At 48.3% G+C, this 71,435-nt stretch overlaps 14 non-coding genes and 2 pseudogenes across 14 annotated transcripts; all 16 read right to left on the bottom strand.

Moving 5' to 3' along the window:
- Positions 1-36,169: 36,169 nt before the first annotated feature.
- On the bottom strand, positions 36,170-36,332 carry LOC134959791 (U1 spliceosomal RNA). Its single transcript, XR_010187655.1, has one exon. It is a non-coding gene; the product is annotated as a U1 spliceosomal RNA (small nuclear RNA).
- Positions 36,333-36,484: 152 nt separating this feature from the next.
- LOC134959427 (U1 spliceosomal RNA) lies at positions 36,485-36,648 on the bottom strand. Its single transcript, XR_010187469.1, has one exon. It is a non-coding gene; the product is annotated as a U1 spliceosomal RNA (small nuclear RNA).
- Positions 36,649-37,319: 671 nt separating this feature from the next.
- LOC134959736 (U1 spliceosomal RNA) lies at positions 37,320-37,476 on the bottom strand. Its single transcript, XR_010187646.1, has one exon. It is a non-coding gene; the product is annotated as a U1 spliceosomal RNA (small nuclear RNA).
- A 152-nt stretch (positions 37,477-37,628) lies between these two features.
- On the bottom strand, positions 37,629-37,792 carry LOC134959537 (U1 spliceosomal RNA). The gene has a single exon (XR_010187564.1). It is a non-coding gene; the product is annotated as a U1 spliceosomal RNA (small nuclear RNA).
- Positions 37,793-38,464: 672 nt separating this feature from the next.
- LOC134959857 (U1 spliceosomal RNA) lies at positions 38,465-38,627 on the bottom strand. Its single transcript, XR_010187667.1, has one exon. It is a non-coding gene; the product is annotated as a U1 spliceosomal RNA (small nuclear RNA).
- Positions 38,628-38,779: 152 nt separating this feature from the next.
- LOC134959604 (U1 spliceosomal RNA) lies at positions 38,780-38,943 on the bottom strand. The gene has a single exon (XR_010187617.1). It is a non-coding gene; the product is annotated as a U1 spliceosomal RNA (small nuclear RNA).
- A 692-nt stretch (positions 38,944-39,635) lies between these two features.
- LOC134959879 (U1 spliceosomal RNA) lies at positions 39,636-39,777 on the bottom strand (annotated as a pseudogene).
- A 152-nt stretch (positions 39,778-39,929) lies between these two features.
- On the bottom strand, positions 39,930-40,093 carry LOC134959559 (U1 spliceosomal RNA). Its single transcript, XR_010187579.1, has one exon. It is a non-coding gene; the product is annotated as a U1 spliceosomal RNA (small nuclear RNA).
- Positions 40,094-40,764: 671 nt separating this feature from the next.
- On the bottom strand, positions 40,765-40,927 carry LOC134959780 (U1 spliceosomal RNA). The gene has a single exon (XR_010187653.1). It is a non-coding gene; the product is annotated as a U1 spliceosomal RNA (small nuclear RNA).
- Positions 40,928-41,079: 152 nt separating this feature from the next.
- On the bottom strand, positions 41,080-41,243 carry LOC134959593 (U1 spliceosomal RNA). Its single transcript, XR_010187607.1, has one exon. It is a non-coding gene; the product is annotated as a U1 spliceosomal RNA (small nuclear RNA).
- Positions 41,244-41,889: 646 nt separating this feature from the next.
- On the bottom strand, positions 41,890-42,052 carry LOC134959835 (U1 spliceosomal RNA). The gene has a single exon (XR_010187663.1). It is a non-coding gene; the product is annotated as a U1 spliceosomal RNA (small nuclear RNA).
- Positions 42,053-42,204: 152 nt separating this feature from the next.
- LOC134959416 (U1 spliceosomal RNA) lies at positions 42,205-42,368 on the bottom strand. The gene has a single exon (XR_010187459.1). It is a non-coding gene; the product is annotated as a U1 spliceosomal RNA (small nuclear RNA).
- Positions 42,369-43,066: 698 nt separating this feature from the next.
- Positions 43,067-43,202, bottom strand: LOC134959968 (U1 spliceosomal RNA; annotated as a pseudogene).
- Positions 43,203-43,351: 149 nt separating this feature from the next.
- Positions 43,352-43,515, bottom strand: LOC134959548 (U1 spliceosomal RNA). Its single transcript, XR_010187569.1, has one exon. It is a non-coding gene; the product is annotated as a U1 spliceosomal RNA (small nuclear RNA).
- A 671-nt stretch (positions 43,516-44,186) lies between these two features.
- Positions 44,187-44,349, bottom strand: LOC134959957 (U1 spliceosomal RNA). Its single transcript, XR_010187680.1, has one exon. It is a non-coding gene; the product is annotated as a U1 spliceosomal RNA (small nuclear RNA).
- Positions 44,350-44,501: 152 nt separating this feature from the next.
- Positions 44,502-44,665, bottom strand: LOC134959393 (U1 spliceosomal RNA). The gene has a single exon (XR_010187440.1). It is a non-coding gene; the product is annotated as a U1 spliceosomal RNA (small nuclear RNA).
- Positions 44,666-71,435: the final 26,770 nt, after the last annotated feature.

The following is a 71,435-nucleotide window of genomic DNA, read 5'->3' as shown; positions in this document are numbered from 1 at the left end:
AAAGCAAAGACTCTGGCTGCACTCTCCTGCCCTCGCTCTAAGCAAGGTGATCGGGCCACAAAAGGACCCCTGTCGGAACCCGGCCTGTGGGCTACAAAAGGATGCATTGGGGGTGGCATGCGGCCCATGGGTTTGACACCCCTGCCCTAGAGTATCAAAATTTGTTTCACGGCACCCCTAGGCCAAAGTTTTTTTTATTGAGAAATTCAGAAAAAAATATAAAATTAAGTAAATTGTGTTTATAGCATGTCATCCTCAGGTTCAGTTATGTTGTGAGGGAATGGTTTTGCCAATTTAATAAAGTATAAATAATTTTAATTGGTCCTGGACCACCAAACTATGCTACCAGTGCAAGAACCCCAGTTTGGAAACTACTGCCATAAAATAAACCTTTTTTGTTTTTTTTAAACTACATGTAATACACCTTAGATCTCAGTTCCTAAAAGGTTTTAAACCTTTGCATACAGTAAACTACACATATTTAAAAATCCTACACCGGGCCAATTTCATGGCAGTCTCGGATAGGAGGGCATTGTGGATTCACCAAGGGAATGCTGATGCTGACTCCAAGAAGAAAGGGAGTCTCTTCCCTATGAAGGTGAAGCCTTGTTTGGCGACGGCCTAGTTGATTTGATCTCGGCAGCTCCCGCAGGTAAGTCATCCTTCTTGCCCTATGTTCCCTCTCAACGGATAAAGACGCATCATTATCTGACGCAGTCATTTCGGCCCAATAGATATGCAAGAAGTTAAGATTCCCCTTTCTTTGCAGGTAGAGGAAGGAAAAGAGGGAAGAGGTCTGTAGCCTCTTCAAGATCGCAGGAGCAGAGATCGTCCTCTGCTTTTGCCAAATCCACTGCATGACGCTGGGGCTCTCTTGCAGGAGCCCGCACCAGTGGGGGGCACATCTAAAACTCTTCAGTCAGTTCTGGATTCATTCGGACCTGGACTCGTGGGTTTTACAAATAGTGTCCCAAGGGTACAAACTGGGGTTTCAAGACATTCCCCCTCACCGATTGTTCAAATCAGCCTTAGTCAGCAGGGAGAAGGTTTTTATTCAAGCCTCTTCGTGGTCCCGAAGCCGGACGGCTCAGTCAGACCAATCTGAAATCTGAAATCCCTTAATTTCTACCTAAAGAAATTCAATTTCAAGATGGAATCTCTCAGGGTAGTGATCTCCAGTCCGGGGGATAAAGGAGATTTCATGGTTTTGGTAGACATAAAGGATGCCTACTTATATGTTCCCATTTAGCCACTGCATCAAGCTACCTGAGGTTTGCAATTCAGGATTGTCATTACCAATTTCAGACGTTGCCGTTTGGTCTGTCCACGGCTCCGAGGATTTTCACCAGGGTGATGGCGGAAATGATGGTTCTCCTTCGCAAGCAAGGAGTCACAATTATCCCGTACTTGGATGATCTCCTGATAAAGGCGAGATCCAGGGACCAGTTGGTGCAAAACATCTACTCTCCCTGACAGTTCTTCAACAACATGGTTGGCTCCTAAACTTGCCAAAATCGCAGTTGGTCCCAATGACGCGGTTGTTGTTTTTGGGAGTGATACTGGACACAGAAGAGGTTTTCTTCTAGTGGAAAGGCTCTGGAGATCCAGAGTCTGGTCAAACAAATTCTGAAACCAGCAAGAGTGTTAATCCATCATTGCATTCAGTTGCTGGGGAAGATGGTTGCGGCCTACGAGGCCATTCAGTTTGGCAGGTTCCATGCCAGAGTGTTCCAGTGGGACCTGTTGGACAAGTGGTCCGGATCCCACCTACACATGCACCGGAGGATAATCCTGTCTTCCAAGACCAGAATCTCACTCCATTGGTGGCTGCACAGTTCTCACCACCTAGAGGGGCGATGGTTCGGGATCCAGGACGGGATCCTAGGGACCACGGATGCAACCCTCTGAGGCTGGAGAGCAGTCACACAGGGGGAAAACATCCAAGGAAGATGGTCAAGTCTTCCTTGGATGTTTTCATCTCCACATAAATGTTCTGGAGTTAAGGGCCATTTAATAACTGCAGACACAGTACGCACTGGGACGGGTGCCCAGCATCCTCTACGGACTAAGAGAAAAGGATTTACCGGTAGGTATTAAAATCCTATTTTCTCTAACGTCCTAGAGGATGCTGGGGACTCCGTAAGGACCATGGGGATAGACGGGCTCCGCAGGAGACATGGGCACTTTAAGAAAGACTTTAGTTCTGGGTGTGCACTGGCTACTCCCTCTATGCCCCTCCTCCAGACCTCAGTTTGATACTGTACCCAGTGGAGACTGGGTGCTTTTCAGGAGCTCTCCTGAGCTTTCTGACAGAAAGTATTTTGTTAGGTTTTTAATTTTCAGGGAGCACTGCTGGCAACAGACTCCCTCATCGAGGGACTGAGGGGAGAGAAGCAGCCCTACTCTCTGAGTTGCAAGGTCCTGCTTCTTAGGCTACTGGACACCATTAGCTCCAGTGGGATTGGTACGCAGGATCTCACCCTCGCCGTCTGTCCCAGAGCCGCGCCGCCGTCCCCCTCGCAGAGCCGGAAGATAGAAGCCGGGTGAGTATGAGAAGAAAAGAAGACTTCAGAGGCGGCAGAAGACTTCATGATCTTCACTGAGGTAACGCACAGCACTGCAGCTGTGCGCCTTTGCTCCCATACACCTCACATACTCCGGTCACTGTAAGGGTGCAGGGCGCAGGGGGGGCGCCCTGGGCAGCAATATAAACCTCTTTCGCAAAAATATAACATATATACAGCTGGGCACTTTATATATGTATAAGCCCCCACCAATTTTACAGTTTAAGCGGGACAGAAGCCCGCCTCCGAGGGGGCGGGGCTTCTCCCTCAGCACTCACCAGCGCCATTTTTTCTCCACAGCACCGCTGAGAGGAAGCTCCCCGGACTCTACCCTGCTTATACCACGTTAGACAAGAGGGTTGAAAAGAGGGGGGGGGGGGGGGGGCACATAATTCGCAAATTACATACAGCAGCACTACTGGGCAAACATTAAGTTACTGTTTTATTCCTGGGTTATATAGCGCTGGGGGGTGTGCTGGCATACTCTCTCTCTGTCTCTCCAAAGGGCCTTGTGGGGAAACTGTCTTCAGAAAAAGCATTCCCTGTGTGTGAAGTGTGTCGGTACACGTGTGTCGACATGTCTGAGGAAGAAGGCTATATTAGAGAGGAGCGGGAGCAAATGAATGTGGTGTCTCCGCCGACAGCTGATTGGATGGATATGTGGAATGTTTTAAATGCTAGTGTAAACTCATTGCACAAAAGATTAGACAAGGCAGAAGCTTTGGGACAGTCAGGGTTTCAACCCATGCCTGATCCTATGTTGCAGGGACTGTCAGGGTCTCATAAGCGCCCACTATCCCAGATTGTTGACACAGATACCGACACGGATTCTGACTCCAGTGTCGATTACGATGATGCAAAGTTACAGCCAAAATTGGCAAAATCCATTCGATTTATGATTATGGCAATAAAAGATGTTTTGCACATCACAGAGGAACCCCCTGTCGCTGACAAGAGGGTACATATGTACAAGGGAAAGAAGCCTGAGGTAACCTTTCCCCCCTCACACGAGCTGAACGAGTTATGTGAAAAAGCTTGGGAATCTCCAGATAAAAGACTGCAGATTTCCAAAAGGATTCTTATGGCGTATCCTTTCCCATCAACGGATAGGTTACGATGGGAATCCTCCCCTAGGGTGGACAAAGCATTAACACGCTTATCCAAGAAGGTAGCCCTCCCGTCCCAGGATACGGTTACCCTCAAAGAGTGTGCTGACCGCAAACAGGAGATTACCCTGAAGTCCATTTATACACATTCAGGTACCTTACTCAGACCGGCAATTGCGTCGGCCTGGGTGTGTAGTGCTGTAGCGGCATGGACAAATACCTTATCTGAGGGGATGGATAGCCTAGACAAGGATACTATTTTATTGACCCTGGGGCATATAAGAGATGCTGTCCTATATATGTGTGTATGCAAACTACAGGTGGTGCTGCAGGGCCCACACCCTTTTACTTGTCTTGTAGAGCAGCTCTGAAGCTGTTACAGTGCCCAGCTGCTGCAAGAAATCAGCTTGAATGCTTCAGGGGCTTGGGCATGGCCAACATGAGCCCCACACCGAAGGAGGGTGGGGGGTGTTTAATGCAAACTTGGGGTTATCCAAGCGCCGCAAAAGGCCGCCATGCCCTGCATGCCCCTTTTCTCTTTTCATATACAGATGAGGGTTCCAGCCAACTTTGGCCCACTGCTTGGATGACATCACCGTATGCAAATCCGTCTGCTGCAGACCTTCCCCCAGGAATGCTTGCAATAGTTGTTGCATATGGTTTAATGTCTGAGGGTGCTTCAGTATTAGGCAGCCTTCCGCCCTCCCATGTTCATCTGAAAAGATGTGGTCTCCCTGCAGTTGTCCCCAGACGAGAGTTCCCTTGTGCTTCCTCAGTTAAATCTCCTTAACTTGACGGGGGTGTGCCCGAGCAGCCACCCTCCCCAGCCCTATCCCAACACATACTTATCTTGCATATGAGATCTCTTGATCATGAAGATAGTTCTCACAGGTTGAGGTTCATCCTGGCCCCGCTCCCCGCTGGAGAGCGCTGATGGGGACAGCAGCGGGGCTTCAGCAGAAGGGTGAGTACGTGTGGCCAGAGACCTCCCTTCCCATGTGCAGGCCTGCAGAGTCTGCCGCGCAGGATGGGGCATGTGGCACTCTCCCTCCCAGGGGCTCTTCCAGATGTAGCTCCTCAGCAGTATTTTTCCCGGGCTGCGCGGCGCTCTCCCCGACTGGCATCCGTCCTGGAACACTGCCTTCCTCAACGCAACATCAGCAGGGGGCCCTGGCCTCATCACCATCCCAGGTCTTTCTCATGTATGTATCATGTATGTGTGTGTGATATATGTATGAATCATATATGTTTGTGATATATATATATATGTATGTATCTATCTATCTATCTATCTATCTATCTATCGTATGTGTGTGTATATATATGTATCTATCATGTATGTATGTATGTATGTATGTATCTATCTTGTATGTATGTGTTCTATCTATCTATCTATCTATCTATCTATCTATCTATCTATCTATCGTGTGTGTGATGTATGTATGTATCTATCATGTATGTGTTATATGTATGTATCACACCTTCCTCTATACATATACATACATACATACATACATACACACACACACCTATATCTGTACGTACACTGACATACACACACCAACATCTATACATTAACACGCTGACCCCTAAACGTACACCAACGTACCCACACCTGCATCTATACCTACACATGCTGACACGTGGACGTACACCGGCTTACCCACATGTGAATCTATACATACATGTGCTGACACCTGGACATACACTGATGTACCCACACCTAACATCTATACATACACATGCTAACACCTGGACGTATACAGACGTACCCACATTTGCATCCATGCATATATAGATGTAGGTGTGTGTACGTCAGTGTACGTCCAGGTGTCAACGCGTGTATGTATAGATGCAGGTGTGGGTACGTCTGTGTATGTCCAGGTGTCAGAATGTGTATGTATAGATGCAGGTGTGGGAAGGTCAGTGTAGGTTCAGGTGTCAGCGCGTGTATGTATAGATGCAGGTGCTTGTATGTCCAGATGTCAGTGCATGTATGTATAGATGCAAGTGTGGGTACGTCGGTGTATGTCCATTTGTCAGCGCGTGTATATATAGATGCAGGTGCTTGTATGTTGGTGTATGTCCAGGTGTCAGCATGTGTATGTATAGATGCAGGTGTGGGAATGTTGGTGTATGTCCAGGTGTCAGGGCGTGTATGTATGGATATTAGGTGTGGGTACATCAGTGTATGTCCAGGTGTTAGCGCTAGAGATGAGCGCCGGAAATTTTTCGGGTTTTGTGTTTTGGTTTTGGGTTCGGTTCCGCGGCCGTGTTTTGGGTTCGACCGCGTTTTGGCAAAACCTCACCGAATTTTTTTTGTCGGATTCGGGTGTGTTTTGGATTCGGGTGTTTTTTTTCAAAAAACCCTAAAAAAACAGCTTAAATCAAAGAATTTGGGGGTCATTTTGATCCCAAAGTATTATTAACCTCAAAAACCATAATTTCCACTCATTTTCAGTCTATTCTGAATACCTCACACCTCACAATATTATTTTTAGTCCTAAAATTTGCACCGAGGTCGCTGTGTGAGTAAGATAAGCGACCCTAGTGGCCGACACAAACACCGGGCCCATCTAGGAGTGGCACTGCAGTGTCACGCAGGATGTCCCTTCCAAAAAACCCTCCCCAAACAGCACATGACGCAAAGAAAAAAAGAGGCGCAATGAGGTAGCTGACTGTGTGAGTAAGATAAGCGACCCTAGTGGCCGACACAAACACCGGGCCCATCTAGGAGTGGCACTGCAGTGTCACGCAGGATGGCCCTTCCAAAAAACCCTCCCCAAACAGCACATGACGCAAAGAAAAAGAAAAGAAAAAAGAGGTGCAAGATGGAATTGTCCTTGGGCCCTCCCACCCACCCTTATGTTGTATAAACAAAACAGGACATGCACACTTTAACCAACCCATCATTTCAGTGACAGGGTCTGCCACACGACTGTGACTGATATGACGGGTTGGTTTGGACCCCCCCCAAAAAAGAAGCAATTAATCTCTCCTTGCACAAACTGGCTCTACAGAGGCAAGATGTCCACCTCATCATCATCCTCCGATATATCACCGTGTACATCCCCCTCCTCACAGATTATCAATTCGTCCCCACTGGAATCCACCATCTCAGCTCCCTGTGTACTTTGTGGAGGCAATTGCTGCTGGTCAATGTCTCCGCGGAGGAATTGATTATAATTCATTTTAATGAACATCATCTTCTCCACATTTTCTGGATGTAACCTCGTACGCCGATTGCTGACAAGGTGAGCGGCGGCACTAAACACTCTTTCGGAGTACACACTTGTGGGAGGGCAACTTAGGTAGAATAAAGCCAGTTTGTGCAATGGCCTCCAAATTGCCTCTTTTTCCTGCCAGTATAAGTACGGACTGTGTGACGTGCCTACTTGGATGCGGTCACTCATATAATCCTCCACCATTCTTTCAATGTTGAGAGAATCATATGCAGTGACAGTAGACGACATGTCCGTAATCGTTGTTAGGTCCTTCAGTCCGGACCAGATGTCAGCATCAGCAGTCGCTCCAGACTGCCCTGCATCACCGCCAGCGGGTGGGCTCGGAATTCTGAGCCTTTTCCTCGCACCCCCAGTTGCGGGAGAATGTGAAGGAGGAGATGTTGACAGGTCGCGTTCCGCTTGACTTGACAATTTTCTCACCAGCAGGTCTTTCAACCCCAGCAGACTTGTGTCTGCCGGAAAGAGAGATCCAAGGTAGGCTTTAAATCTAGGATCGAGCATGGTGGCCAAAATGTAGTGCTCTGATTTCAACAGATTGACCACCCGTGAATCCTTGTTAAGGGAATTAAGGGCTCCATCCACAAGTCCCACATGCCTAGCGGAATCGCTCCGTGTTAGCTCCTCCTTTAATGTCTCCAGCTTCTTCTGCAAAAGCCTGATGAGGGGAATGACCTGACTCAGGCTGGCAGTGTCTGAACTGACTTCACGTGTGGCAAGTTCAAAGGGCATCAGAACCTTGCACAACATTGAAATCATTCTCCACTGCGCTTGAGACAGGTGCATTCCACCTCCTATATCGTGCTCAATTGTATAGGCTTGAATGGCCTTTTGCTGCTCCTCCAACCTCTGAAGCATATAGAGGGTTGAATTCCACCTCGTTACCACTTCTTGCTTCAGATGATGGCAGGGCAGGTTCAGTAGTTTTTGGTGGTGCTCCAGTCTTCTGTACGTGGTGCCTGTACGCCGAAAGTGTCCCGCAATTCTTCTGGCCACCGACAGCATCTCTTGCACGCCCCTGTCATTTTTAAAAAAATTCTGCACCACCAAATTCAAGGTATGTGCAAAACATGGGACGTGCTGGAATTTGCCCATATTTAATGCACACACAATATTGCTGGCGTTGTCCGATGCCACAAATCCACAGGAGAGTCCAATTGGGGTAAGCCATTCCGCGATGATCTTCCTCAGTTGCCGTAAGAGGTTTTCAGCTGTGTGCGTATTCTGGAAACCGGTGATACAAAGCGTAGCCTGCCTAGGAAAGAGTTGGCGTTTGCGAGATGCTGCTACTGGTGCCACCGCTGCTGTTCTTGCGGCGGGAGTCCATACATCTACCCAGTGGGCTGTCACAGTCATATAGTCCTGACCCTGCCCTGCTCCACTTGTCCACATGTCCGTGGTTAAGTGGACATTGGGTACAGCTGCATTTTTTAGGACACTGGTGACTCTTTTTCTGAGGTCTGTGTACATTTTCGGTATCGCCTGCCTAGAGAAATGGAACCTAGATGGTATTTGGTACCGGGGACACAGTACCTCCAACAAGTCTCTAGTTGGCTCTGCAGTAATGATGGATACCGGAACCACGTTTCTCACCGCCCAGGATGCCAAGGCATCAGTTATCCGCTTTGCAGTAGGATGACTGCTGTGATATTTCATCTTCCTCGCAAAGGACTGTTGAACAGTCAATTGCTTACTGGAAGTAGTACAAGTGGGCTTACGACTTCCCCTCTGGGATGACCATCGACTCCCAGCAGCAACAACAGCAGCGCCAGCAGCAGTAGGCGTTACACGCAAGGATGCATCGGAGGAATCCCAGGCAGGAGAGGAATCGTCAGAATTGCCAGTGACATGGCCTGCAGGACTATTGGCATTCCTGGGGAAGGAGGAAATTGACACTGAGGGAGTTGGTGGGGTGGTTTGCGTGAGCTTGGTTACAAGAGGAAGGGATTTACTGGTCAGTGGACTGCTTACGCTGTCGGCCAAAGTTTTTGAACTTGTCACTGACTTATTATGAATGCGCTGCAGGTGACGTATAAGGGAGGATGTTCCGAGGTGGTTAACGTCCTTACCCCTACTTATTACAGCTTGACAAAGGGAACACACGGCTTGACAAATGTTGTCCGCATTTCTGGTGAAATACTTCCACACCGAAGAGCTGATTTTTTTGGTATTTTCACCAGGCATGTCAACGGCCATATTCCTCCCACGGACAACAGGTGTCTCCCCGGGTGCCTGACTTAAACAAACCACCTCACCATCAGAATCCTCCTGGTCAATTTCCTCCCCAGCGCCAGCAACACCCATATCCTCCTCATCCTGGTGTACTTCAACACTGACATCTTTAATCTGACTATCAGGAACTGGACTGCGGGTGCTCCTTCCAGCACTTGCAGGGGGCGTGCAAATGGTGGAAGGCGCATGCTCTTCACGTCCAGTGTTGGGAAGGTCAGGCATCGCAACCGACACAATTGGACTCTCCTTGTGGATTTGGGATTTCGAAGAATGCACAGTTCTTTGCTGTGCTTTTTCCAGCTTTAGTCTTTTCATTTTTCTAGCGAGAGGCTGAGTGCTTCCATCCTCATGTGAAGCTGAACCACTAGCCATGAACATAGGCCAGGGCCTCAGCCGTTCCTTGCCACTCCGTGTGGTAAATGGCATATTGGCAAGTTTACGCTTCTCCTCCGACAATTTTATTTTAGGTTTTGGAGTCCTTTTTTTACTGATATTTGGTGTTTCGGATTTGACATGCTCTGTACTATGACATTGGGCATCGGCCTTGGCAGACGACGTTGCTGGCATTTCATCGTCTCGGCCATGACTAGTGGCAGCAGCTTCAGCACGAGGTGGAAGTGGATCTTGATCTTTCCCTAATTTTGGAACCTCAACATTTTTGTTCTCCATATTTTAATAGGCACAACTAAAAGGCACCTCAGGTAAACAATGGAGATGGATGGATACTAGTATACAATTATGGATGGACTGCCGAGTGCCGACACAGAGGTAGCTACAGCCGTGGACTACCGTACTGCACTGTGTCTGCTGCTAATATAGACTGGTTGATAAAGAGATGTAGTATGTATGTATAAAGAAGAAAGAAAAAAAAAACACGGGTAGGTGGTATACAATTATGGACGGACTGCCGAGTGCCGACACAGAGGTAGCTAAAGCCATGGACTACCGTACTGTACTGTGTCTGCTGCTATTATAGACTGGATGATAATGAGATGTAGTATGTATAAAGAAGAAAGAAAAAAAAACCACGGGTAGGTGGTATACAATTATGGATGGACTGCCGAGTGCCGACACAGAGGTAGCTACAGCCGTGGACTACCATACTGTACTGTGTCTGCTGCTAATATAGACTGGATGATAATGAGATGTAGTATGTATAAAGAAGAAAAAAAAAAACCACGGGTAGGTGGTATACAATTATGGATGGACTGCCGAGTGCCGACACAGAGGTAGCTACAGCCGTGGACTACCGTACTGTACTGTGTCTGCTGCTAATATAGACTGGATGATAATGAGATGTAGTATGTATAAAGAAGAAAGAAAAAAAAACCACGGGTAGGTGGTATACAATTATGGATGGACTGCCGAGTGCCGACACAGAGGTAGCTACAGCCGTGGACTACCGTACTGTACTGTGTCTGCTGCTAATATAGACTGGATGATAATGAGATGTAGTATGTATAAAGAAGAAAGAAAAAAAAACCACGGGTAGGTGGTATACAATTATGGATGGACTGCCGAGTGCCGACACAGAGGTAGCTACAGCCGTGGACTACCGTACTGTACTGTGTCTGCTGCTAATATAGACTGGATGATAATGAGATGTAGTATGTATAAAGAAGAAAGAAAAAAAAACCACGGGTAGGTGGTATACAATTATGGACGGACTGCCGAGTGCCGACACAGAGGTAGCTACAGCCGTGGACTACCATACTGTACTGTGTCTGCTGCTAATATAGACTGGTTGATAATGAGATGTAGTATGTATAAAGAAGAAAGAAAATAAAACCACGGGTAGGTGGTATACAATTATGGATGGACTGCCGAGTGCCGACACAGAGGTAGCTACAGCCGTGGACTACCGTACTGTACTGTGTCTGCTGCTAATATAGACTGGATGATAATGAGATGTAGTATGTATAAAGAAGAAAGAAAAAAAAAACCACGGGTAGGTGGTATACAATTATGGATGGACTGCCGAGTGCCGACACAGAGGTAGCTACAGCCGTGAACTACCGTACTGTGTCTGCTGCGACTGGATGATAAATAATGATATAAAAAATATATATATATCACTACTGCAGCCGGACAGGTATATATTATATAATGACGGACCTGCTGGACACTGTCTGTCAGCAGAATGAGTTTTTTATAGAATAAAAAAACACCACACAAGTCACACGACGAGTGTTTAACTTTTTCAGGCAATCACAATATAGTATACTATACTGGTGGTCAGTGTGGTCAGGTCACTGGTCAGTCACACTGGCAGTGGCACTCCTGCAGCAAAAGTGTGCACTGTTTAATTTTAATAATATGTACTCCTGGCTCCTGCTATAACCTATAACTGCTCCCCAGTCTCCCCCACAATTAAGCTGTGTGAGCACAGTCAGATATTATACATAGATGATGCAGCACACTGGGCTCAGCACAGATATGGTATGTGACTGAGTCACTGTGTATCGTTTTTTTCAGGCAGAGAACGGATTATATTAAATAAAACTGCACTGGTGGTCACTCGTCAGTGGTCAGTCACTAGTAAACTCTGCACTCTCTAGTACTCCTAAGCTCCAGTAAATCAAGTGTCTCTGTCTCAATCTCACTCTCTCTCTTCTAATCTAAATGGAGAGGACGCCAGCCACGTCCTCTCCCTATCAATCTCAATGCACGTGTGAAAATGGCGGCGACGCGCGGCTCCTTATATAGAATCCGAGTCTCGCGATAGAATCCGAGCCTCGCGAGAATCCGACAGCGTCATGATGACGTTCGGGCGCGCTCGGGTTAACCGAGCAAGGCGGGAAGATCCGAGTCGCTCGGATCCGTGTAAAAAAAGCTGAAGTTCGGGCGGGTTCGGATTCCGAGGAACCGAACCCGATCATCTCTAGTTAGCGCATGTATGTATAGATGTATATATACACACACATACGATAGATAGATAGATAGATAGATAGATAGATAGATAGATATTATAAGGGCACGGTCGTGCCCTTATATTAAGGCTGAATCGAACAAACGGAATTCTCCCATAGGGAACTTCTGAGATGGGGGCATGGTGTTTGAGGGGCTACACCTCAAAACTGATTGGACGTACTGAGCTGAAATTTGGCATAGGCGTGTAGAATCGTCACCCGGTGCTGCATGCCAAATTTCAGGGCAAAATAATAAAAAATGAGGAATTTGGAGTAACCTAAAGTTCCAACTGTCAGTTTTTTTCAGTGACTTCCTTTGTGCCTTTTTGACACCGTTTTCCTATAGAGTGAATTAGATATTTTTTGGGAAGGCATAACTCCGGATAGAGGACGAATTAAGACTTGGGGTTTGTTTTACTAGATAGAGTATGCCCCAGTGTAGTGCCTTTTGGGGTTGTGGTTTTTCAGAAAGTTCTAGGGTTTTTTTAATTAAGAGAAATATGCCCCATTATAGAGATAGGGCTTTTCAATTTGTTGTGGCTGCGCAGTGGCAGCCAGGAGAGCGAGAGTGAGTGAGGGAAGGGGTCTCGTGCAGGCTGAGGTTATAAAAGTAGCTGCTGGCGGCGGGAGGAGAGCCAGCGGTTCCTGGGTGTGTGCACCTGCGGTCCCTTACAGACTGCAGCGACCCATTAGTACTGTGGAGGAGAGGGGTAGCGGCATAGCAGCCGCAGGCTTACCGAAAGTGCTCACTACTGAGCAATATGGTCCCCTTACCCAAAGTGGGAGCCGCAGCGGGAGGAATAGCTGGAGTTGCGCCGCAGGAGAAAGTCAGAGGACATCCAGAAGAGACATCCGGTGCAGCGCTGACTCCTGACTGACAGCGCTTGCCTACTGAGCGGTGTGGTACCCCCACACCTGAAGCGGGTGCGGGAGCGGCAGCCGGAGAAGACAGCTGTGCTGCACGGAAGAAGTCAGGCAGCAGCAGCACCAGCGGGCTGAGGTGGGGAGGATCAGTATGGTCCCTTACGTGCGGCTCACATTCAGATCCATCCAGCTCCCTTCCCCTCCTCCCCTGCACCCTTAGCAGCCTGCCCCCACATCTCATTCACCCACCGCCGCAGACTCCTCCCCCACACGGTTATTATAATAAGGCCACCCCCCTACCCCCTTCCCTCCCTGCTGTGTGTCCAGCCACCCCCCCCCCTCACCTGCTGTGTGTCCGCCCCCCCCTCACCTGCTGTGTGTCCAGCCCCCCCCCTCACCTGCTGTGTGTCCGGCCTACCCCCCCCTCCCTGCTGTGTGTCCAGCCACCCCCCCCCCCTCACCTGCTGTGCGTCCGGCCTACCCCCCCCCTGCTGTGTGTCCAGCCCCCCCCTCCCTGCTGTGTCCGGCCTACCCCCCCCCTCCCTGCTGTTTGTCCGGCCTACCCACCCCCTCCCTGCTGTGTGTCCAGACCCCCCCCTCACCTGCTGTGTGTCCAGCCACGCCCCCTCACCTGCTGTGTGTCCGGCCTACCCCCCCTCCCTGCTGTTTGTCCGGCCACCCTCCCCTCCCCTGCTGTGTGTCCGGCGGCCTACCCCCCCCCTCCCTGCTGTGTGTCCGGCCTACCCCCCCTCACCTGCTGTGTGTCCAGCCCCCCCCCTCACCTGCTGTGTGTCCAGCCCCCCCCTCCTCCCCTGCTGTGTGTCTGGCCTACCCCCCCCCCTCCCTGCTGTTTGTCCGGCCACCCTCCCCTCCCCTGCTGTGTGTCCGGCCACCCTCCCCTCCCCTGCTGTGTGTCCGGCCACCCTCCCCTCCCCTGCTGTGTCCGGCCTACCCCCCCCTCCCCTGCTGCGTGTCCAGCCCCCCCCTCACCTGCTGCGTGTCCAGCCCCCCCCCTCACCTGCTGTGTGTCCAGCCCCCCCCCTCACCTGCTGTGTGTCATGCCCCCCCCCCTCACCTGCTGTGTGTCCAGCCCCCCCCCTCACCTGCTGTGTGTCCAGCCCCCCCCCCTCACCTGCTGTGTGTCCAGCCCCCCCCCTCACCTGCTGTGTGTCCAGCCCCCCCCTCCCCTGCTGTGTGTCCAGCCACCCCCCCTCCCCTGCTGTGTGTCCGGCCTACCCCCCCCTCCCTGCTGTTTGTCCGGCAACCCTCCCCTCCCCTGCTGTGTGTCCTGCCTACCCCCCCTCCCTGCTGTGTGTCCAGCCACCCCCCCCCCTCACCTGCTGTGTGTCTGGCCTACCCTCCCCCCCCCCTCCCCTCCCCTGCTGTTTGTCTGGCCACCATCCCCTCCCCTCCCCTGCTGTGTGTTCGGCAACTCCCCCCTCTTCCCGCTGTGTTCGGCCACCCCCTACCCCCTCCCCTCCCTGCCGTGTGTCCGGTCACCCTCCCCTCTCTGCTGTGTGTCCAGCCACCCCCCCCCCCCTCTCTGCTGTGTGTCCGGCCACCCCCCCCAGACACGCAGCGCCTGACACGCACAGACATGCAACGCCTGACACGCATACGCATATGCAGCGCCTGACACACACGCACACACACAGCACCTGACACACACACACACACACACACACACAGCACCTGACACACACGCACACACACAGCACCTGACACACACAGCACCTGACACTCACACGGACCTGACACACGCGCACACACACTCACACGCAGCACCTGACACACACGCAGCACCTGACACACGCACACACAGACGCAGCACCTGACACTCACACGGACCTGACACACACGCACACACTCACACGCGGCGCCTGACGCACATAGACATGCGGCGCCTGACGCACACGCGGCACCTAACTCACACGCGGCGCCTGACGCACACGCGGCGCCTGACGCACACGCGGCGCCTGACAGACACGCGGCGCCTGACAGACACGCAGCGCCTGACACACACAGACACGCAGCGCCTGACACACACAGACACGCAGCGCCTGACGCACAGGCAGCGCCTGACACACACGCACAGGCAGCGCCTGACACACGCAGCGCCTGACACACGCAGCGCCTGACACACACACGCACCTGACACTCACATGCTCCTGACACACGCAGCACCTGACATACTAACACGCAGCACCTGACACACACGCAGACACGCAGCATCTGACACACACACACACACGCAGCACCTGACACACACACGCAGCACCTGACACACAAACACGCAGACACGCAGCGCCTGACACACACGCAGACACGCAGCGCCTGACACACACGCAGACACGCAGCGCCTGACACACACGCAGCGCCTGACACACACGCAGCGCCTGACACACACGCAGCGCCTGACACACACGCAGCGCCTGACACACACGCAGACACGCAGCGCCTGACACACACGCAGACACGCAGCGCCTGACACACACGCAGCGCCTGACACACACGCAGACACGCAGCGCCTGACACACACGCAGACACGCAGCGCCTGACACACACGCAGCGCCTGACACACACGCAGCGCCTGACACACACGCAGCGCCTGACACACACGCAGACACGCAGCGCCTGACAGACACGCAGCGCCTGACACACACGCAGACACGCAGCGCCTGACACACACGCAGACACACAGCGCCTGACACACACGCAGACACGCAGCGCCTGACACACACGCAGACACGCAGCACCTGACACACACGCAGACACGCAGCACCTGACAGACACGCACACACACACACACACACACAGCACCTGACACAGATATGCAGCGCCTGACACACACACGCAGACATACAGCGCCTGACACACACACACGCAGACATGCAGCACCTGACACACACATGCAGCACCTGACAGACACACACACCCACAGACATGCAGCACCTGACACACCCACACACACACACATGCATCACCTGACACACCCACACACACAGACATGCATCACCTGACACACCCACACACATATACAGACATGCAGCACCTGACACACACACACACACACAGACATGCAGCGCCTGACACACACACACACATACAGACATGCAGCACCTGACACACACACACACACATACAAACATGCAGCACCTGATACACACACACACACACACACACACACACACGCAGCACCTGACACACATATATACATGTGGCATTTAACGCACACACGCACAGCACCTGACACACAATCATATACACTCAGAGCACCTAACACACACATACACTCGCAGCACCTCACACACACTCGTATACACACGCAGCACCTGCCACTCACACATATATACACATGCAGCACCTGCCACTCCCACATACATGAACAGCACCTGACACACACATACACGCGCAGCACCTGACAGTCACACACATACAGATGCAACAGCTGACACAAACACATACACGCTCAACACCTGAAAACCACGTGGCAGCTGACGCATACAAATGCAGCACCTGAAATACACACATATACACGTGCAGCACCTGAGACACACACATACACGTACAGCACCTGAGACACACACACACACACACATGTATGTACACGCGCGGCTCCAGGCACACACATACGTACGTACACACGCGGCACTTGACACACACACGTACACGCGCGGCACCTGACACACACACACACGTACGTACGTACGTACGTACGTACGTACGTACGTACGTACATGTGTGGCACCTGACACACACACGTATGCACACGTGTGGCTCCTGACACACACGTGCGTTGCTCCTGACACACACACATGTACGTACACGCTCGGCTCCTGACACACACACGTATGTATACGCGCGGCACCTGAAACCTACACGTATGTAAGTATACGCGCGGCTCCTGACACCCTCACGCATGTACACGCGTGGCTCCTGGCACACACACACACACACACGTACACGCGCAGCACCTGACACATACACGCGTGTACGTACACACATGCACAGCACCTGACATACACACATGTAGGTACGCGCCACCTGACACACACACACACACACGTACACGCACGACACCTGACACACACGTACGTACGTACGTACGTACGTACGTACGTACGCGCACGGCACCTGACACACACGTACATACTAGTGATGAGTGGGTTCGGTTCGTCGGAATCCGGACCCCCCGAACTTCACCCATTTTACATGGGTCCGAGGCAGGTTCGAACCTTCCCGCCTTGCTCGGCTAACCCGAGCGCGCCCGAACGTCATCATCCCGCTGTCGGATTCCCGCGAGATTCGGATGTCTGCATTCGTGGAAAGGGGTCCCATGTGTAAACATGGGACCCCTTTCAGTCCGTCTGGTCCGGGTGTTCGGTTTGTTGTTTTGCCAAGTACGTGGATTTAATCTGGAACCTGGATCAGGTGAGTATAATTATCTTTCTCTGACGTCCTAGTGGATGCTGGGACTCCGTCAGGACCATGGGGAATAGCGGCTCTGCAGGAGACAGGGCACAAAATTTAAAAGTTTGACCACTAGGTGGTGTGTACTGGCTCCTCCCCCTATGACCCTCCTCCAAGCCTCAGTTAGGTTTTTGTGCCCGTCCGAGCAGGGTGCAATCTAGGTGGCTCTCATAAAGAGCTGCTTAGAGTAAAAGTTTTGATAGGTTTCTTATTTTCAGTGAGTCCTGCTGGCAACAGGCTCACTGCAACGAGGGACCTAGGGGAGAAGAAGTGAACTCACCTGCGTGCAGGATGGATTTGCTTCTTAGGCTACTGGACACTAGCTCCAGAGGGACGATCACAGGTACAGCCTGGATGGGTCACCGGAGCCGCGCCGCCGACCCCCTTGCAGATGCCGAAGTAAGAAGAGGTCCAGAAACCGGCGGCTGAAGGCTTTTCAGTCTTCATGAGGTAGCGCACAGCACTGCAGCTGTGCGCCATTGCGCTCAGGCACACTTCACACCAGCGGTCACTGAGGGTGCAGGGCGCTGGGGGGGGGCGCCCTGGGCAGCAATGAGATTACCTTTCTGGCTAAAAAGAATACATCACATATAGTCCCTGAGGCTATATGGATGTATTTCACCCCTGCCAGGTATCAGAAAAACCGGGAGAAGAGCCCGCCGAAATAGGGGGCGGGGCCTATCTCCTCAGCACACAGCGCCATTTTCCTACACAGCTCCGCTGCTAGGAAGGCTCCCAGGCTCTCCCCTGCACTGCACTACAGAAACAGGGTAAAAAACAGAGAGGGGGGGGGCATTTTTTGGCGATATTATATATATTTAAGCAGCTATAAGGAAACAACACTTATATAAGGTTGTTCCTATATAATTATAGCGCTTTGGTGTGTGCTGGCAAACTCTCCCTCTGTCTCCCCAAAGGGCTAGTGGGGTCCTGTCTTCTATCAGAGCATTCCCTGTGTGTCTGCTGTGTGTCGGTACGTGTGTGTCGACATGTATGAGGACGATGTTGGTGTGGAGGCGGAGCAATTGCCGGTAATGGTGATGTCACCCCCTAGGGAGTCGACACCGGAATGGATGGCTTTGTTTATGGAATTACGTGATAATGTCAGCACGCTGCAAAAGTCGGTTGACGACATGAGACGGCCGACAAACCAATTAGTACCTGTACAGGCGTCTCAAACACCGTCAGGGGCTGTAAAACGCCCTTTGCCTCAGTCGGTCGACACAGACCCAGACACGGACACCGAATCTAGTGTCGACGGTGAAGAAACGAACGTATTTTCCAGTAGGGCCACACGTTATATGATCACGGCAATGAAGGAGGCTTTGCATATCTCTGATACTGCAAGTACCACAAAAAGGGGTATTATGTGGGGTCTGAAAAAACTACCTGTAGTTTTTCCTGAATCAGAGGAATTGAATGACGTGTGTGATGAAGCGTGGGTTACCCCTGATAAAAAACTGCTAATTTCAAAGAAGTTATTGGCATTATACCCTTTCCCGCCAGAGGTTAGGGCGCGCTGGGAAACACCCCCTAGGGTGGACAAGGCGCTCACACGTTTATCCAAACAAGTGGCGTTACCGTCTCCTGATACGGCCGCCCTCAAGGATCCAGCTGATAGGAGGCTGGAAAATACTCTAAAAAGTATATACACACATACTGGTGTTATACTGCGACCAGCAATCGCCTCAGCCTGGATGTGCAGTGCTGGGGTGGCTTGGTCGGATTCCCTGACTGAAAATATTGATACCCTGGATAGGGACAGTATTTTATTGACTATAGAACAATTAAAGGATGCATTCCTTTATATGCGAGATACACAGAGAGATATCTGCACTCTGGCATCAAGAGTAAGTGCGATGTCCATATCTGCCAGAAGAAGTCTATGGACACGACAGTGGTCAGGCGATGCGGATTCCAAACGGCATATGGAAGTATTGCCGTATAAAGGGGAGGAATTATTTGGGGTCGGTCTATCGGATTTGGTAGCCACGGCAACAGCCGGGTAGTCCACCTTTTTACCTCAAGTCCCCTCCCAACAGAAAAAGACGCAGTCTTTTCAGCCGCAGTCCTTTCGTTCCTATAAGAACAAGCGAGCAAAAGGACATTCATATTTGCCCCGAGGCAAAGGAAAGGGTAAGAGACTGCACCAAGCAGCCCCTTCCCAGGAGCAGAAGTCCTCCCCGGCTTCGGCAAAGGCCTCAGCATGACGCTGGGACATTACAAGCGGACTCAGGGGCGGTGGGGGGTCGCCTCAAGAATTTCAGCGCACAGTGGGCTCACTCGCAGGTGGACCCCTGGATCCTGCAGGTAGTATCTCAGGGTTACAGGTTGGAATTCGAGAAGTCTCCCCCTCGCCGGTTCCTAAAGTCTGCTTTGCCAACGTCTCCCTCCGACAGGGCGACGGTATTGGAAGCCATTCACAAGCTGTATTCTCAGCAGGTGATAGTCAAGGTACCCCTTCTACAACAGGGAAAGGGGTATTACTCCACGCTATTTGTGGTACCGAAGCCGGACGGCTCGGTAAGACCTATTTTAAATCTGAAATCTCTGAACCTGTACATACAAAAATTCAAGTTCAAGATGGAGTCACTCAGAGCAGTGATAGCGAATCTGGAAGAAGGGGATTTTATGGTGTCCTTGGACATCAAGGATGCTTACCTTCATGTCCCAATTTGCCCTTCACACCAAGGGTACCTCAGGTTCATGGTACAAAACTGTCATTATCAGTTTCAAACGCTGCCGTTTGGATTGTCCACGGCACCCAGGGTCTTTACCAAGGTGATGGCCGAAATTATGATCCTTCTTCGAAGAGAAGGCATATTAATTATCCCTTACTTGGACGATCTCCTGATAAGGGCAAGATCCAGAGAACAGCTGGAGGTCGGAGTAGCACTAACTCAAGTAGTGCTCCAACAGCACGGGTGGATTCTGAATTTTCCAAAATCCCAACTGATCCCGACGACACGTCTGCTGTTCCTAGGGATGATTCTGGACACTGTTCAGAAAAAGGTATTTCTTCCAGAGGAGAAAGCCAGGGAGTTATCCGAACTAGTCAGGAACCTCCTAAAACCAGGGACAGTGTCTGTGCATCAATGCACAAGAGTCCTGGGAAAAATGGTGGCTTCTTACGAAGCGATTCCATTCGGCAGATTCCATGCACGAATTTTTCAGTGGGATCTGCTAGACAAATGGTCCGGATCGCATCTGCAGATGCATCAGCGGATAAAATTGTCGACAAGGACAAGGGTCTCTCTGCTATGGTGGTTGCAGAGTGCTCATCTGTTGGAGGGCCGCAGATTCGGCATACAGAACTGGGTCCTAGTGACCACGGATGCCAGCCTGAGAGTCTGGGGAGCGGTCACACAAGGAAGAAACTTCCAGGGCGTGTGGTCAAGCCTGGAAACGTCTCTTCACATAAATATACTGGAACTAAGAGCAATCTACAATGCTCTAAGCCTGGCAAAACCTCTGCTTCAGGGTCAGCCGGTGTTGATCCAGTCGGACAACATCACGGCAGTCGCCCACGTAAACAAACAAAAAACTGGACAGGTATTGCGCCAGGTCAAGAGATCCTCAGGCAATAGCTGTGGACGCTCTGGTAACACCATGGGTGTACCAGTCAGTGTATGTGTTTCCTCCTCTGCCTCTCATACCCAAGGTACTGAGAATTATACGGCAAAGGGGAGTAAGAACGATACTAGTGGCTCCGGACTGGCCAAGAAGGACTTGGTACCCGGAACTTCAGGAGATGCTCACGGAAGATCCGTGGCCTCTACCTCTAAGAAGGGATCTGCTTCAGCAGGGACCGTGTCTATTCCAAGACTTACCGCGGCTGCGTTTGACGGCATGGCGGTTGAACGCCGGATCCTAAAGGAAAAAGGCATTCCGGAAGAGGTCATCCCTACCCTGGTCAAAGCCAGGAAGGAGGTGACTGCACAACATTATCACCGCATTTGGAGAAAATATGTTGCATGGTGTGAGGCCAGGAAGGCCCCGACAGAGGAATTTCAACTGGGTCGATTCCTACATTTCCTGCAAACAGGATTATCTATGGGCCTCAAATTAGGGTCCATTAAGGTTCAAATTTCGGCCCTGTCGATTTTCTTCCAGAAAGAATTGGCTTCAGTTCCTGAAGTCCAGACTTTTGTAAAAGGAGTACTACATATACAGCCCCCGGTTGTGCCCCCAGTGGCACCGTGGGATCTCAATGTAGTTTTGGATTTTCTCAAATCCCATTGGTTTGAGCCACTCAAATCGGTAGATTTGAAATATCTTACATGGAAAGTAACCATGCTACTGGCTCTGGCTTCAGCCAGGAGAGTGTCAGAATTGGCGGCTTTGTCGTATAAAAGCCCATATCTGATTTTCCATTCGGACAGGGCAGAATTGAGGACGCGTCCTCATTTTCTGCCTAAGGTGGTATCAGCGTTTCACCTGAACCAGCCTATTGTGGTGCCTGCGGCTACTAGCGATTTGGAGGATTCCAAGTTGCTGGACGTTGTCAGAGCATTGAAAATATATATTTCAAGGACGGCTGGAGTCAGAAAATCTGACTCACTGTTTATACTATATGCACCCAACAAGCTGGGTGCTCCTGCTTCGAAGCAGACGATTGCTCGTTGGATTTGTAGCACAATTCAACTGGCACATTCTGTGGCAGGCCTGCCACAGCCTAAATCTGTCAATGCCCACTCCACAAGGAAGGTGGGCTCATCTTGGGCGGCTGCCCGAGGGGTCTCGGCATTACAACTCTGCCGAGCAGCTACGTGGTCAGGGGAGAACACGTTTGTAAAATTCTACAAATTTGATACCCTGGCTAAGGAGGACCTGGAGTTCTCTCATTCGGTGCTGCAGAGTCATCCACACTCTCCCGCCCGTTTGGGAGCTTTGGTATAATCCCCATGGTCCTGACGGAGTCCCAGCATCCACTAGGACGTCAGAGAAAATAAGATTTTACTTACCGATAAATCTATTTCTCATAGTCCGTAGTGGATGCTGGGCGCCCATCCCAAGTGCGGATTGTCTGCAATACTTGTACATAGTTATTGTTACAAAAAAATCGGGTTGTTTATTGTTGTGAGCCATCTTTTCAGAGGCTCCTACGTTATCATACTGTTAACTGGGTTCAGATCACAAGTTGTACGGTGTGATTGGTGTGGCTGGTATGAGTCTTACCCGGGATTCAAAATCCTTCCTTATTGTGTACGCTCGTCCGGGCACAGTATCCTAACTGAGGCTTGGAGGAGGGTCATAGGGGGAGGAGCCAGTACACACCACCTAGTGGTCAAACTTTTAAATTTTGTGCCCTGTCTCCTGCGGAGCCGCTATTCCCCATGGTCCTGACGGAGTCCCAGCATCCACTGCGGACTATGAGAAATAGATTTATCGGTAAGTAAAATCTTATTTTTATTTTCAGGTACCCGTGGATTCTACTTGGAGAAGAGGACCGACTGCTTCGTGTCAACATAGGTAAGTATGTGTGTGTCGGCAGGTGTGAAATAAAGTTATACTTTCACGGTGTCTGTGTCCTGTTTTTATTTGGGTATTTTTTCCCCAGTAGAACTACAGGTACCAGCGGGCCCGTTTTTCTCCCGCATGCTGGTACTTGTGGTTCTCAAAGTACCAGATTGCGAGGGAGGCTTGCTGGGACTTGTAGTACTACTGGAAAAAACAATATTCTTTAAATTTTCTCAAGGCTATCAGCCTCCCATCCGCAGCCCTTGGATGGGGGGGACAGCCCCGGGCTTCACCCCTGGCCCTTGGGTGGCTGGGGGGGGACCCCTTGATTGAAGGGGTCCCCACTCCCCCAGGGTACCCCGGCCAGGGGTGACTAGTTGGATATTTAATGCCACGGCCGCAGGGCACTGTATAAAAGTGACCCCCGGCTGTGGCATTATCTGTCCAGCTAGTGGAGCCCGATGCTGGTGTAAAAATAATGGGGGACCCTACTCTTTTTGTCCCCCGTATTTTTTGCACCAGCACCAGGCGCAGAGCCCGGAGCTGGTTTTAAAAATACGGGGGATCCCCTGTCCGTTTTTCCCCCGGATTTTTAGAACCAGGACCGGCTCGAAGAGCCCGAGGCTGGTTATGCTTTGGAGGCAATTTTGCAAATTTGCACGCAATTTTTCTTTTACGGGTTTTTCACATTCCATTTAAAAAAAAAATAATAATAATAATCTTTTAAAAAATATATAAATAATACTTGTGCCTCCAAAAAAGACAAACCAAGTACCTAATCCCTTCTAATATAAATAGATATGCTATTACCCCAAAAAAAACATGTTTTAAATTTTTTTTATTAGATTCCGCCTGCAAAGTGTGGCGGATTGAAAATGACGAATTTACTGTTTAAAAGCACTGTTGTCGAATTTACAAACTTCAATTGAATATACTTTTGTTGAATTGCCGCATTTGTACCATTGCAGAAAAGTCGAATTTGTCAAATGTCGAATTTTGAAAGGATGCAAAAATAGGCCCCGCCCCCTTCTTCACATCAGCCGTCCCCTTCTACCCCTGTACCTTGCTCTCTCCTGTCTGTGCTCTCTCCCGTCTGTAGGACTAGGCCCCGCCCCCTTCTTACCCTCCAGTGACTGCTCTCTCCTGACAAGTGGACCAGGCCTGCCCCCTACACGCTGCTGGTGTCTTCATTGTTACTTGGTCTGGAGCTCCGTTGGGGAGAGAACTCACGTGAGCTCATTAAGAATGAGGAACTGGGATGTTTTAATTTTATTGTGAGTAGTGTAGTGTGGTGATGTAGTATGTTGTATGGGGGGTATAGTGTAACTATGAAGTGCAGCATATGGGAGGGCTATAGCATAGTGATGTAGTGTGGCATATGGGGGGTGGAAGCGCATAGGCGTGCGTACAGGGGGTGCCTGGTGCGCACAGGCACTCCCTAATGTCCAGCACCGCTGCACGCCACGCTTGCTGTGGCACAGTGATCGCTGAGTGTGTGATCGGTGGAGCCTAGCCTGTAGCTCATTTCCGTACCTCCCACCACCGCTGCGCCCGCCCCCCCCCCCTCTGCCTGCTGCTAATACTATGCTGAGTGCATTCGTCGGCGGCCTCACTGGGGGGACTGGTGTCACCTTGCAATGTGACGTGGTGATGTCCGCCTATGCTCTCCTCCCGCCCACCCGTGCTTTCCTCCCGCTGCGGTCTCTCAGTCCTAGTTTGCCGCGGCTGCCACACCACTGGCAGTGTTCCTCTAGGGGGGACTGGGAGCCGCCGGCAGACACATTCTGCTGAGACTTACTTGTCAGTGCGGGTTCCGGATGGCAGGCGGCGGGTGGGAGGGCAGACGGGGAGCAGGTGTCACAAGGAGTGTGACACCTGTGACACCTGTAATTCACAATACTTCCGCTCAACGTGGCACTGCTGGTCCTTCATCTCCCATGTCTCTTCACCAGGTGGCGGGCGGCCCGGAAATTAAGTGATGTGTTGTGCAGCAGTCAGTGTGAAGTGACTGTGAGTAACACTGATGGTGCTGATGATGCTGCTGCAGAATCGGGAAGCAATTAATTCATAAATATAATGTACTCTATCAGTGTATTATACATACATAAACATGTACATACGTGTATTTGTGTATACATGTATATACATGAGTGTGTGTGCATATATATATATATATATATATATATACAGCCAGTTCCCAGGAACAAAAGTCCTCCCCCGCTTCCGCTAAGTCCACAGCATGACGCTGGGGCTCCACTGGTGGAGCCAGGTGCGGTGGGGGCCCGTCTCAAGTGCTTGCAATCAGTGGGCTTGCTCACAGGTGGATCCCTGGATTCTACAAGTAGTGTCTCAGGGATTCAAGCTGGAATTCGAGACGTCTCCCCCTCTCCGTTTCCTAAAATCTGCCTTGCCAACATCTCCCTTGGACAGGGAGGCTGTGATAGAGGCAAATTCACAAGCTGTATTTGCAGCAGGTGATAGTCAAGGTACCCCTCCTTTCAAAAATCCACTTAATTTTCTTTACCCTATTATTAAAATGGTAATTGACAAAAACAAACTACATTGTCACCAGAAGAGCAATACAAAATGTACAAGTGATATATTAAAATCATCTTTCCAGCTTGAATTTCAATGATGCATTGGGGCAACGATTTTGTGAGAAACATCTTCACCCTTAAATAAAGATTTTCTTATTCCTTACCTGTGTGCTAATTAGATATCACCTTGTTTTCACATTAAACAGACTTCCACATGAGAAAGCAGCAAGGATGCAGTGGCGTTAATGTTTCCTGGTGTCAACCTGTATTATTTCAGTAGACATTGAAATGAGGATGCATCTTGCTGCCTTTCCAATGAAGCAAGTTTAATTTAGTAATAGGTGAAAAACCATCCCTACAAAGGTGTTAATCAGAGACTTGGCTTTGTGGACACTTTTCAGAGAACAAATTTGTTAGCATAAAAATAAAGCCAGAAAATGAAGAGCTGTTTAATCACTCAATTGGATTTTTTTGCCAGCATATTTTTTTTCTCTGCAACCCACTGCTAAATTGTGCTTCCTAGCTGTTTTTTATAAAATCACTGAATCAAATCTAACTCTGATTACATCAGAGAAGGCCAGGTACCCTACACAATAAGAGGGGGTTTGAAATTTTGACTTGTCTACTTAAAGATCACCAAAATCTGATCACAAGGTCAATTACGTCCCTGGGTGTGATTGAACCACCAACCTTTTGGTTAGTAGCCGTACACACTAACTGATTGCGCCACAGAGACACTTTGCAGAAGTAAATACTGACAAAGGCTAATAAGCATTCATCTAAAACGTTTCCTAGAAAAACTTTAAAAAGTCAATAATCTGGAGAGTTTTTGTAAGATGTTTCTTCCATCAACCAACGAAGAAACACATTGGTACTTTCCCATGATGAGTGAGTGCTTCAGGATCTCTTGCACTTACATGTGCAGCAGAGTACTGCAATGGAAGCATGCTGGGCCCATAACCCAGAGGTAGGCAGATTGAAACTATCCTTTGCTATATGCATTTTTTTTTGTTAATTAAAGTAATCCAAAACTGGGATTGATATTTTTGCTCTTTTATTTTTACTTAAAGTACAATAACTTTTACCATTTTAATTTGTTTTAATAGTATATTGACAGTATTGTTTTCTTTCAAAAATCCACTTAATTTTCTTTACCCTATTATTAAAATGGTAATTGACAAAAACAAACTACATTGTCACCAGAAGAGCAATACAAAATGTACAAGTGATATATTAAAATCATCTTTCTCTAACGTCCTAGTGGATGCTGGGGACTCCGTCAGGACCATGGGGATTAGCGGCTCCGCAGGAGACAGGGCACAAAAATAAAGCTTTAGGATCAGGTGGTGTGTACTGGCTCCTCCCCCTATGACCCTTCTCCAAGCCTCAGTTAGGTTTTTGTGCCCGTCCGAGCAGGGTGCAATCTAGGTGGCTCTCCTAAAGAGCTGCTTAGAAAAAGTTTTTTAGGTTTTTTATTTTCAGTAAGTCCTGCTGGCAACAGGCTCACTGCATCGAGGGACTTAGGGGAGAGAAGTGAACTCACCTGCGTGCAGGATGGATTGGCTTCTTAGGCTACTGGACACCATTAGCTCCAGAGGGAGTCGGAACACAGGTCTCACCCTGGGGTTCGTCCTGGAGCCGCGCCGCCGACCCCCCTTGCAGATGCCGAAGTTGGAAGAGGTCCAGAAGCAGGCGGCAGAAGACTTTTCAGTCTTCCTGAGGTAGCGCACAGCACTGCAGCTGTGCGCCATTGTTGTCAGCACACTTCACACAGCGGTCACGGAGGGTGCAGGGCGTTGGGGGGGCGCCCTGGGCAGCAATGTATAATACCTTTTTTATGGCTAAAAATACATCACATATAGCCCTTGAGGCTATATGGATGTATTTAACCCCTGCCAGATCTTACAGTCTCCGGAGAAGAGCCCGCCGAAATAGGGGGCGGGGCTTATTCTCCTCAGCACACAGCGCCATTTTCCTGCTCAGCTCCGCTGTGAGGAAGGCTCCCAGGACTCTCCCCTGCACTGTACTACAGAAACAGGGTAAAACAGAGAGGGGGGGCACTTTTTTGGCGATATTACTATATTTAAGCTGCTATAAGGATACAACACTTATATAGGGTTGTTCCCATATATATTATAGCGCTTGGGTGTGTGCTGGCAAACTCTCCCTCTGTCTCCCCAAAGGGCTAGTGGGGTCCTGTCTTCAATAGAGCATTCCCTGTGTGTCTGCTGTGTGTCGGTACGTGTGTGTCGACATGTATGAGGACGATGTTGGTGTGGAGGCAGAGCAATTGCCGGTAATGGTGATGTCACCCCCTAGGGAGTCGACACCGGAATGGATGGCTTTGTTTATGGAATTACGTGATAATGTCAGCACATTACAAAAATCAGTTGACGACATGAGACGGCCGTCAAACCAGTTGGTACCTGCCCAGGCGTCTCAGACACCGTCAGGGGCTGTAAAACGCCCTTTACCTCAGTCGGTCGACACAGACCCAGACACGGACACTGAATCTAGTGTCGACGGTGAAGAAACAAACGTATTTTCCAGTAGGGCCACACGTTATATGATCACGGCAATGAAGGAGGCTTTGCATATCTCTGATACTACTAGTACCACAAAAAGGGGTATTATGTGGGGGGTGAAAAAACTACCTGTAGTTTTTCCTGAATCAGAGGAATTGAATGATGTATGTGATGAAGCGTGGGTTAACCCAGATAGAAAAGGGCTAATTTCAAAAAAGTTATTGGCATTATACCCTTTCCCGCCAGAGGTTAGGGCGCGCTGGGAAACACCCCCTAAGGTGGATAAGGCGCTCACACGCTTATCAAAACAAGTGGCGTTACCGTCTCCTGATACGGCCGCCCTCAAGGATCCAGCTGATAGGAGGCTGGAAACTACTCTAAAAAGTATATACACACATACTGGTGTTATACTGCGACCAGCCATCGCCTCAGCCTGGATGTGCAGTGCTGGAGTGGTCTGGACGGATTCCCTGACTGAAAATATTGATACCCTGGATAGGGACAGTATTTTACAGACTTTAGAGCAATTAAAGGATGCTTTTCTTTATATGCGAGATGCTCAGAGGGATATTTGCACTCTGGCATCGAGAGTAAGTGCGATGTCCATATCTGCCAGAAGAAGTTTATGGACACGACAGTGGTCAGGTGATGCGGATTCCAAACGGCATATGGAAGTATTGCCGTATAAAGGGGAGGAATTATTTGGCGTCGGTCTATCGGATTTGGTGGCCACGGCAACTGCCGGGAAATCCACTTTTTTACCTCAGACCCCCTCCCAACAGAAAAAGACACCGTCTTTTCAGCCGCAGTCCTTTCGGTCCTATAAGAACAAGCGGGCAAAAGGACAGTCATATCTGCCCCGAGGCAGAGGAAAGGGTAAGAGAGGGCAGCAAGCAGCTCCTTCCCAGGAACAGAAGCCCTCCGCGGGTTCTGCAAAGCCCTCAGCATGACGCTGGGGCTTTACAAGCGGACTCAGGAACGGTGGGGGGTCGACTCAAGAATTTCAGCGCGCAGTGGGCTTGCTCACAGGTGGACCCCTGGATCCTGCAGGTAGTATCTCAGGGTTACAGGTTGGAATTCGAGAAGTCTCCCCCTCGCCGGTTCCTAAAGTCGGCTTTGCCAACGTCTCCCTCAGACAGGGCGACGGTATTGGAAGCCATTCACAAGCTGTTTTCTCAGCAGGTGATAGTCAAGGTACCCCTCCTACAACAGGGAAAGGGGTATTACTCCACGCTATTTGTGGTACCGAAGCCGGACGGCTCGGTAAGACCTATTCTAAATCTGAAATCTTTGAACCTGTACATACAAAAATTCAAGTTCAAGATGGAATCACTCAGAGCAGTGATAGCGAATCTGGAAGAAGGGGACTTTATGGTGTCCCTGGACATAAAAGATGCTGACCTGCATGTCCCAATTTGCCCTTCACATCAAGGGTACCTCAGGTTCGTGGTGCAAAACTGTCATTATCAGTTTCAGACGCTGCCGTTTGGATTGTCCACGGCACCTCGGGTCTTTACCAAGGTAATGGCCGAAATGATGATTCTTCTGCGAAGAAGAGGCGTATTAATTATCCCTTACTTGGACGATCTCCAAGGTCCAGAGAACAGCTGGAGGACGGAGTAGCACTAACCCAAGTAGTGCTGCAGCAACACGGGTGGATTCTGAATTTTCCAAAATCTCAGTTGACCCCGACAACACGTCTGCTGTTCCTGGGAATGATTCTGGACACGGTTCAGAAAAAGGTGTTTCTTCCGGAGGAGAAAGCCAAGGAGTTATCCGAACTTGTCAGGAACCTCCTAAAACCAGGAAAAGTGTCTGTGCATCAATGCACAAGAGTCCTGGGAAAGATGGTGGCTTCTTACGAAGCAATCCCATTCGGCAGATTCCACGCACGAACTTTTCAGTGGGATCTGCTGGACAAATGGTCCGGGTCGCATCTGCAGATGCATCAGCGGATAACCTTATCGCCACGGACAAGGGTGTCTCTTCTGTGGTGGTTGCAGAGTGCTCATCTGTTAGAAGGCCGCAGATTCGGCATACAGGACTGGGTCCTGGTGACCACGGATGCCAGTCTGAGAGGCTGGGGAGCGGTCACACAGGGAAGAAACTTCCAGGGAGTATGGTCAAGCCTGGAGATGTCTCTTCACATAAATATACTGGAGCTAAGAGCGATTTACAATGCTCTAAGCCTGGCAAAACCCCTGCTTCAGGGTCAGCCGGTGTTGATCCAGTCGGACAACATCACGGCAGTCGCCCACGTAAACAGACAGGGCGGCACAAGAAGCAGGAGAGCAATGGCAGAAGCTGCAAGGATTCTTCGCTGGGCGGAAGATCATGTGATAGCACTGTCAGCAGTGTTCATTCCGGGAGTGAACAACTGGGAAGCAGACTTCCTCAGCAGACACGATCTACACCCGGGAGAGTGGGGACTTCATCCAGAAGTCTTCCACATGATTGTGAACCGTTGGGAAAAACCAAAGGTGGATATGATGGCGTCTCGCCTCAACAAAAAACTGGACAGGTATTGCGCCAGGTCAAGAGACCCTCAGGCAATAGCTGTGGACGCTCTGGTAACACCGTGGGTGTTCCAGTCAGTGTATGTGTTTCCTCCTCTGCCTCTCATACCCAAAGTACTGAGAATTATACGGCAAAGGGGAGTGAGAACGATACTCGTGGCTCCGGATTGGCCAAGAAGAACTTGGTACCCGGAACTTCAGGAGATGCTCACGGAAAATCCGTGGCCACTACCTCTAAGACGGGACCTGATTCAGCAGGGACCGTGTCTATTCCAAGACTTACCGTGGCTGCGTTTGACGGCGTGGCGGTTGAACGCCGAATTCTAAGGGAAAAAGGCATTCCGAAAGAGGTCATTCCTACACTGGTTAAAGCCAGGAAGGAGGTGACTGCACAACATTATCACCGCATTTGGAGAAAATATGTTGCGTGGTGCGAGGCAAGGAAGGCCCCCACGGAGGAATTTCAATTGGGTCGATTCCTACATTTCCTGCAAACAGGATTGTCTATGGGCCTCAAGTTGGGGTCCATTAAGGTTCAAATTTCGGCCCTGTCGATTTTCTTCCAGAAAGAATTGGCTTCAGTTCCTGAAGTACAGACTTTTGTAAAAGGAGTACTACATATACAGCCCCCGGTTGTGCCCCCAGTGGCTCCGTGGGACCTTAATGTAGTTCTGGATTTTCTCAAATCACATTGGTTTGAGCCACTCAAATCGTCGGATTTGAAATATCTTACATGGAAGGTAACCATGCTACTGGCCCTGGCTTCAGCCAGGAGAGTGTCAGAATTGGCGGCTTTATCGTATAAAAGCCCATATCTGATTTTCCATTCGGACAGGGCAGAACTGCGGACGCGTCCTCATTTTCTGCCTAAGGTGGTGTCAGCGTTTCACCTGAACCAGCCTATTGTGGTGCATGCGGCTACTAGCGATTTGGAGGATTCCAAGTTGCTGGACGTTGTCAGGGCATTGAAAATATATATTTCAAGGACGGCTGGAGTCAGAAAATCTGACTCGCTGTTTATACTGTATGCACCTAACAAGCTGGGTGCTCCTGCTTCGAAGCAGACGATTGCTCGTTGGATTTGTAGCACAATTCAACTTGCACATTCTGTGGCAGGCCTGCCACAGCCTAAATCTGTCAAGGCCCATTCCACAAGGAAGGTGGGCTCATCCTGGGCGGCTGCCCGAGGGGTCTCGGCATTACAACTCTGCCGAGCAGCTACGTGGTCGGGGGAGAACACGTTTGTAAAATTCTACAAATTTGATACCCTGGCTAAAGAGGACCTGGAGTTCTCTCATTCGGTGCTGCAGAGTCATCCGCACTCTCCCGCCCGTTTGGGAGCTTTGGTATAATCCCCATGGTCCTGACGGAGTCCCCAGCATCCACTAGGACGTTAGAGAAAATAAGATTTTACCTTCCGATAAATCTATTTCTCGTAGTCCGTAGTGGATGCTGGGCGCCCATCCCAAGTGCGGATTGTCTGCAATACTAGTACATAGTTATTGTTACAGAAAAATCGGGTTGTTCTTGTTGTGAGCCGTCTGTTCAGAGGCTCCTACGTTGTCATACTGTTAACTGGGTTCAGATCACAAGTTGTACGGTGTGATTGGTGTGGCTGGTATGAGTCTTACCCGGGATTCAAAATCCTTCCTTATTGTGTACGCTCGTCCGGGCACAGAAACCTAACTGAGGCTTGGAGGAGGGTCATAGGGGGAGGAGCCAGTACACACCACCTGATCCTAAAGCTTTATTTTTGTGCCCTATCTCCTGCGGAGCCGCTAATCCCCATGGTCCTGACGGAGTCCCCAGCATCCACTACGGACTACGAGAAATAGATTTATCGGTAAGTAAAATCTTATTTTCCAGCTTGAATTTCAATGATGCATTGGGGCAACGATTTTGTGAGAAACATCTTCACCCTTAAATAAAGATTTTCTTAATTCCTTACCTGTGTGCTAATTAGATATCACCTTGTTTTCACATTAAACAGACTTCCACATGAGAAAGCAGCAAGGATGCAGTGGCGTTAATGTTTCCTGGTGTCAACCTGTATTATTTCAGTAGACATTGAAATGAGGATGCATCTTGCTGCCTTTCCAATGAAGCAAGTTTAATTTAGTAATAGGTGAAAAACCATCCCTACAAAGGTGTTAATCAGAGACTTGGCTTTGTGGACACTTTTCAGAGAACAAATTTGTTAACATAAAAATAAAGCCAGAAAATGAAGAGCTGTTTAATCGCTCAATTGGATTTTTTTGCCAGCATATTTCTTTTTCTCTGCAACCCACTGCTAAATTGTGCTTCCTAGCTGTTTTTATAAAATCACTGAATCAAATCTAACTCTGATTACATCAGAGAAGGCCAGGTACCCTACACCATAACAGGAGGTTTGAAATTTTGACTTGTCTACTTAAAGATCACCAAAATCTGATCACAAGGTCAATTACGTCCCTGGGTGAGATTGAACCACCAACCTTTTGGTTAGTAGCCGTACACACTAACTGATTGCACCACAGAGACACTTTGCAGAAGTAAATACTGACAAAGGCTAATAAGCATTCATCTAAAACGTTTCCTAGAAAAACTTTAAAAAGTCAATAATCTGGAGAGTTTTTGTAAGATGTTTCTTCCATCAACCAACGAAGAAACACATTGGTACTTTCCCATGATGAGTGAGTGCTTCAGGATCTCTTGCACTTACATGTGCAGCAGAGTACAGCAATGGAAGCATGCTGGGCCCATAACCCAGAGGTAGGCAGATTGAAACTATCCTCTGCTATATGCATTTTTTTTTTGTTAATTAAAGTAATCCAAAACTGGGATTGATATTTTGCCTCTTTTATTTTTACTTAAAGTACAATAACTTTTACCATTTTAATTTGTTTTAATAGTATATTGACAGTATTGTTTTCTTTCAAAAATCCACTTAATTTTCTTTACCCTATTATTAAAATGGTAATTGACAAAAACAAACTACATTGTCACCAGAAGAGCAATACAAAATGTACAAGTGATATATTAAAATCATCTTTCCAGCTTGAATTTCAATGATGCATTGGGGCAACGATTTTGTGAGAAACATCTTCACCCTTAAATAAAGATTTTCTTAATTCCTTACTTGTGTGCTAATTAGATATCACCTTGTTTTCACATTAAACAGACTTCCACATGAGAAAGCAGCAAGGATGCAGTGGCGTTAATGTTTCCTGGTGTCAACTTGTATTATTTCAGTAGACATTGAAATGAGGATGCATCTTGCTGCCTTTCCAATGAAGCAAGTTTAATTTAGTAATATGTGAAAAACCATCCCTACAAAGGTGTTAATCAGAGACTTGGCTTTGTGGACACTTTTCAGAGAACAAATTTGTTAGCATAAAAATAAAGCCAGAAATGAAGAGCTGTTTAATCACTCAATTGGATTTTTTTGCCAGCATATTTCTTTTTCTCTGCAACCCACTGCTAAATTGTGCTTCCTAGCTGTTTTTATAAAATCACTGAATCAAATCTAACTCTGATTACATCAGAGAAGGCTAGGTACCCTACACAATAAGAGGGAGTTTGAAATTTTGACTTGTCTACTTAAATATCACCAAAATCTGATCACAAGGTCAATTACGTCCCTGGGTAGGATTTAACCACCAACCTTTTGGTTAATAGCCGTACACACTAACCAATTGCGCCACAGAGACACTTTGCAAAAAGTACATACTGACAAAGGCTAATAAGCATTCATCTAGAACGTTTCCTAGAAAAACTTTAAAAAGTCAATAATCTGGAGAGTTTTTGTAAGATGTTTCTTCCATCAACCAACAAAGAAACACATTGGTACTTTCCCATGATGAGTGAGTGCTTCAGGATCTCTTGCACTTACATGTGCAGCAGAGTACTGCAATGGAAGCATGCTGGGCCCATAACCCAGAGGTAGGCAGATTGAAACTATCCTTTGCTATATGCATTTTTTTTGTTAATTAAAGTAATCCAAAACTGGGATGGATATTTTTGCTCTTTTATTTTTACTTAAAGTACAATAACTTTTACCATTTTAATTTGTTTTAATAGTATATTGACAGTATTGTTTTCTTTCAAAAATCCACTTAATTTTCTTTACCCTATTATTAAAATGGTAATTGACAAAAACAAACTACATTGTCACCAGAAGAGCAATACAAAATGTACAAGTGATATATTAAAATCATCTTTCCAGCTTGAATTTCAATGATGCATTGGGGCAACGATTTTGTGAGAAACATCTTCACCCTTAAATAAAGATTTTCTTAATTCCTTACCTGTGTGCTAATTAGATATCACCTTGTTTTCACATTAAACAGACTTCCACATGAGAAAGCAGCAAGGATGCAGTGGCGTTAATGTTTCCTGGTGTCAACCTGTATTATTTCAGTAGACATTGAAATGAGGATGCATCTTGCTGCCTTTCCAATGAAGCAAGTTTAATTTAGTAATAGGTGAAAAACCATCCTTACAAAGGTGTTAATCAGAGACTTGGCTTTGTGGACACTTTTCAGAGAACAAATTTGTTAGCATAAAAATAAAGCCAGAAAATGAAGAGCTGTTTAATCACTCAATTGGATTTTTCTGCCAGCATATTTTTTTTCTCTGCAACCTACTGCTAAATTGTGCTTCCTAGCTGTTTTTATAAAATCACTGAATCAAATCTAACTCTGATTACATCAGGGAAGGCCAGGTACCCACACCATAACAGGGGGTTTGAAATTTTGACTTGTCTACTTAAAGATCACCAAAATCTGATAACAAGGTAAATTACGTCCCTGGGTGGGATTGAACCACCAACCTTTTGGATAATAACCGAACACGCTAACTGATTGCGCCACAGAGACACTTTGCAAACGTACATTCTGACAAACGCTAATAAGCATTCATCTAGAACGTTTCCTAGAAAAACTTTAAAAAGTCAATAATCTGGAGAGTTTTTGTAAGATGTTTCTTCCATCAATCAACGAAGAACATTCAAGCTGATTTCTTGCAGCAGCTGGGCACTGTAACAGCTCCAGAGCTGCTCTGTAAGGCAACTAAAAGGGTGTGGGCCCTGCAGCACTACCTGTAGTTCGCATTGGCCCTCATTCCGAGTTGTTCGCTCGGTATTTTTCATCGCATCGCAGTGAAAATCCGCTTAGTACGCATGCGCAATGTTCGCACTGCGACTGCGCCAAGTAACTTTACTATGAAGAAAGTATTTTTACTCACAGCTTTTTCATCGCTCCGGCGATCGTAATGTGATTGACAGGAAATGGGTGTTACTGGGCGGAAACACGGCGTTTCAGGGGCGTGTGGCTGAAAACGCTACCGTTTCCGGAAAAAACGCAGGAGTGGCCGGGGAAACGGTGGGAGTGCCTGGGCGAACGCTGGGTGTGTTTGTGACGTCAACCAGGAACGACAAGCACTGAACTGATCGCACAGGAAGAGTAAGTCTGGAGCTACTCTGAAACTGCTAAGTAGTTAGTAATCGCAATATTGCGAATACATCGGTCGCAATTTTAAGAAGCTAAGATTCACTCCCAGTAGGCGGCGGCTTAGCGAGTGTAACTCTGCTAAATTCGCCTTGCGACCGATCAACTCGGAATGAGGGCCATTGTGCGTTGGAAGGCACAAAGTAAGCAGACGGGAGAAGTCAGGATAGTGCGCAAGGGCATAGAAGGGAGCGGCTCAAGAAAAGAGAAGTGGAAACAGACAGCAAACTAGGCTGGAGAGAGACCTGAGACAAAGAGATCTGAATTATACGAGAGCCGACCAGGGGAAACACAAATTATGCAGTCGAGTTTCCCACATTTGGGGAAATCGCTGGAGCAGCACACACAGAGTGCAATGGGTGAGCCTTGCCCTGGGAGAAGCACCTTCATGATCATAGTATCTCACCTGGCAGGTAAGTAGGAGTTGGGCAAGAGCTGAGGAGGGTCGCTGCTCGGGCACCCCCCTGTCAAGTGAAGGAGATCCAACTGAGGCAGAACAAGAGAACTCTCGAAAGAAGAACAAGGCTAGAGGAAGATCTGAGACACAGAAATCTGGCTTTTACCAGAGCTGACCAGAGGAAAGCACAAACACAGTCCCCCACTACCACAAATAATGCAGTCGAGTTTCCCACATTTGGGGAAATCACAGGGGTCAGCATACCCAGAATGCAATGAATGAACCTCACCCTGGGAGAACAATCTTCATGACCATGGTATCTCCTATGCAAAATAAGTATGATTTGGGATAGGGCTGGGGAGGGCCGCTGCTCAGGCACATCTCTGTCAAGTAAAGGAGAATCAACTGAGGCAGCACAAGGGAACTCTCATCTGGGGACAACAACTGCAGGGAGAACACATATTTTCAGATGAACATGGGAGGGCAGAAGGCTGCCTAATACTGAAGCACCCCCAAACAACAAACCAAATGCAACAACTAGTGCAAGCATTCCTGGGGGAAGGCCTGCAGCAGATGGATTTGCATATGGTGATGTCATCCAAGCAGTGGGTCAAAGTTGGCTTCAACCCTCGTCTGCATATGAAAAGAGAAAAGGGGCGTGCAGGGCATGGCGGCCTTTTGCGGCGCTTGGATGACCCCTAGTTCGCATTAAACACCTCCACCCTACTTCGGTGTGGGGCTCATGTTGGCTATGCCCCAGCCCCTGAAGCATTCAAGCTGATTACTTGCAGCAGCTGGGCACTGTAATAGCTCCAGAGCTGCTCTGTAAGGCAAGTAAAAGGGTGTGGGCCCTGCAGCACTACCTGTAGTTCGCATTGTGCGTTGGAAGGCACAAAGTAAGCAGATGGGAGAAGTCAAGATAGTGCGCAAGGGCATAGAAGGGAGCGGCTCAAGAAAAGAGAAGTTGAAACAGACAGCAAACTAGGCTGGAGAGAGACCTGAGACAAAGAGATCTGACGAGAGCTGACCAGGGGAAACACAAATTATGCAGTCAAGTTTCCCACATTTGGGGAAATCGCAGGAGCAGCACACCCAGAGTGCAATGGGTGAGCCTTGCCCTGGGAGAAGCACCTTCATGATCATAGTATCTCACCTGGCAGGTAAGTAGGAGTTGGGCTTGAGCTGCTGAGGGTCGCTGCTCGGGCACCCCCCTGTCAAGTGAAGGAGATCCAACTGAGGCAGCACAAGGGAACTCTCGAAAGAAGAACAAGGCTAGAGGAATATCTGAGACAAAGAAATCTGACTTTTACCAGAGCTGACCAGAGGAAAGCACAAACACAGTCCCCCACTACCACAAATAATGCAGTCGAGTTTCCCACATTTGGGGAAATCATAGGAGTCAGCATACCCAGAATGCAATGAATGAACCTCACCCTGGGAGAACAATCTTCATGACCATGGTATCTCCTATGCAAAATAAGTATGATTTGGGATAGAGCTGGGGAGGGCCGCTGCTCAGGCACATCTCTGTCACGTAAAGGAGATTCAACTGAGGCAGCACAAGGGAACTCTCATCTGGGGACAACAACTGCTGGGAGAACACATATTTTCAGATGAACATGGGAGGGCAGAAGGCTGCCTAATACTGAAGCACCCCCAAACAACAAACCAAAATGCAACAACTAGTACAAGCATTCCTGGGGGAAGGCCTACAGCAGATGGATTTGCATATGGTGATGTCATCCAAGCAGTGGGTCAAAGTTGGCTTCAACCCTCATCTGCATATGAAAAGAGAAAAGGGGCGTGAAGGGCATGGCGGCCTTTTGCGGTGCTTGGATGACCCCTAGTTCGCATTAAACACCTCCACCCTCCTTCGGTGTGGGGCTCATGTTGGCTATGCCCCAGCCCCTGAAGCATTCAAGCTGATTTCTTGCAGCAGCTGGGCACTGTAACAGCTCCAGAGCTGCTCTGTAAGGCAAGTAAAAGGGTGTGGGCCCTGCAGCACTACCAGTAGTTCGCATTGTGCGTTGGAAGGCACAAAGTAAGCAGACGGGAGAAGTCAGGATAGTGCGCAAGGGCATAGAAGGGAGCGGCTCAAGAAAAGAGAAGTGGAAACAGACAGCAAACTAGGCTGGAGAGAGACCTGAGACAAAGAGATCTGAATTATACGAGAGCCGACCAGGGGAAACACAAATTATGCAGTCAAGTTTCCCACATTTGGGGAAATCACAGGGGCAGCACACCCAGAGTGCAATGGGTGAGCCTTGCCCTGGGAGAAGCACCTACATGATCATAGTATCTCACCTGGCAGGTAAGTAGGAGTTGGGCTAGAGCTGGGGAGGGTCGCTGCTCGGGCACCCCCCTGTCAAGTGAAGGAGATCCAACTGAGGCAGCACAAGGGAACTCTCGAAAGAAGAACAAGGCTAGAGGAAGATCTGAGACAAAGAAATCTGACTTTTACCAGAGCTGACCAGAGGAAAGCACAAACACAGTCCCCCACTACCACAAATAATGCAGTCAAGTTTCCCACATTTGGGGAAATCACAGGGGTCATCATACCCAGAATGCAATGAATGAACCTCACCCTGGGAGAACAATCTTCATGACCATGGTATCTCCTATGCAAAATAAGTATGATTTGGGATAGGGCTGGGGAGGGCCGCTGCTCAGGCACATCTCTGTCAAGTAAAGGAGATTCAACTGAGGCAGCACAAGGGAACTCTCATCTGGGGACAACAACTGCAGGGAGAACACATATTTTCAGATGAACATGGGAGGGCAGAAGGCTGCCTAATACTGAAGCACCCCCAAACAACAAACCAAATGCAACAACTAGTACAAGCATTCCTGGGGGAAGGCCTGCAGCAGATGGATTTGCATATGGTGATGTCATCCAAGCAGTGGGTCAAAGTTGGCTTCAACCCTCATCTGCATATGAAAAGAGAAAAGGGGCATGCAGGGCATGGCGGCCTTTTGCGGCGCTTGCATGACCCCTAATTCGCATTAAACACCTCCACCCTCCTTCGGTGTGGGGCTCATGTTGGCTATGCCCCAGCCCCTGAAGCATTCAAGCTGATTTCTTGCAGCAGCTGGGCACTGTAACAGCTCCAGAGCTGCTCTGTTAGGCAAGTAAAAGGGTGTGGGCCCTGCAGCACTACCTGTAGTTCGCATTGTGCGTTGGAAGGCACAAAGTAAGCAGACGGGAGAAGTCAGGATAGTGCGCAAGGGCATAGAAGGGAGCGGCTCAAGAAAAGAGAAGTGGAAACAGACAGCAAACTAGGCTGGAGAGAGACCTGAGACAAAGAGATCTGAATTATATGAGAGCCGACCAGGGGAAACACAAATTATGCAGTCAAGTTTTCCACATTTGGGGAAATCAAAGGGGCAGCACACCCAGAGTGCAATGGGTGAGCCTTGCCCTGGGAGAAGCACCTACATGATCATAGTATCTCACCTGGCAGGTAAGTAGGAGTTGGGCTAGAGCTGGGGAGGGTCGCTGCTCGGGCACCCCCCTGTCAAGTGAAGGAGATCAAACTGAGGCAGCACAAGGGAACTCTCGAAAGAAGAACAAGGCTAGAGGAAGATCTGAGACAAAGAAATCTGACTTTTACCAGAGCTGACCAGAGGAAAGCACAAACACAGTCCCCCACTACCACAAATAATGCAGTCGAGTTTCCCACATTTGGGGAAATCACAGGGGTCATCATACCCAGAATGCAATGAATGAACCTCACCCTGGGAGAACAATCTTCATGACCATGATATCTCCTATGCAAAATAAGTATGATTTGGGATAGGGCAGGGGAGGGCCGCTGCTCAGGCACATCTCTGTCAAGTAAAGGCGATTCAACTGAGGCAGCACAAGGGAACTCTCATCTGGGGACAACAACTGCAGGGAGAACACATATTTTCAGATGAACATGGGAGGGCAGAAGGCTGCCTAATACTGAAGCACCCCCAAACAACAAACCAAATGCAACAACTAGTGCAAGCATTCCTGGGGGAAGGCCTGCAGCAGATGGATTTGCATATGGTGATGTCATCCAAGCAGTGGGTCAAAGTTGGCTTCAACCCTCGTCTGCATATGAAAAGAAAAAAGGGATGTGCAGGGCATGGCGGCCTTTTGCGGCGCTTGCATGACCCCTAATTCGCATTAAACACCTCCACCCTCCTTCGGTGTGGGGCTCATGTTGGCTATGCCCCAGCACCTGAAGCATTCAAGCTGATTTCTTGTAGCAGCTGGGCACTGTAACAGCTCCAGAGCTGCTCTGTAAGGCAACTAATAGGGTGTGGGCCCTGCAGCACTACCTGTAGTTCGCATTGTGCGTTGGAAGGCACAAAGTAAGCAGACGGGAGAAGTCAGGATAGTGCGCAAGGGCATAAAAGGGAGCGGCTCAAGAAAAGAGAAGTGGAAACAGACAGCAAACTAGGCTGGAGAGAGACCTGAGACAAAGAGATCTGAATTATACGAGAGCCGACCAGAGGAAACACAAATTATGCAGTCAAGTGTCCCACATTTGGGGAAATCGCAGGAGCAGCACACCCAGAGTGCAATGGGTGAGCCTTGCCCTGGGAGGAGCACCTTCCTGATCATAGTATCTCACCTGGCAGGTAAGTAGGAGTTGGGCTAGAGCTGGGGAGGGTCGCTGCTCGGGCACCCCCCTGTCAAGTGAAGGAGATCCAACTGAGGCAGCACAAGGGAACTCTCGAAAGAAGAACAAGGCTAGAGGAAGATCTGAGACAAAGAAATCTGACTTTTACCAGAGTTGACCAGAAGAAAGCACAAACATAGTCCCCCACTACCACAAATAATGCAGTCGAGTTTCCCACATTTGGGGAAATCACAGGGGTCAGCATACCCAGAATGCAATGAATGAACCTCACCCTGGGAGAACAATCTTCATGACCATGGTATCTCCTATGCAAAATAAGTATGATTTGGGATAGGGCTGGGGAGGGCCGCTGCTCAGGCACATCTCTGTCAAGTAAAGGAGATTCAACTGAGGCAGCACAAGGGAACTCTCATCTGGGGACAACAACTGCAGGGAGAACACATATTTTCAGATGAACATGGGAGGGCAGAAGGCTGCCTAATACTGAAGCACCCCCAAACAACAAACCACATGCAACAACTAGTGCAAGCATTCCTGGGGGAAGGCCTGCAGCAGATGGATTTGCATATGGTGATGTCATCCAAGCAGTGGGTCAAAGTTGGCTTCAACCCTCGTCTGCATATGAAAAGAAAAAAGGGATGTGCAGGGCATGGCGTCCTTTTGTGGCGCTTGGATGAACCCTCCTTCGGTGTGGGGCTCATGTTGGCTATGCCCCAGCCCCTGAAGCATTCAAGATGATTTCTTGCAGCAGCTGGGCACTGTAACAGCTCCAGAGTTGCTCTGTAAAGCATGTAAAAGGGTGTGGGCCCTGCAGCACTACCTGTAGTATGCATTGTGCATTGGAAGGCACAAAGTAAGCAGACGGGAGAGGTCAGGATAGTGCGCAAGGGCATAGAAGGGAGCGGCTCAAGAAAAGAGAAGTGGAAACAGACAGCAAACTAGGCTGGAGAAACACCTGAGACAAAGAGATCTGAATTATATGAGAGCCGACCAGAGGAAACACAAATTATGCAGTCAAGTGTCCCACATTTGGGGAAATCGCAGGAGCAGCACACCCAGAGTGCAATGGGTGAGCCTTGCCCTGGGAGAAGCACCTTCCTGATCATAGTATCTCACCTGGCAGGTAAATAGGAGTTGGGCTAGAGCTGGGGAGGGTCGCTGCTCGTGCACCCCCCTGTCAAGTGAAGGAGATCCAACTGAGGCAGCACAAGGGAACTCTCGAAAGAAGAACAAGGCTAGAGGAAGATCTGAGACAAAGAAATCTGACTTTTACCTGAGCTGACCAGAGGAAAGCACAAACACAGTCCCCCACTACCACAAATAATGCAGTCGAGTTTCCCACATTTGGGGAAATCACAGGGGTCAGCATACCCAGAATGCAATGAATGAACCTCACCCTGGGAGAACAATCTTCATGACCATGGTATCTCCTATGCAAAATAAGTATGATTTGGGATAGGGCTGGGGAGGGCCGCTGCTCAGGCACATCTCTGTCAAGTAAAGGAGATTCAACTGAGGCAGCACAAGGGAACTCTCATCTGGGGACAACAACTGCAGGGAGAACACATATTTTCAGATGAACATGGGAGGGCAGAAGGCTGCCTAATACTGAAGCACCCCCAAACAACAAACCAAATGCAACAACTAGTGCAAGCATTCCTGGGGGAAGGCCTGCAGCAGATTGATTTGCATATGGTAATGCCATCCAAGCAGTGGGTCAAAGTTGGCTTCAACCCTCGTCTGCATATGAAAAGAGAAAAGGGGCGTGCAGGGCATGGCGGCCTTTTGCGGCGCTTGGATGACCCCTAGTTCGCATTAAACACCTCCACCCTCCTTCGGTGTGGGGCTCATGTTGGCTATGCCCCAGCCCCTGAAGCATTCAAGCTGATTTCTTGCAGCAGCTGGGCACTGTAACAGCTCCAGAGCTGCTCTGTAAGGCAAGTAAAAGGGTGTGGGCCCTGCAGCACTACCTGTAGTTTGCATTGTGCATTGGAAGGCACAAAGTAAGCAGACGGGAGAAGTCAGGATAGTGCGCAAGGGCATAGAAGGGAGCGGCTCAAGAAAAGAGAAGTGGAAACAGACAGCAAACTAGGCTGGAGAGAGACCTGAGACAAAGAGATCTGAATTATACGAGAGCCGACAAGGGGAAACACAAATTATGCAGTCAAGTTTCCCACATTTGGGGAAATCAAAGGGGCAGCACACCCAGAGTGCAATGGGTGAGGCTTGCCCTGGGAGAAGCACCTACATGATCATAGTATCTCACCTGGCAGGTAAGTAGGAGTTGGGCTAGAGCTGGGGAGGGTCGCTGCTCGGGCACCCCCCTGTCAAGTGAAGGAGATCCAACTGAGGCAGCACAAGGGAACTCTCGAAAGAACAAGGCTAGAGGAAGATCTGAGACAAAGAAATCTGACTTTTACCAGAGCTGACCAGAGGAAAGCACAAACACAGTCCCCCACTACCACAAATAATGCAGTCGAGTTTCCCACATTTGGGGAAATCACAGGGGTCATCATACCCAGAATGCAATGAATGAACCTCACCCTGGGAGAACAATCTTCATGACCATGATATCTCCTATGCAAAATAAGTATGATTTGGGATAGGGCTGGGGAGGGCCGCTGCTCAGGCACATCTCTGTCAAGTAAAGGCGATTCAACTGAGGCAGCACAAGGGAACTCTCATCTGGGGACAACAACTGCAGGGAGAACACATATTTTCAGATGAACATGGGAGGGCAGAAGGCTGCCTAATACTGAAGCACCCCCAAACAACAAACCAAATGCAACAACTAGTGCAAGCATTCCTGGGGGAAGGCCTGCAGCAGATGGATTTGCATATGGTGATGTCATCCAAGCAGTGGGTCAAAGTTGGCTTCAACCCTCGTCTGCATATGAAAAGAAAAAAGGGATGTGCAGGGCATGGCGGCCTTTTGCGGCCCTTGGATGACCCCTAATTCGCATTAAACACCTCCACCCTCCTTCGGTGTGGGGCTCATGTTGGCTATGCCCCAGCACCTGAAGCATTCAAGCTGATTTCTTGCAGCAGCTGGGCACTGTAAAAGCTCCAGAGCTGCTCTGTAAGGCAAGTAAAAGGGTGTGGGCCCTGCAGCACTACCTGTAGTTCGCATTGTGCGTTGGAAGGCACAAAGTAAGCAGACGGGAGAAGTCAGGATAGTGCGCAAGGGCATAGAAGGGAGCGGCTCAAGAAAAGAGAAGTGGAAACAGACAGCAAACTAGGCTGGAGAGAGACCTGAGACAAAGAGATCTGAATTATACGAGAGCCGACCAGAGGAAACACAAATTATGTAGTCAAGTGTCCCACATTTGGGGAAATCGCAGGAGCAGCACACCCAGAGAGCAATGGGTGAGCCTTGCCCTGGGAGAAGCACCTTCCTGATCATAGTATCTCACCTGGCAGGTAAGTAGGAGTTGGGCTAGAGCTGGGGAGGGTCGCTGCTCGGGCACCCCCCTGTCAAGTGAAGGAGATCCAACTGAGGCAGCACAAGGGAACTCTCGAAAGAAGAACAAGGCTAGAGGAAGATCTGAGACAAAGAAATCTGACTTTTACCAGAGCTGACCAGAGGAAAGCACAAACACAGTCCCCCACTACCACAAATAATGCAGTCGAGTTTCCCACATTTGGGGAAATCACAGGGGTCAGCATACCCAGAATGCAATGAATGAACCTCACCCTGGGAGAACAATCTTCATGACCATGGTATCTCCTATGCAAAATAAGTATGATTTGGGATAGGGCTAGGGAGGGCCGCTGCTCAGGCATATATCTGTCAAGTAAAGGAGATTCAACTGAGGCAGCACAAGGGAACTCTCATCTGGGGACAACAACTGCAGGGAGAACACATATTTTCAAATGAACATGGGAGGGCAGAAGGCTGCCTAATACTTAAGCACCCACAAACAACAAACCAAATGCAACAACTAGTACAAGCATTCCTGGGGGAAGGTCTGCAGCAGACGGATTTGCATACAGTGATGTCATCCAAGCAGTGGGCCAAAGTTGGCAGGAACCCTCATCTGCATATGAAAAGAGAAAAGGGGTATGCAGGGCATGGCGGCCTTTTGCGGCGCTTGGATGACCCTTAGTTCGCATTAAACACCCCCACCCTCCTTCGGTGTGGGGCTCATGTTGGCAATGCCCCAGCCCCTAAAGCATTCCAGCTGATTTCTTGCAGCAGCTGGGCACTGTAACAGCTCCAGAGCTGCTCTGTAAGGCAACTAAAAGGGTGTGGGCCCTGCAGCACTACCTGTAGTTCGCATTGTGCGTTGGAAGGCACAAAGTAAGCAGACGGGAGAAGTCAGGATAGTGCGCAAGGGCATAGAAGGGAGCGGCTCAAGAAAAGAGAAGTGGAAACAGACAGCAAACTAGGCTGGAGAGAGACCTGAGACAAAGAGATCTGAATTATACGAGAGCCGACCAGAGGAAACACAAATTATGCAGTCAAGTGTCCCACATTTGGGGAAATCGCAGGAGCAGCACACCCAGAGTGCAATGGGTGAGCCTTGCCCTGGGAGAAGCGTGTACATTTTCGGTATCGCCTGCCTAGAGAAATGGAACCTAGATGGCATTTGGTACCGGGGACACAGTACCTCAATCAAGTCTCTAGTTGCCTCTGAATTAACGATGGATACCGGAACCACGTTTCTCACCACCCAGGCTGACAAGACCTGAGTTATCCGCTTTGCAGCAGGATGACTGCTGTGATATTTCATCTTCCTCGCAAAGGACTGTTGGACAGTCAATTGCCTACTGGAAGTAGTACAAGTGGTCTTCCGACTTCCCCTCTGGGATGACGATCGACTCGCAGCAGCAACAACAGCAGCGCCAGCAGCAGTAGGCGTTACACTCAAGGATGCATCGGAGGAATCCCAGGCAGGAGAGGACTCGTCAGACTTGCCAGTGACATGGCCTGCAGGACTATTGGCTCTCCTGTCTAAGGAGGAAATTGACACTGAGGGAGTTGGTGGTGTGGTTTGCAGGAGCTTGGTTACAAGAGGAAGGGATTTAGTGGTCAGTGGACTGCTTCCGCTGTCATCCAAAGTTTTTGAACTTGTCACTGACTTATGATTAATGCGCTGCAGGTGACGTATAAGGGAGGATGTTCTGAGGTGGTTAACGTCCTTACCCCTACTTATTACAGCTTGACAAAGGCAACACACGGCTTGACACCTGTTGTCCGCATTTGTGTACAGGATGCATACCTTCATGTCCAAATTTATCCATCTCATCAGTCGTACCTCAGATTTGCGGTACAGGACTGTCATTGCCAATTTCAGACGTTGCTGTTTGGTCTCTCCACGGCCCAGATAATTTTCACCAAGGTAATGGTGGAAATGATGGTTCTCCTGCGCAAGCAATGTGTCACAATTATCCCGTACTTGAGCGATCTCATAAAAGCGAGATCAAGAGAGCAGTTGCTGAACAGCGTATCACTTTCACTGAAAGTGTTACAGCAACACGGCTGGATTTTCAATATCCCAAAGTCGCAGTTGGTTCCTACGACTCGTCTGTCTTTCTTGGGCATGATTCTGGACACAGACCAGAAGAGGGTTTATCTCCTGATAGAAAAGGCCCAGGAACTCATGACTCTTGTCAGGAACCTATTGAAACCAAAACTTGTGTCAGTGCATCACTGCACTCGAGTCCTGGGAAAGATGGTGGCATCATACAAAGCCATTCCATTCGGCAGGTTCCATGCGAGGACTTTCCAATGGGACCTACTGGACAAGTGGTCTGGGTCACATTTACAGATGCATTGGTTGATCACCCTGTCCCCCAGGGTCAGGGTATCACTCCTGTGGTGGCTGCAGAGTGCTCACCTTCTCGAGTGACGCAGATTTGGCATTCAGGACTGGATCCTGGTGACCACAGATGCAAGCCTCCAAGGTTGGGGAGCAGTCACACAGGGAAGAAATTTCCAAGGTCTTTGGTCAAGTCAAGAGACTTGTCTTCACATCAACATCCTGAAACTAGGGGCCATATACAATGCCCTACGTCAAGCGGAGACCTTACTTTGCGACCAACCGGTTCTGATCCAGTCAGACAACGTCACCGCAGTGGCTCATGTAAACCGCCAAGGCGGCACAAGGAGCAGAGTGGCGATGGCACAAGCTACCTTTGCATTTTTCTCCCAAACGAAGGACACTAGAATGAAAATTTTAAAGCCTCCTGTTAGTGCTTCATCTACACGGTATAGCCCTGAATTTTCCAATGCGTAGCTCTTTGCAAAAGAGAGATATTGGCAAGGAAAAGCTGTCTTGTACCTTTGCATTTTTCTCCCAAACGAAGGACACTAGAAAGAAAATTTTAAAGCCTCCTGTTAGGCCATCATCTACACGGCATAGCCCTGAATTTTCCAATGCGTAGCTCTTTGCAAAAGAGAGATATTGGCAAGGAAAAGCTGTCTTGTACCTTTGCATTTTTCTCCCAAACGAAGGACACTAGAAAGAAAATTTTAAAGCCTCCTGTTAGGCCATCATCTACACGGCATAGCCCTGAATTTTCCAATGTGCAGCTCTTTGCAAAAGAGAGATATTGGCAAGGAAAAGCTGTCTTGTACCTTTGCATTTTTCTCCCAAACGAAGGAAACTAGAATGAAAATTTTAAAGCCTCCTGTTAGTGCTTCATCTACACGGTATAGCCCTGGATTTTCCAATGCGTAGCTCTTTGCAAAAGAGAGATATTGGCAAGGAAAAGCTGTCTTTCAACTCTTCCACAACTGAAAAACAGATAGTGTTCCCAAGCCTTCCATCCTGTAATATCTTCAGTCTCTCGTCAATGAAGAAAACAATCCCTCCAGCAGACTCTTCAACCACGATACAAGATCACAGCCAAAAGGGCGAGAAGCAACTACACTTGCGTTTAACCAAAATGGCTAAAACTTAGTGGAGGAAAGTGCAGTGCACCAAAACATAAGCTGACACAATCATGGAGAATGCGCCAGCATATATGCTCTTCTATCTATATTTTGCAAACCTGCTCTTGTCCCCTCCAGCTGCTCCATGTAGATTTGACGCCTGGCAAGGTGCATAACCCACTGACAAGCAGGCACACTCCTGCATGAGTTTTCACTCTCACTAGCAGGATGATACACATTCATTTGCATGTGCTCCACCTCTGACACACCGCCCACCCAACCACCCAGTCACCAGAGCCACCCACAAGCCAACTGGCTCCGTGATTTAATTTGCACAGTGCAGTCATCCAGGCAGCATGTCCTTCTCAATGGAATAATCTCTGGTTCCATGGAATCTTCCGCATTGGAATGCTGCGGAACAAAAAGGATTTAAACATTCAGCTTGCTAGCATTCAATGTACCTGCGGCTTGGCTCTAGCACATGGGTCTTCATCCTGTGGCCCTCCAGCTGCTGTGAAACTACACATCCCAGCATGCCCTGCCACAGTTTTGCTATTAAGGTATGCTAAAACTGAGGCAGGGCATGCTGGTATATGTAGTTCCACAGCAGCTGGAGGGTCGCAGGTTGAAGACCCATATTCTAGCATGCCTGTTCTATGATGCATGTTCCGTGATGTCACAATCAGCTTGGAATGGGGTGTCTAGCATGCATTTGCTGACAGCCACTTGAGGGAGACACACATCAGGAGATGCAGCATATCGGAGGTCTTCGATGCCTTTCCAGCAAATGCACACCACCAGCTGCTGGTCTGGACACAAAACAATACCCACAATTGAAGGCTCAAAATGCCCAACTACAGGATTAATGTAAGTAGTGAATTTAGGAATGAATTTAGAAGTAGGAAATTAAGTTAGTTCACAAGTACATTCAAATTCCGATCTAAAGTCTAGGTAGGCCTCACGTCCTGGCAGCCCCCAGCATTTAAAAATGCCTTGATTAGAGGTAGGGAATTAAATGTAGATAAGAAGTAGACACAAAATAACACTCCACAGAGCAATTATCAGGTGTCTTTATCAATTGTTGCATTTAAAAAATCAAGCAATTAGGGAACACAATGTTGCGACAATGTAACCCTATTTGCAAAATAGTACTAAATAAGTTTGTCGATGTAAGACATTTGCAAAGGCGCAAACAAAACACGCTGGAAAATGCAACTGAATCTGTTTTTGGAGGTTAGAATAGATGCAGGATCAAGTAGCTCAATGGGTAGGGTGTTTGATTAGAATTCAACAGGTTATAGATTTGAATCCTGGGTATGATAGTTTGAGGTGTTATTTAATAAAGTATGTTTATATATTAGTCACACATGGCTTACTTGTACAAATGGCATGTCACCAGTTAGTGCTGACTGCTGATATGCCATTTGCACAAACACGCCATGTGTGACTGTATATGCATTTAAGGCGGGCACCCCGGCAATACCACAAACCATTGAGTGTCAAGTATACTAGATATATCTTCATATCTCATGTGCTTTCTCTGAGACCAATCTTGTTATGCCCCTTCCCCACAAGGCATGCGCCTTTTGTCCATATTGCAAAAATGGGGAGGGGAGGGGGGGGGGCATATAATTCTCTGTCACAGGGCACCAAAAAGTCTAGTTATGGCTCTGGTATGCATTATGTAATCTGGCAGACCATATCTCCAACACTGGCTGGTTGGAATAGAAATCCGGTTATCTATGTGAGCAAATGACCATCAACGATTTACTCTCAAACACTAGAAAATGGACAAACATGGTCCCCTAAACAAATTGGTTAAATTTTGGGTTTAACCAATTTGTGTAATGACCATTTTTGACCACTTTTCTAGTGTTTGGGAGCAAATGGTTAATTGACATTTGCTACTATACATTACCAGATTTTCATTCCATCCATCCAGACTGGATAGATAGCCTGACAGATAATTGTGTAGTGTACGCCCAGGATAACTGTCAGTTGTGCTTTCTTTTATGACGGCACATAAATGGGTGGGCAGATCCAGAGCAAGCACTGCCCACTCATGCATAGTTGTCAACTGATGTGAAGTTCCAGGGGGCAATCTCAGTTATAAAGAAAAGTATCTGGAAATTGTCCCTAGTTTAAAAAAAAATTAAAAAAAAAATTGATCAACTCCATTTATTTAGTATGATATCCCAGCAGTCAGAACAACATACTTTATTAAATAACACATCTCAAACTACCATACCCAGGATTCAAACCTATAACCTGTTGAATTCTAATCAAACACCCTACCTATTGAGCTATTTGATCCTGCATAAAAATTGTGAACATTATATGAAGCTATTGGTACTTTGCAAAAAAAAAGTATCAGCATTACAACGCAGCAGATCCATGCAGTTTGCAGCCACACACTACATGTATCTGCTCAGCCACAATGCTGATTATTTCTTCACAAAGTACAAGGTGAGCTCCAAACAGAATTCTCTAGCTTAGAATTATACCTTTCTATGCCAAACCTAGAAGTCGGGCCCCCCACCCTGGGATCCCCCAGAGGGAGGCCTGCACCGTCATGCGGCAGGCTTGTCCGTTTTGGAAGCAGGCTGATGGGCAGCCCAGGCTTGCTTCAGTCTGGGCTTGGCAGGTATGCAAGCATGAGCTTGCTTTGGGTATGCCTGACCTTGGGTACGCTTTACCTGAGGGATGAAAGGGCCAAGGGAAAGTACTTTTAGCCTTCTGCGTGGTAGGAGTCATACGAGGTAGGCAAGCTGTTTTAGCAGTAGCCAGATCAGCTACAATCTTATTGAGGTCTTCTCCAAAGAGAGTGTCTCCCTTGAAAGGAAGCACCTCCAGGGTTTTCTTGGAATCCATATCCACCGACCAGGATCTCAACCAGCTGTATAAAGTATTACCTAGGAACTGGCTCTCCACTCCCCATTATCTGGTTATCATGGCTTCCTCCACCAGTGTCCAGACTCGCTTGCTGAAGCTCGGCCACTTCTTCCTAGCAGCAGGCTCCTGGATCACTGGGCAGCAGAGGTGCTTGGGAGCCGGAAGGGGGCGGAGCAATCAGGCAGGCAGTTGCAGTGCTGCCCAGCTATCTGTGGTGTGAGAAGAAGCAGGGGCACCCCACCGCTGGCAGTGCTGCAGCTAGCGGTGGTGGCAGCGGCGAGGCTGCTGGGCTAGGTCTTGAAAAAGGTGGAAAGAAGGGTGTTACGGCATGGAATGTACAAACTGCGAGACCCTGCTGGTAGCGCCTTTGTCTATTTAGTAGGAAGGGCACGTAACAGCCGGGGGGCAATGGAGGAAGCCCCTTTAGGGCTGGAGCCCCTTCAGGGCTGGAGCCCGGCGGCAACTGACTCCGTTGTCTCTGGCAGTTCTGCCCCTGGACTAGAGGAATGGTCAAGAACATGGCAACATTTAATGCCAAAAAATGCAAAATCATACACGTCTCAAAAATGCAAAGGCTAACTATAATATTAAGGGCATTATAATGGCAAGAGGAAAGCTATCTAAGTATTACTATTTCAGGTGAGCAATGTAACAAAGCAATAGGAAAGGCAAGTCAGATGCTTGTTTGCATAGGTTAAAGAACCAGTAGCAGAAAAAAGTAATACAGGTTGAGTATCCCATATCCAAATATTCCGAAATACGGAATATTCCGAAATACGGACTTTTTTGAGTGAGACTGAGATAGTGAAACCTTTGTTTTTTGATGGCTCAGTGTACACAAACTTTGTTTAATACTCAAAGTTATTAAAAATATTGTATTAAATGAACTTCAGACTGTGTGTATAAGGTGTATATGACACATGAATGAATTCTGTGAATGTACACACACTTTGTTTAATGCACAAAGTTATAAAAAATATTGGCTAAAATGACCTTCAGGCTGTGTGTATAAGGTGTATATGAAACATAAATGCATTCTGTGCTTAGATTTAGGTCCCATCACCATAATATCTCGTTATGGTATGCAATTATTCCAAAATACAGAAAAATCCGATATCCAAAATTCCTCTGGTCCCAAGCATTTTGGATAAGGGATACTCAACCTGTAATGCCACTGTATAGGTCCTTGGTACAGCCACATTTAGAATCCTGTGTTCAGTTCCAGAAGCCATATCTCCAGAAGGCTGTAAATACATTAGGGCAACTAAAATTGTGCATGGCCTACATCACAAAACTTACCTGGAAATACTAAAAAATGTTGATGTGTATAGTTTGGAGAAGGGAAGAGGGAACATACAGTAATAGAAACATTTAAATATATAGGGAGGAATGTAATAGGGTGTGAGAATCAGAAAGTGAGAGATTTTGTGTTTTTTCCTGTTGTTTATTTTTTTTTTGTTTGATTGTTTGTTTTTTAAAGTGGCAATCCTTTACATGGCAAAACCAGGTTGATATTTGCCATGTAAAGGATTGCCACCGTGGGCATGTGTAGAAGGGGCACTGCTACTGTTGGCATTATGTGTGTAAGCTGCACTGATATGGTGGTTATGTGTATAAAGGGCACTGCGACTGTGGGTATTATTATTATTATTATTATTATTATTATTACATGCGGTGTAATGACAATAAGATAGTGCTACTGTGTGGCGTATTTTGATTTGGGGTGCTATTGTGTGGCCATGCCCCTTCCTTGTGATACCACACCTTCTTTTTTTAAGGAGCGCACTGTCCCTTTATTAAGTATTGGAGAGAGGGCCCAAATTAATAGTTTGCAGGGAGGCGCCAAACACCCTAGCACTGGCCCTTTGGTAGGGGACAGGATTTGCTTCTGCTTGTGCACATATGTTATGATTGCCAGCCAACAGCACTGGTTTTGCCTATAACACTAACTATAAATATTTTGAATTGGTCCTGGACCACCAATCCAAGGCACCCCTGTAAGTATCCTGAGGCACCCCAGGGTGCAGTTTGAGAACCACTGGTCTAGTGAGTACCCAGGATAATTATTGTAGCTGGTCTGCGGGTAACAGCTCTCAGATCCACTTCTAGAAAAAATGCAGCAATGTAATTTGAGTGACAAACTGCAGAGATGAACCCTTTCTGTGACTGCTGCACAGGGATCACACAAACTCTATTCATAGGGCTGACTTCACTTAGGGGAGATGTTCTCACCCCGCAAAGAAGTGCGAGTATATACCGCACTTACGGTACCATTGGATTTACAGATATTTTCTTGCAATACACTATGGGGGTCATTCTGAGTTGATTGCTCGCTAGCAGTTTTTAGCAGCCATGCAAACGCATTGTCGCTGCCCACTGGAGAGTGTATATTCACTTTGGAGAAGTGCGAACACTTGAGCAGCAGAGCGCCTGCAAAATCGTTTCAAAATAAGACCAGCACTGTAGTTACACTTCGTGTGCGTTGATTCTAACAACCGAGGGACGGCTTTTGATGTCACACACCCATCCAGCGAATGCCCAGCCACGTCTGCATTTCTTCTGCCACGCCTGCATTTTTCCAAGCACTCCCTGAAAATGGTCAGTTGACACCCAGAAACGCCCTCTTTCTGTCAATCTCCTTGTGGCCTGTTCTGTGATTGGAATAATCGCTAGAACTAGTGCAAAACCACAATGGACTTTGTACCCGTACGATGCGCATGCACATTACGGAGCATGCGCATGCACAGATTAGCCATTTTTTTTCAACTGATTGCTACGCAGCGAACAACGGCAGCAAGCGATCAACTCGGAATGACCCCCTATATACATAGAAACATGGATTTTTACTGCAGGAATTATGGTTAGTTTAGGGGTATCGGTTAGGGTCAACAGAGGTGTAGCTAGGGGTCCAAGCGCCCCTGGCAAAGTAAGGGACTGGCGCCCCCCCTTTCGATAAAGCATTGCAGTCCATTGGCGGTTACCATGTTGGAGCCACAGCAACTGACCCCCTCCCCCACACGCTGCCCTACATCATCGGCTGGGATTCACTGTTGGTGTGAAGCCACTGGGAACATTCCGGTAGCATTAGCAGCAGTCTGTGTCATAGATAGGGAAGGCAGAAGGTTAACTAGCTAATAGCAGTCTGTTGGCAGCAGAGGCTGGGCGGGGGGCTGAGAATGAGCCAACGCTGATCAGTGTCCAGTCTGCTCAGACAAAAGTATTTTGTGATCAGGGCTGGTTCTAGACCAAAGGAGCCAATGGCAAAAATTTCCTTTGGCACCCCCCCCCCCCCCACACACACACATACACACACACACACACACACACACCAAAAAAGAACATATCCCAGTTTAACATAACGCTATGTGGTGCAAGGTGTGGAGCTGGTCACTTGTATCAGACCTCTGACATTTGCCTTTTCACCCATATTGCATACTTTTTCTTGCAGGTTGTGTCTTAATTCAAGAAGTGTTCTAAGTACTAAGTGTTCTAAGTACAGCTTAGTATCTTTACTGACCCCTCTTTACCCCACACTACATAACTGACCCCTCTATACCCTACACTACATCACTGACCTTTCTTTAACCATCACTGCATTACTGACCCCTCTATACAGTACACTGACCTCTATATACCTGCTAGTACATCCCTGATGCCTATATTCCCTAAGCTAAATCCCTGACGCCTCTATTCCCTACGCTACATCCCTGACGCCTCTATTCCCTATGCTACATCCCTGACGCCTCTATACCCTACGCTACATCCCTGATGCCTCTATTCCCTACGCTACATTCCTGATGCCTCTATAACCTACGCTACAACCCTGACGCCTCTATACCCTACGCTACATCCCTGACGCCTCTATACAGTACAATGCATTACTGATCCCTCTAGACCATACATCCTCATTACATCAGAGAGATAGTGAAACACTGGAAAAAATAAGGATAAAGTGGACTACAGAAACTGATGCTCTAAACAAAGGAGAGAGAGAGAAAAGCACAAGGGAAAGTGGGCAATCGGAACACCATAGAGAGAGGAGAGATAGAAATGCCTGAAAAAGTAAAGGGGGTTGGGTATGGCATCCGGCGCTCGGGATTCCAGCAGTCACATGATACCTAATCCTAACCCTCTGGGGGGGTGGCGGATAGGGCTAACCCTCAGGGGGTGGCAGCTAGGACTAACCCCCCCCCCTCCTAGTGCCTTCCCTAACACCCCCTCCCCCGGTCCTAACCCTCCCTCCAATACTCGCCTTCGGGATGTTGGCTGTCTGTGTGCCGGCACCAGTCTCCCAAGTGGTGTCAGGATTCCAACATCGGTCAAATGACCGCCGGTATACCGTCTGCCGGGATGGTAAATGTATCCTGAGGACAGGTAGTGAGTGTGGAGGGATAGGTGGTTCAGTAAAATGTAACAGCTCAAACTGCGATCATTCACTGATAAATTGATTTATAGCTCTCCCTTTTTAACCATTGCAGTCATAAAAGCAATGTTTTTTAAACTTTTAAATAAAGCTTGTTAGCATCCCCAGCACACTGTATATGCTGGGAGATGTAGTTCTCAATATGAAAACATTTAATTACTGTATGAACTCTAATTCCCCAACTGAAACCTCTCACAAACACACACTCCTAAATCTAGTACACACACATTTCCCCAGTACTGACAACTCTCATCACTTCCACACACTGACAACTCCCTCCTGCTCCTCTCCCCACTGACACTGACAGCTCCCTCACAGTCACACACATCCTCCACCCCCCCACCCCCCCCCCACACACACTGATAGCACACATGCACAAATCCCCCCCTCCTCGACACTAACTGTCACGGACTGCTTGGGCAGCAGGGGGCAGGCTCTGACTTGAAGTGCTGAAATTCAACAGCTCTCTCGAACTTGCAAGGCATGGCTGTGCAGCTGTCTCCAGCCATCTCCTTGCCCACTGTGTAATTTGTGGCGTTCTCTGATGTTCCCCGCTCTGCCTCTACAACCGGCACATAATGTACAGCAGTGGTGACTCCTGAGTATGGGCCTGGAGAACTCCGCCTACCGGGGGGTAGGGATTAATAATTTCAAAGGGGCAGAGCTAGGAGTGAAGCAGTGGACAGCAGTTGAGGGGCGTTTCAAACTGTAACAGGGTTGGGACAATTTCAGTATCCTTCCCTCACCGTCTAATTGGTCAGTCCCACGCTGATTGCCATAGCGCCCTTTCGAGACTGCAGAACTCTATCCCTTAGCCACGGTTGGCACAGCTGGATGGTGCCCCTGGCAAGTGCCATCCTGGCCAAGGGGTAGATACGCCCCTGAGGGTCAGGGCCAGAAACAGAAATCTCGGGGCCCAGTACACTGATATCTCTGGGGCCCCCTCAACCCCCCCTTAACTTGGCAGAGGGATCTTTAAAAAAAAATGGAGCCTTTGACTCGGACCGTCAGTGAGGCCGGCAGGTGGTTTTCATACTGGGCTATCCAGCTCTTCGGTGGCGGTGGCAGGGACATTCAGAAAAGGGCCAGCACAGCAACATGCATAATAATGGCAATACAGTATGGACCACAGGGACTGGACAAAGTGATGGGGTAAAAGGAGGGGGGAGGGTTTAGTTGGCCTGTTAATTGTTTTCCTGCTTAAATTGAGCAGTTGGTGGATACACTTTAAAAAGCAATATTGGCACTGTGGCCCCATTATTTCTGTTCTTAATACTTGGAGCCCTGAACAAGTGTCCCCTTTGTCCCCCCTGTCACCGGGCCTGTTCAGGCGTTACCTATGGAGAAGCTGCGACATGACATCCTAGGACACGATACTGCACCATGCATCACCATTATATTTCAGTGTGCCTTGTCAATATTTAAATCTTGTTCTGTGTGACGTGAGTTGTAAATGGTTGAAAATCTCTGTGCTACAGTATCGTCACCATGTAGTTATAACAACACCGCAAAACCACCAAAAGACGTGTTTTGGTAGAGGGACTGCTGGAGGGGCCCATTGGGGCCCCCAGTTTGCTACCCCACCCCAGTATACCTGTGCTGTAGCCAGTGGAAGGGGCACTATCTTCCCGGTGATCTCTTCGGGAAGATGGTGCCGCACATAGAAAGCAAAGACTCTGGCTGCACTCTCCTGCCCTCGCTCTAAGCAAGGTGATCGGGCCACAAAAGGACCCCTGTCGGACCCCTGCCGGACCCCGGCCTGTGGGCCACAAAAGGATGCATTGGGGGCGGCATGCGGCCCATGGGTTTGACACCCCTGCCCTAGAGTATCAAAATTTGTTTCACGGCACCCCTAGGCCAAAGTTTTTTTTATTGAGAAATTCAGAAAAAAATATAAAATTAAGTAAATTGTGTTTATAGCATGTCATCCTCAGGTTCAGTTATGTTGTGAGGGAATGGTTTTGCCAATTTAATAAAGTATAAATAATTTTAATTGGTCCTGGACCACCAAACTATGCTACCAGTGCAAGAACCCCAGTTTGGAAACTACTGCCATAAAATAAACCTTTTTTGTTTTTTTTAAACTACATGTAATACACCTTAGAGCTCAGTTCCTAAAAGGTTTTAAACCCCTGCATACAGTAAACTACACATATTTAAAAATCCTACACCGGGCACAAGTGCTCACGGGCCAATTTCATGGCAGTCTCGGATAGGAGGGCATTGTGGATTCACCAAGGGAATGCTGATGCTGACTCCAAGAAGAAAGGGAGTCTCTTCCCTATGAAGGTGAAGCCTTGTTTGGCGACGGCCTAGTTAATTTGATCTCGGCAGCTCCCGCAGGTAAGTCATCCTTCTTGCCCTATGTTCCCTCTCAACGGATGAAGACGCATCATTATCTGACGCAGTCATTTCGGCCCAATAGATATGCAAGAAGTTAAGATTCCCCTTTCTTTGCAGGTAGAGGAAGGAAAAGAGGGAAGAGGTCTGTAGCCTCTTCAAGATCGCAGGAGCAGAGATCGTCCTCTGCTTCTGCCAAATCCACTGCATGACGCTGGGGCTCTCTTGCAGGAGCCCGCACCAGTGGGGGGCACGTCTAAAACTCTTCAGTCAGTTCTGGATTCATTCGGACCTGGACTCGTGGGTTTTACAAATAGTGTCCCAAGGGTACAAACTGGGGTTTCAAGACGTTCCCCCTCACCGATTGTTCAAATCAGCCTTAGTCAGCAGGGAGAAGGTTTTTATTCAAGCCTCTTCGTGGTCCCGAAGCCGGACGGCTCAGTCAGACCAATCTGAAATCTGAAATCCCTTAATTTCTACCTAAAGAAATTCAATTTCAAGATGGAATCTCTCAGGGTAGTGATCTCCAGTCCGGGGGATAAAGGAGATTTCATGGTTTTGGTAGACATAAAGGATGCCTACTTATATGTTCCCATTTAGCCACTGCATCAAGCTACCTGAGGTTTGCAATTCAGGATTGTCATTACCAATTTCAGACGTTGCCGTTTGGTCTGTCCACGGCTCCGAGGATTTTCACCAGGGTGATGGCGGAAATGATGGTTCTCCTTCGCAAGCAAGGAGTCACAATTATCCCGTACTTGGATGATCTCCTGATAAAGGCGAGATCCAGGGACCAGTTGGTGCAAAACATCTACTCTCCCTGACAGTTCTTCAACAACATGGTTGGCTCCTAAACTTGCCAAAATCGCAGTTGGTCCCAATGACGCGGTTGTTGTTTTTGGGAGTGATACTGGACACAGAAGAGGTTTTCTTCTAGTGGAAAGGCTCTGGAGATCCAGAGTCTGGTCAAACAAATTCTGAAACCAGCAAGAGTGTTAATCCATCAATGCATTCAGTTGCTGGGGAAGATGGTTGCGGCCTACGAGGCCATTCAGTTTGGCAGGTTCCATGCCAGAGTGTTCCAGTGGGACCTGTTGGACAAGTGGTCCGGATCCCACCTACACATGCACCGGAGGATAATCCTGTCTTCCAAGACCAGAATCTCACTCCATTGGTGGCTGCACAGTTCTCACCACCTAGAGGGGCGATGGTTCGGGATCCAGGACGGGATCCTAGGGACCACGGATGCAACCCTCCGAGGCTGGAGAGCAGTCACACAGGGGGAAAACATCCAAGGAAGATGGTCAAGTCTTCCTTGGATGTTTTCATCTCCACATAAATGTTCTGGAGTTAAGGGCCATTTAATAACTGCAGACACAGTACGCACTGGGACGGGTGCCCAGCATCCTCTACGGACTAAGAGAAAAGGATTTACCGGTAGGTATTAAAATCCTATTTTCTCTAACGTCCTAGAGGATGCTGTGGACTCCGTAAGGACCATGGGGATAGACGGGCTCCGCAGGAGACATGGGCACTTTAAGAAAGACTTTAGTTCTGGGTGTGCACTGGCTCCTCCCTCTATGCCCCTCCTCCAGAACTCAGTTTGATACTGTACCCAGTGGAGACTGGGTGCTTTTCAGGAGCTCTCCTGAGCTTTCTGACAGAAAGTATTTTGTTAGGTTTTTAATTTTCAGGGAGCACTGCTGGCAACAGACTCCCTCATCGAGGGACTGAGGGGAGAGAAGCAGCCCTACTCTCTGAGTTGCAAGGTCCTGCTTCTTAGGCTACTGGACACCATTAGCTCCAGTGGGATTGGTACGCAGGATCTCACCCTCGCCGTCCGTCCCAGAGCCGCGCCGCCGTCCCCCTCGCAGAGCCGGAAGATAGAAGCCGGGTGAGTATGAGAAGAAAAGAAGACTTCAGAGGCGGCAGAAGACTTCATGATCTTCACTGAGTTAACGCACAGCACTGCAGCTGTGCGCCTTTGCTCCCATACACCTCACATACTCCGGTCACTGTAAGGGTGCAGGGCGCAGGGGGGGCGCCCCGGGCAGCAATATAAACCTCTTTCGCAAAAATATAACATATATACAGCTGGGCACTTTATATATGTATAAGCCCCCACCAATTTTACAGTTTAAGCGGGACAGAAGCCCGCCTCCGAGGGGGCGGGGCTTCTCCCTCAGCACTCACCAGCGCCATTTTTTCTCCACAGCACCGCTGAGAGGAAGCTCCCCGGACTCTACCCTGCTTATACCACGTTAGACAAGAGGGTTGAAAAGAGGGGTGGGGGGGGCACATAATTCGCAAATTACATACAGCAGCACTACTGGGCAAACATTAAGTTACTGTTTTATTCCTGGGTTATATAGCGCTGGGGGGTGTGCTGGCATACTCTCTCTCTGTCTCTCCAAAGGGCCTTGTGGGGAAACTGTCTTCAGAAAAAGCATTCCCTGTGTGTGTAGTGTGTCGGTACACGTGTGTCGACATGTCTGAGGAAGAAGGCTATATTAGAGAGGAGCGGGAGCAAATGAATGTGGTGTCTCCGCCTACAGCTGATTGGATGGATATGTGGAATGTTTTAAATGCTAGTGTAAACTCATTGCACAAAAGATTAGACAAGGCAGAAGCTTTGGGACAGTCAGGGTTTCAACCCATGCCTGATCCTATGTTGCAGGGACTGTCAGGGTCTCATAAGCGCCCACTATCCCAGATTGTTGACACAGATACCGACACGGATTCTGACTCCAGTGTCGATTACGATGATGCAAAGTTACAGCCAAAATTGGCAAAATCCATTCGATTTATGATTATGGCAATAAAAGATGTTTTGCACATCACAGAGGAACCCCCTGTCGCTGACAAGAGGGTACATATGCACAAGGGAAAGAAGCCTGAGGTAACCTTTCCCCCCTCACACGAGCTGAACGAGTTATGTGAAAAAGCTTGGGAATCTCCAGATAAAAGACTGCAGATTTCCAAAAGGATTCTTATGGCGTATCCTTTCCCATCAACGGATAGGTTACGATGGGAATCCTCCCCTAGGGTGGACAAAGCATTAACACGCTTATCCAAGAAGGTAGCCCTCCCGTCCCAGTATACGGCTACCCTCAAAGAGTGTGTTGACCGCAAACAGGAGATTACCCTGAAGTCCATTTATACACATTCAGGTACCTTACTCAGACCGGCAATTGCGTCGGCCTGGGTGTGTAGTGCTGTAGCGGCATGGACAAATATCTTATCTGAGGGGATGGATAGCCTAGACAAGGATACTATTTTATTGACCCTGGGACATATAAGAGATGCTGTCCTATATATGTGTGTATGCAAACTACAGGTGGTGCTGCAGGGCCCACACCCTTTTACTTGTCTTGTAGAGCAGCTCTGAAGCTGTTACAGTGCCCAGCTGCTGCAAGAAATCAGCTTGAATGCTTCAGGGGCTTGGGCATGGCCAACATGAGCCCCACACCGAAGGAGGGTGGGGGTGTTTAATGCAAACTTGGGGTCATACAAGCGCCGCAAAAGGCCGCCATGCCCTGCATGCCCCTTTTCTCTTTTCATATACAGATGAGGGTTCCAGCCAACTTTGGCCCACTGCTTGGATGACATCACCGTATGCAAATCCGTCTGCTGCAGACATTCCCCCAGGAATGCTTGCAATAGTTGTTGCATATGGTTTAATGTCTGAGGGTGCTTCAGTATTAGGCAGCCTTCCGCCCTCCCATGTTCATCTGAAAAGATGTGGTCTCCCTGCAGTTGTTGTCCCCAGACGAGAGTTCCCTTGTGCTTCCTCAGTTAAATCTCCTTAACTTGACGGGGGTGTGCCCGAGCAGCCGCCCTCCCCAGCCCTATCCCAACACATACTTATCTTGCATATGAGATCTCTTGATCATGAAGATAGTTCTCACAGGTTGAGGTTCATCCTGGCCCCGCTCCCCGCTGGAGAGCGCTGATGGGGACAGCAGCGGGGCTTCAGCAGAAGGGTGAGTATGTGTGGCCAGAGACCTCCCTTCCCATGTGCAGGCCTGCAGAGTCTGCCACGCAGGATGGGGCATGTGGCACTCTCCCTCCCAGGGGCTCTTCCAGATGTAGCTCCTCAGCAGTATTTTTCCCGGGCTGCGCGGCGCTCTCCCCGACTGGCATCCGCCCTGGAACACTGCCTTCCTCAACGCAACATCAGCAGGGGGCCCTGGCCTCATCACCATCCCAGGTCTTTCTAATGTATGTATCATGTATGTGTGTGTGATATATGTATGAATCATATATGTTTGTGATATATATATATATATATATATATATATGTATGTATCTATCTATCGTATGTGTGTGTATATATATGTATCTATCTATCATGTATGTATGTATGTATCTATCTTGTATGTATGTGTTCTATCTATTTATCTATCTATCTATCTATCTATCTATCGTGTGTGTGATATATGTATGTATCTATCATGTATGTGTTATATGTATGTATCACACCTTCCTCTATACATATACATACATACATACACACACCTATATCTGTACGTACACTGACATACACACACCAACATCTATACATAAACACGCTGACCCCTAAACGTACACCAACGTACCCACACCTGCATCTATACCTACACATGCTGACACGTGGACGTACACCGGCTTACCCACATGTGAATCTATACATACATGTGCTGACACCTGGACATACACTGATGTACCCACACCTAACATCTATACATACACATGCTAACACCTGGACGTATACAGACGTACCCACATTTGCATCCATGCATATATAGATGTAGGTGTGTGTACATCAGTGTACGTCCAGGTGTCAACGCGTGTATGTATAGATGCAGGTGTGGGTACGTCTGTGTATGTCCAGGTGTCAGAATGTGTATGTATAGATGCAGGTGTGGGAACGTCAGTGTAGGTTCAGGTGTCAGCGCGTGTATGTATAGATGCAGGTGCTTGTATGTCCAGATGTCAGTGCATGTATGTATAGATGCAAGTGTGGGTACGTCGGTGTATGTCCATTTGTCAGCGCGTGTATATATAGATGCAGGTGCTTGTATGTTGGTGTATGTCCAGGTGTCAGCATGTGTATGTATAGATGCAGGTGTGGGAATGTTGGTGTATGTCCAGGTGTCAGGGCGTGTATGTATGGATATTAGGTGTGGGTACATCAGTGTATGTCCAGGTGTTAGCGCATGTATGTATAGATGCAGGATAATAATCACACAGCGTGCCCCCCACCAACCACAAACCTCCCCCACCCCCCTGTATGACATAAACACCGCTAATTCCACTTACACACAATAATTTCAGTTTGCGACCTGGAGCCGGCAATGTATGTGCACCCAAATGAAGCCACTGTACATGCCCTGCAGGCTGCTATGTACTGCACAGGTGCAACAAATGTAAATGCCTTAAAATGGGGCATATTTTACTAAATTAAAAAAACCTGTAACTTTCTGTAAAACCTTAACCCCAAAAGGCACTACACTAACATCGGGGTGTAGAGTTGGATCTTGATCCAAGGCACCAACAGGCTAAAGCTTTGACTGTTCCCAGGATGCCTTGCACCGCCTCCTCTATAACCCTGCCCAGTGGCGTAACTAGACCTTTGTGGGCCCCATAGCAAAATTCTGAATGGGCCCACCAGCACTCAACAAGAATGAGTGGCGTTTGGGGTCAGAAAAGTAGAGGGGAAGGGGTCTGACAGAGTAGGGGGCAGGACATGAATGAATAGAAACTGAGGTGTCCATTATATAAAGAAATACAGTATGTATGTCTGTGTGTATATCACACACACACACATATAAGGGAAATTCAAATGCCCTCAATTATTGCGCCCATTACACTCTGGTTTAGGTGCACAAAGCACCTAAACCTGAATAAAGTAATGGGCGCGATCATGAAAAGACACCGTTTGGTTGCCCAAATGGGTCTCTTTGCACACATTTCAGCTTGTTTCCCCTGGGGGTAGCGAGCTGAAATAAACATGTCGCACCCGTTGGCAGCAACATTAGAATAGCTGCTGACGGGCACGATTGAGGGAGGAAAGGGACATTTGAATCCAGCCCATAGATGCAATGTGAATATGTAATTTGTACCTTCCTATCTTAAAATGTATATAGTAGTGTTTACACTAGAGGTCTTTCCGAACCCCCTAATCCTAACATTGTAATTTGCTTTAGGGCGCACCTCCAATTAGTCTAGTGTTTCGTATTTTCACATTAAATACTTTCTTGCATTGGTTGGTTAAAGATTAGATCGTATATTTTTCTAGATATAGCTGTGCATAGTCTACAAGGCTACATGCTTCTCCCCTAACTAGAGATGTGCAGCGGGCATTTTTCGTGTTTCATGTTTTGGTTTTGGATCTGCAGTTGTGTTTTGGATACGGACGCGTTTTGGCAAAACCACCCTTTCGGGTTTTGTATTCGGGTGATTTTTTTTTAAAACCTCAAACAGCTAAAATCATAGAATTTGGGGGTAATTTTGATCCTATAGTATTAAGCTCAATAACCATAATTTCTACTCCTTTCCAGTCTATTCTGAACACCTCACACCTCCCAATATTGGCCCTCATTCCGAGTTGATCGGTCGCAAGGCGATTTTAGCAGAGTTACACACGCTAAGCCGCCGCCTACTGGGAGTGAATCTTAGCTTCTTAAAATTGCGACCGATGTATTCGCAATATTGCGATTACTAACTACTTAGCAGTTTCAGAGTAGCTCCAGACTTACTCTGCCTGTGCGATCATTTCAGTGCTTGTCGTTCCTGGTTGACGTCACAAACACACCCAGCGTTCGCCCAGGCACTCCCACCGTTTCTCCGGCCACTCCTGCGTTTTTTCCGGAAACGGTAGCGTTTTCAGCCACACGCCCCTGAAACGCCGTGTTTCCGCCCAGTAACACCCATTTCCTGTCAATCACATTACGATCGCCGGAGCGAAGAAAAAGCCGTGAGTAAAAATACTTTCATCATAGTAAAGTTACTTGGCGCAGTCGCAGTGCGAACATTGCGCATGCGTACTAAGCGGATTTTCACTGCGATGCGATGAAAAATACCGAGCGAACAACTCGGAATGAGGGCCATTATTTTTAGTCCTAAAATTTGCACCAAGGTCCCTGGATGACTAAGCTAAGCGACCCAAGTGGGCAGCACAAACACCTGGCCCATCCAGGAGTGGCACTGCAGTGTCAGACAGGATGGCACTTAAAAAAATAGCCCCAAACAGCACATGATGCAAAGATAAATAAAAAAGAGGCGCAAGATGAAATTGTAGTGTGTCTTTCCTGCTCAGTGTCAGTTCTCAGTAGTATCCTCATCAGTGCTCAGTATCACTGCTCATTGTCTTGTGCTGCAATGTGGTGCTCAGTATACTAGAGTACATTACTAATAGTCCAGTGCTGCATCTTGCTGCTCAGTGTCAGTTCTAGTATCCTCATCAGTGCTCAGTATCACTGCTCATTGTCTTGTGCTGCATTGTGGTGCTCAGTATACTACAGAACATTACTAATAGTCCAGTGCTGCATCTGGCTGCTCAGTGTCAGTTCTAGTAATCTCATCAGTGCTCCGTATCACTACTCATTGTCTTGTGGTGCTCAGTATACTACAGTACATTACTAATACTCCAGTGTCTTGTGCCGCATATGGCTGCTGTAGGGTGCTGTGGTAGTGTCCTGTCACTGTGCATATGTCATCATTCCAGTCACAGTGATATCTGGTATCTATCTAGTGGTATCTAATTCCAGACATTACCACCGTCTAATTCCAGATATATTACTGGCATATAATTCCACACATTAAAAAATGGAGAACAAAAAGGTGGAGGGTAAAAATAAGATTTTACTTACCGATAAATCTATTTCTCATAGTCCGTAGTGGATGCTGGGGACTCCGTCAGGACCATGGGGAATAGCGGCTCCGCAGGAGACAGGGCACAAAAGCAAGCTTTTAGGATCACATGGTGTGTACTGGCTCCTCCCCCCATGACCCTCCTCCAAGCCTCAGTTAGGTACTGTGCCCGGACGAGCGTACACAATAAGGAAGGATCTTGAATCCCGGGTAAGACTCATACCAGCCACACCAATCACACCGTACAACTTGTGATTTGAACCCAGTTAACAGTATGATAACAATGAAGTAGCCTCTAAAAAAGTTGGCTCACAACAATAATAACCCGATTTTTTGTAACAATAACTATGTACAAGTAATGCAGACAATCCGCACTTGGGATGGGCGCCCAGCATCCACTACGGACTATGAGAAATAGATTTATCGGTAAGTAAAATCTTATTTTCTCTAACGTCCTAGTGGATGCTGGGGACTCCGTCAGGACCATGGGGATTATACCAAAGCTCCCAAACGGGCGGGAGAGTGCGGATGACTCTGCAGCACCGAATGAGAGAACTCCAGGTCCTCCTCAGCCAGGGTATCAAATTTGTAGAATTTTGCAAACGTGTTTGCCCCTGACCAAGTAGCTGCTCGGCAAAGTTGTAAAGCCGAGACCCCTCGGGCAGCCGCCCAAGATGAGCCCACCTTCCTTGTGGAATGGGCATTTACAGATTTTGGCTGTGGCAGGCCTGCCACAGAATGTGCAAGCTGAATTGTACTACAAATCCAACGAGCAATAGTCTGCTTAGAAGCAGGAGCACCCAGCTTTTTGGGTGCCTACAATATAAACAGCAAGTCAGACTTTCTGACTCCAGCCGTCCTGGAATTATATATATATATATATATTTATTTTCAGGGCCCTGACAACGTCTAGCAACTTGGAGTCCTCCAAGTCCCTAGTAGCCGCAGGCACCACAATAGGTTGTTTCAGGTGAAACGCTGACACCACCTTAGGAAGAAACTGGGGACGAGTCCGCAGTTCTGCCCTGTCCGAATGGAAAATCAAATATGGGCTTTTGTAAGACAAAGCCGCCAATTTTGACAATCGCCTGGCCGAGGCCAGGGCCAACAGCATGGTCACTTTCCATGTGAGATATTTCAAATCCACAGATTTGAGTGGTTCAAACCAATATGATTTGAGGAATCCCAACACTACGTTGAGATCCCACGGTGCCACTGGAGGCACACAAGGGCTGTATATGCAATACTCCCTTGACAAACGTCTGGACTTCAGGAACTGAAGCCAATTCTTTCTGGAAGAAAATCTATAGGGCAAAAACTTGAACCTTAATGGACCCCAATTTGAGGCTCATAGACACTCCTGTTTGCAGGAAGTGCAGAAATCGACCTAGTTGAAATTTTTTCGTGGGGCCTTCCTGGCCTCACCCACGCAACATATTTTTACCACATGTGGTGATAACGTTGTGCGGTCACCTCCTTCCTGGCTTTGACCAGGGTAGGTATGACCTCTTCCGGAATGCCTTTTCCCTTAGGATCCGGCGTTCAAACCGCCATGCCGTCAAACGCAGTCGCGGTAAGTCTTGGAACAGACAAGGTCCCTGCTGGAGCAGGTCCTTTCTTAAAGGCCGATGCCACGGTTCCTCTTGGAACAGACATGGTACTTGCTGAAAGCAAATCCCTTCTTAGCTCCCGAGGCCATTAGTCCTCTGTGAGCATCTCTTGAAGTTCCGGTTACCAAGTCCCTCTTGGCCAATCCGGAGCCACGAGTATAGTTCTTACTCCTCTATGTCTTATAATTCTCAATACCTTGGTTATGAGAAGCAGAGGAGGGAACACATACACCGACTGTTACACCCACGGTGTTACCAGGACGTCCACAGCTATCGCCTGAAGGTCTCGTGACCTGGCGCAACACCTGTCCCATTTTTTGTTCGGGCGGGACGCCATCATGTCCACCTTTGGTCTTTCCCAACGGTTCACAATCATGCGGAAAACTTCCCGATGAAGTTCCCACTCTCCCGGGTGGAGGTCGTGCCTGCTGAGGAAGTCTGCTTCCCAGTCGTCCACTCCCGGAATGAACACTGCTGACAGTGCTATCACATGATTTTCCGCCTAGCGAAAAATCCTTGCAGTTTTGCCACTGCCCTCCTGCTTCTTGTGCCGCCCTTTCTGTTTACGTGGGCGTCTGCCGTGATGTTATCCCACTGGATCAATACCGGCTGACCTTGAAGCAGAGGTCTTGCTAAGCTTAGAGCATTATAAATTTGCTCTTAGCTCCAGTATATTTATGTGGAGAGAATTCTCCAGACTTGATCACACTCCTTGTGTGACTGCTCCCCAGCCACTCAGGCTGGCCTCCGTGGTCACCAGCATCCAATCCTGAATGCCGAATCTGCGGCCCTCTAGAAGATGAGCACTCTGTAATCACCACAGGAGAGACACCCTTGTCCTTGGATATAGGGTTATCCGCTGATGCATCTGAAGATGCGATCCGGACCATTTGTCCAGCAGATCCCACTGAAGAGTTCTTGCGTGAAATCTGCCGAATGGAAGCGCTTCGTAATAAGCCACCATTTTTACCAGGACTCTTGTGCAATGATGCACTGACACTTTTCCTGGTTTTAGGAGGATCCCGATTAGCTCGGATAACTCCCTGGCTTTCTCCTCTGGGAGAAACACCTTTTCCTGGACTGTGTCCAGAATCATCCCTAGGACCAGCAGACGTGTCGTCGGAACAACTGCGGTTTTGGAATATTTAGAATCCACCCGTGCTGTCGTAGAACTACTTGAGATAGTGCTACTCCGACCTCCAACTGTTCTCTGGACCTTGTTCTTATCAGGAGGTCGTCCATTTTCTTTGAAGACGAATCCTCCTTTCGGTCATTACCTTGGTAAGGACCCGGGGTGCCTTGGACAATCCAACGGCATCGTCTTGAAACTGATAGTGACAGTTCTGTACCACGAACCTGAGGTACCCTTGGTGAGAAAAGGCAAATTTTGGGACATGGAGGTAAGCATCCCTGATGTCCCGGGACACCATATAGTCCCCTTGTTCTTTGCTATCACTGCTCTGAGTGACTCCATCTGGATTTGAACCCTTGCAAGTGTTCAAATTTTTCAGATTTAGAATAGGTCTCACCTAGCCTTCAGTACCACCATATAGTGTGGAGTAATACCCCTTTCCTTGTTGTCGGAGGGGTAATTTTATTATCACCTGCTGGGAATACAGCTTGTGAATTGTTTTCAATACTGCCTCCCTGTCGGAGGGAGACATTGGTACAGCAGACTACAGGAACCTGCGAGGGGGGAAACCTCTCGACATTCCAATCTGTACCCCTTGGATACTACTTGTAGGATCCAGGGGTCCTGTACGGTCCCAGCGTCATGCTGAGAACTTGGTAGAAGCGGTGGAGGGCTTCTGTTCCTGGGAATGGGCTGCCTGCTGCAGTCTTCTTCCCTTTCCTCTATCCCTGGGCAGATATGACTCTTATAGGGACGAAAGGACTGAGGCTGAAAAGACGGTGTCTTTTTCTGCAGAGATGTGACTTAGGGTAAAAAACGGTGGATTTTCCAGCAGTTGCCCTGGCCACCAGGTCCCATGGACCGACCCCAAATAACTCCTCCCCTTTATACGGCAATACATCTTTGTGCCGTTTGGAATCTGCATCACCTGACCACTGTCGTGTCCATAAACATCTTCTTGCAGATATGGACATCGCATTTACTCTTGATGCCAGAGTGCAAATATCCCTCTGCGCATCTCGCATATATAGAAATGCATCCTTTAAATGCTCTATAGTCAATAAAATACTGTCCCTGTCAAAGGTATCAATATTTTTAGTCAGGGAATCCGACCAAGCCACCTCAGCTCTGCACATCCAGGCTGAGGCGATCGCTGGTCGCAGTATAACACCAGCATGTGTGTGTATACTTTTTAGGATATTTTTCAGCCTCCTATCAGCTGGCTCCTTAAGTACGGCCCTATCCGTAGATGGTACCGCCCCTTGTTCTGATAAGCGTGTGAGCGCCTTATCCACCCTGAGGGGTGTTTCCCACCGCGCCTTAACTTCTGGCGGGAAAGGGTATACCGCCAATAATTTTCTATCGGGGGAAACCCACGCATCACACACTTCATTTAATTTATCTGATTCAGGAAAAACTACAGGTAGTTTTTTCACCTCACACATAATACCCTTTTTTGTGGTACTTGGAGTATCAGAAATATGTAACACCTCCTTCATTGCCCTTAACGTGTGGCCCTAAAAGAAAATACGTTTGTTTCTTCACCGTCGACACTGAAATCAGTGTCCGTGTCTGGGTCTGTGTCGACCGACTGAGGTAAATGGGCATTTTACAGCCCCTGACGGTGTTTGAGACGCCTGGACAGATACTAATTTGTTCGCCGGCCCTCTCATGTCGTCAACCGGCTTGCAGCGTGTTGACATTGTCACGTAATTTCCATAAATAAGCCATCCATTCCGGTGTCGACTCCCTAGAGAGTGACATCACCATTACAGGCAATTTGCTCCGCCTCCTCACCAATATTTTCCTCATACATGTCGACACACACGTACCGACATACAGCACACACATAGGGAATGCTCTGATAGAGGACAGGACCCACTAGCCCTTTGGGGAGACAGAGGGAGAGTTTGCCAGCACACACCAAAACGCTATAATTATCCAGGGACAACCTTTATATAAGTGTTCCTTTTATAGCATTTTAATATATATACATATCGCCAAATCAGTGCCCCCCCTCTCTGTTTTAACCCTGTTTCTGTAGTGCAGTGCAGGGGAGATCATGGGAGCCTTCCCACCAGCCTTTCTGTGAGGGAAAATGGCGCTGTGTGCTGAGGAGAATAGGCCCCGCCCCCTTTTCGGCAGGCTTCTTCTCCGGAGTTTTAGATATCTGGCAGGGGTTAAATACATCCATATAGCCTCAAGGGCTATATGTGATGTATTTTTCGCCATACAGGTATTATACATTGCTGCCCAGGGCGCCCCCCCCCCAGCGCCCTGCACCCTCCGTGACCGCTGTGTGAAGTGTGCTGACAACAATGGCGCACAGCTGCAGTGCTGTGCGCTACCTGATGAAGACTGAGAGTCTTCTGCCGCCTGGTTCCGGACCTCTTCATCTTCAGCATCTGCAAGGGGGGTCGGCGGCGCGGCTCCGGGACGAACCCCAGGGCGAGCCCTGTGTTCCGACTCCCTCTGGAGCTATGTCCAGTAGCCTAAGAATCCAATCCATCCTGCACGCAGGTGAGTTGAAAATCTCTCCCCTAAGTCCCTTGATGCAGTGAGCCTGTTGCCAGCAGGACTCACTGAAAATAAAGAACCTAAAAACTTTTTCTAAGCAACTCTTTAAGAGAGCCACCTAGATTGCACCCTTCTCGGCCGGGCACAAAAACCTAACTGAGGCTTGGAGGAGGGTCATGGGGGGAGGAGCCAGTACACACCATGTGATCCTAAAAGCTTGCTTTTGTGCCCTGTCTCCTGCGGAGCCGCTATTCCCCATGGTCCTGACGGAGTCCCCAGCATCCACTAGGACGTTAGAGAAATAGGGAAAGATCAAGATCCACTTCCACCTAGTGCTGAAGCTGCTGCCACTAGTCAAGGCAGAGACAATTCAATGCCATCAACATTATGTAATGATTATACGATACATTATATATCATATCATTGTATGGTTGTAAAATACAACTTAAAAACTTTAATGAATAAATACATAAAGTAGCTTTTATGTAACCTTTTTAAACCTATTAGCATAGACCGAATCTCATCGTGTGTATAGGCCTTTAGTTCAACAACAGCATGGGACCAGTTAGTGTGTTTTGACCACTGCACAGCACCTGGTGTTATATAGTAAGCACCACTATGGCATAGTATACAGCATTATGGGCCTGATATGAGTGTGACCAGCGGTGATGTGGAATGCAGTAGGAGGTGCTGTTTAGCAAGCACCACTTCTATATTCACCATGCAGTATATTGTGTGAATATAGAAGTGTTGGCTGTGTTATGTATTAGAGTAATTATTGCAGCTCCCAGCTAAAATTGCAACAATGTAATTTAGTGACAAGCTGCAGAGATTAACCCTTTCTGTGGCTGCTGCACAACCTCTATTCA

This window comes from Pseudophryne corroboree, chromosome 1 (assembly GCF_028390025.1).
Source record: "Pseudophryne corroboree isolate aPseCor3 chromosome 1, aPseCor3.hap2, whole genome shotgun sequence".
Classification (NCBI taxonomy): domain Eukaryota; kingdom Metazoa; phylum Chordata; class Amphibia; order Anura; family Myobatrachidae; genus Pseudophryne; species Pseudophryne corroboree.
This window is presented reverse-complemented; position numbering and strand designations above follow the sequence as displayed.